The sequence below is a fragment of the Lepidochelys kempii genome, chromosome 1 (assembly GCF_965140285.1).
Source record: "Lepidochelys kempii isolate rLepKem1 chromosome 1, rLepKem1.hap1, whole genome shotgun sequence".
NCBI lineage: Eukaryota > Metazoa > Chordata > Testudines > Cheloniidae > Lepidochelys > Lepidochelys kempii.
The window spans coordinates 1,576,767-1,648,604 of NC_136380.1; the positions used below are offsets into that span (position 1 = coordinate 1,576,767).

Sequence of the window (71,838 nt, forward strand, 5' to 3'; positions counted from 1 at the left end):
TGCTGTATGTCATTGAGTCCATTTCACCCATTCTAGCTCTCATCTCTATCTTTTTCCTTTTATGACTAAACCTTTAGATTTTAGATTTGAAAGGATTGGCAACAGCGTGATTTGTGGGTAAGATCTGATTTGTACATTGACCTGGGTCTGGGGCTTGGTCCTTTGGGATCGAGAGAACCTTTTTCCTTTTACAGGGGTTTTGGTTTTCATAACCATCTGTCCCCATAACGAGTGGCCCTGGTGGTGATACTGGAAAACTGGGGTGTCTAAGGGAATTGCTTGTGTGACTTGTGGTTAGCCAGTGGGGTGAGACCAAAGTCCGCTCTGTCTGGCTGGTTTGATTTGCCTTGGTGTGCACAGAAACCCCAGCCTTGGGCTGTGACTGCCCTGCTTGAAGCAATTTGTCCTGAATTGGTGCTCTCAGATGGGTCCCACCAGAACCTGCATCATTACAGAAGGAAGGGAATTTGTGTCTTGGGGAAGTTTTAACCGAAGCTCTAAAATATAAACTTAGGGGGTCTTTCATGTTGGTCCCCACATCTGTACCCCAGAGTTCAGAATGCGGGGGAACCCTGACATGGTAGCAGCGTGATGGGATCATTTTGAACCAGAAGCACAGATCTCAGGATTTTAAAAGGACACATTTTTTTCCTTTTGGCTGCTTGAAAACCAGGGAGGTTTTTGTTGTTGTTTTTTAAGGATACTTTTTTTTTTTAGCTGAGAGCAGCTGGAGTTTTTTTCTCTTTGCCTGAGGGCAGAGTAGTTCAGCTACAACAAGGGAATTCACAATCTATTTTTTTTCTTAGCTCTTGGGCTGGGCTAGGCTAGGGGCAGGAAGGTTAGCAAAGATGACTGAAAGTGAGGTCCAGAAAGAACTGGAATTAGCCAGATTGAAAGCTGAAGAAAAACAGAAGGAACATGAAAGACAAATGGACTTAAAGCACTTGAAGTCAGAGGTGGAGGAGAGAAAAGAGGCAAAGCACTTGGAGATGGAAGAAAGAAAAGAGGTGAACTGCCTGGAGATGGAGTTAGAGCTGAAGCACTTGGAGCTGTGAAGGGCTAAGCTGGGTCCAGCAGGTAACCCTAACAGTCCTTCTTCAGGTACCGCTCCCCATTCCAAGAAATTCCCCACCTACAAGGTAGGCAATGATACAGAGGCCTTCTTAGAAAATTTCGAAAGGGCCTGCCTTGGGTACAGCATCTCTAGAAACCAGAATGTGGTGGAGCTGAGGCGGCAGCTCAGTGCGCCCTTAGCAGAGGTGGCAGCTGAAATGCCTAAAGAACACATGAAAAACTCTTTTTTGAAAAGGCCTGAATCAGAATGGGGCTAACACTCAAGCATGCCCATTGGCAGTTCAGAGCCCTGTCGAGGACTCAAACCCAAGATGGCCACAGTTCATTGTCTGACCAGAGAGAGACAGGCAACACCAGCAAGGTCCGAACTCAAAGCTCTTTACTGAAGCGTGCACACAACAATAGAGAGCAGCCCGTCTCCAAAGAGAACCAGCCAGCCTCTAAGTAAAACTCAGAGGTTTTTATAGACAGTCCTGTCGCATCACAGATGTATTCATAAAGCAGCCCACCCCTCCCCTATATTAGTTAAAATCCTCTTTCTCTATATGCACGCACATCTACCCCCCCCTTATCGTCGATAACTTTTAGCAAATCGTAGTGCTTCACTAACTTTCGTATTGGTATGGGTGTCAACCAGGAGACGAGGAGTTAAAACAGACATAACACAAGAGCAGGGAATGGAAAACAGCGCCTCTGTATCTCAAGGACTGTTCCCAGCACATCTGGTACAAAAATGCAGGAATGCAGGCCTCCCCTTTATTCTCACTCTCTGTAACTTAAACAAATATTCCTTCATTCTACTTTCAGAGACTTTCCCATCAGCCTCTCTTAGCCTGACTTTGGTTCAGTTGGCATAACTGCTTCCTATTTAGCTTTTCTCACCTAACAGCCGTAAGGTGGAAACCAGATGTGGCATTTTCCCAACATGCCTACCACATTGTGAAACATTGGGATGCCTGGATATCAGGAGCAAGTGTTAAGTCACTGGAAGATCTGTCTCTCCTAATGCAAATGGAGCAGTTCTTAGAGGATGTTCCTGAGGAAATAGAAAGATACATCCTAGATGGGAAGCCCAAAACTATAATTGAAGCAGGGGGATCGGAACCAAATGGGTGGAGGTGGCGGAAAAGAAAAGAGCTAGTAGCAGTTGGAGCGTATACCAGAAGGGGCAACCCAAAACAAAAGCCTATCACCAGGGGCAACCCAAGGCTCCACCTACATCCCAAGGAAAACCCCAGAAACCTTATCATCCCACCACACCATTCTCCAGCAACCCACATCGCCCCAGTGACCAGTCAACTGGGCGATGTTTTAAATGTAATGAGCTGGGGCATGTGAAGGCCAACTGCCCCAAGAACCCCAACAGACTGCAGTTCATTGCACCGGGGTCACACCAAAGATCCTCAGACACAGATGCCTCCCAGATACCCTTAGAGAGAAGGGAAACTGTGAGTGTGGGCAGGAAGAAAGTTACAGTGAGGAGGGACACTGGAGCGCAGGTGTCAGCTATCCATCAATCCTTAGTGGACCACAAATTCATCAACCCAGATGCTGAAGTGACGATTCAACCCTTCATATCAAACTCTTTCGATTTGCCTACAGCCAAGTTGCCTGTCCAGTACCAGGGCTGATCAGGAACGTGGACTTTTGCAGTCTATGATGATTAGCCCATTCCCATGCTGATGGGGGAAGACTTGGCCAACCATGTGAAGCTAGCCAAGAGGGTGGGAATGGTCACCCACAGCCAGGCTAAGCAAGCTTTCACATCTAGCTCTGGTCCTGACCCTTCTACAAGGGCCCAGTCTGTGTTACTAGAGACCGAGACTGAGGTGGTGGAACTGGATCCCCTGCCAATGTCTGCAACAGCTGTAGTGCATCCAGTCGCAGAGACCCTGCCAGAGTCAGGTCCAGAACCGGAACTGGCGGAGCAATCAGCACCAGACCCATTGCCAGCCCTGAGTCCAGTGCTTGCAACCCCGTCTACAGCTCCAATACCAGAGGGCACCACCGAGCCTGCCCTGGCAGCAGCAGATAACCCTACACAAGAGGGTCAGCCAGAGCCTGAACCCCAACATAGGGCACCAGTGGAGAGCGGTTCACAGTCCACGGAAACAGCCCCATTCCCTGCTTCGCTTCCAGAGGGACCAAGCCCAAGTCCACAATCCAATGAGGAACTGAGGTCTCCAGCATCAAGGGAACAGTTCCAGACTGAACAGGAAGCAGATGAAAGACTCCAGAGAGCTTGGATGGCAGCACGGAGCAACTCACCGCCTCTCAGCTCTTCTAATCGATCCAGGTTTGTTGTAGAAAGAGGACTTTTATACAAGGAAACTCTTTCTGGGGGACACCAGGAAGACTGGCATCCTCAGAGACAGTTGGTAGTTCCAACTAAGTACTGGGTCAAGCTCTTGAGCTTAGCCCATGATCATCCTAGTGGTCATGCTGGGGTGAACAGGACCAAAGACCATTTGGGGAAGTCGTTCCACTGGGAGGGAATGGGCAAAGATGTTTCTACCTATGTCCGGTCTTGTGAGGTGTGCCAAAGAGTGGGAAAACCCCAAGACCAGGTCAAAGCCCCTCTTCAGCCACTCCCCATCATTGAAGTTCCATTTCAGCGAGTAGCTGTGGATATTCTGGGTCCTCTTCTGAAAAAGAGACCCAGAGGAAAGCAGTACATACTGACTTTCATAGATTTTGCCAACTGATAGCCAGAAGCAGTAGCTCTAAGCAACACCAGGGATAAAAGCGCATGCCAGGCATTAACAGACATTTTTGCCATGGTAGGTTGGCCCTCCAACATTCTTATGGATTTGGGAGCTAATTTTCTGGCAGGGACCATGGAAAGTCTTTGGGAAGTTCATGGGGTGAACCACTTGGTTGCCACCCTTTACCACCATCAAACAAATGACCTGGTGGAGAAGCTTAATGAAACTTTGGTTGCCATGATATGTAAATTCGTAAATGAGCACTCCAACGATTGGGACCTAGTGTTGCAGCAGTTGATCTTTGCCTACATAGCTGTACCACATCCCAGTTTGGGCTTTTCACCATTTGAACTTGAGTATGGGTGCGAAGTTAAGGGGCTATTACAGTTGGTGAAGCAGCAAGGAGAGAGGTTTATGCCTTCTCCAGGAACTAACATTTTGGACTTTGTAACAACCTACAAAACACCTTCCACAACTCTTTAGCCCTTGCAAAAGAAAACCTTAAAGATGCTCAGGAAGAGCAAAAGGTCTGGGACGATAAACATGCCAGAGAGCGTTCCTTCAAAGTAGGGGATCAGGTCATGGTCTTAAAGGCACTCCAGGCCCATAAGATGGAAGTGTTGTGGGAAGGGACATTTACAGTCCAAGAGTGCCTGGGAGCTGTTAACAGGACCGTTACTCAATGAGGGGGAAAGACTATGGGCCTACTCTGTCCTTGGTCTTTCTCTTGCTTCTAATGTGTTTGTAGAATGTTTTCTTGTTTCTTTTTATGTTCCTAACTAATTTCATCTGACAGTGTCTGGTTACTGTAGGGAAGAGGCAGGCCTTGGGATATTAACTGGGGCTGCCTCCTACCCGCAGGCAGGCTCCTTGTGAGGCTGGAGCAACTCCCATCCCAGCCCTGGAGCAGAGGAAGCCCAGTTGGTGTGGGGGTGGGAGGTGGAGATTGTATTGGGATGTACCCCAGGGGTAAAGCGTAGAATCTGTTGGAACTGTTGTGCCCCCTAAATATTCAGCTCTGTTGGCCTCTTCCCCTGCCTTGCTGGTGATACACAGCAAGCCCCTCCAGGCCCAGTTATCACCCAAAAGGACAGCACACACACACAACTGTGTTACCTTAGTTCTTTACTTAATCCGCTCATGCACCAACAATGGAGACCCCAGCCAATTTCACAGATCCACAACATTGCACCCCTGCTGGACTATAAACCATCTTGCCCTTCACAGGGATCGATTCACAGAGTTAAGATTCCCAGACACTTCACTTAAAAACACACTAGTTAAGATAAAACATAAAACAGACTTATTAATGACAGAAGGGTAGATTTTAAGTGATTATAAGTAACAGCAAACAGATCAAAGAAGGTTACATAGGCAATCAAACAAAATCACAATTTAAAACTTATACAAACTAAATAGGATTCGAATCAGCGATATCTCACCCTGACCGATGATACAAGCAGGCTTACAGATTCTTGAGGCAAAGATTGCATCTGCTTTGCAGCTTGGATTCCCCTCCCCCATTCCAAATCCTTTGTCTTCCAGAGGTTCTGTCACATGTTGAGTTACGGGGAAGTGAAGACAAATCATGACATCACTCCCCATTTTTTATAGCTTCTTCCAGCTTCTTGGAAAGTCTTTGCATGTCACAGGAGGGATCCACCCCCATTGGTCAAACATTCTCCATTGTCCCCGTGCTCCCTTATGCAGAGTCCCTGTGTTAATAGATTCTTCCCAAGATGGGTGTTGACAACAGCAATTAACACTGTCTGGCTACTTCGTTGTTCTACCTGAAAGGCTGGTTGTGGGTGTTTGCAGCCTCACACCATAATTTAGTAACTTATACATAGCAAGATTTCATAACTTCACATACAATGACAGTGTATACAACCCAACAAGGTATTAATGTTTAGCAGATCAAGACTTTAAGAATGATACTTCACAAGGCATAATTTATACAAAACACACCATAATTACATCACCATGGTAAATTAGGGGTGCTTTGAGGTGCAGAGATGATCCAGGTGAGGGAAGAAGATGAGCTAGTGACAATGGTGAGACCTTGATGGGAAGAGGTGGGGAAGGGTTGTGGGGCTTCAGAGGTCAAGTTACTTGCAATTAGAAAAGTTAAAAACCTATGAGTTGTACATAGACAGATTCCCCAGTTTGTCAGGCTAACACAGCACAGTAAGGTCAGGAAAGGATTTAATCTCTTTGACTATCCAGCAAGTCATTCAGGGAAGATTGCCCAGCACCATGTCACCAGCCAGCTCTGCATGGAGCTCGGTGTGAGACCCAGAGCAACAGGAGAAAAATTAGGTTCCTTTATGAGTAAAGATCCTGAGAAGCCTGCCCCCGATCTGTTTGGTCCTCACCCCGTAGATGATGGGGTCTAGCATGGGAAGCACCAGGAGGTAGACGTTGGCCCTGAGAACCTGGAAACTTAGGGCCACATACTGGACAAACCGGGACATGAGGGAGGAGAAGAGACCTGGGATGTAAAAGGCTAAGATGGCACAGAGGTGGACGCTGCAGGTGCCAAAAGTCTTGAGCCGGGCATCTTTTGTGGGGAGGCTGAAGATGGCCCTGAGGATCTGGGTATAGGACATGGCGATAAAAAACACATCCAGACCAAGCACACAAAATACCACAGAGAGGCCATAGTAACTGCTGACACGGGTGTCAGTGCAGGCCAGGTTCACCATGACCATGTGCTCACAGTGCGTGTGGGGGATGATGTTCATTCTGCAATATGGCCACCGCCTCGCCAGGAGGAGATAGGGCAGTACAAGCATGCCATTGTGCAGCACCACAACCAGTCCAATCGTGGCCACCATGGGGTTTGTCAGGGTGCCAGAATGGCTCGAGAAGATGGCAGATGGCCATGTGGAGATCAAAAGCCATGGCGACTAAGATCCGAGAGTCCATCATGAAGAAGCAGTGAATGAAGTACATCTGGGTGAGGCAGGAACTGAAATCGACTAAATTGTGTTAGTCTGTATTCTCAAAAAGAAAAGGAGGACTTGTGGCACTTTAGAGACTAAGCAATTTATTTGAGCATAAGCTTTCATGAGCTGCAGCTCACTTCATTGGATGCATTCAGTGGAAAATACAGTGGGGAGATTTATATACATAGAGAACATGAAACAATGGGTGTTACCGTACACACTGTAACCAGAGTGATCACTTAAGGTGAGCTATTACCAGCAGGAGAGCGGGGTGGGGGGGAACCTTTTGTAGTGATAATCAAGGTGGGCCATTTCCAGCAGTTGACAAGAATGTCTGAGGAACAGTGGGGGATGGGGGGGGATAAACATGGGGAAATAGTTTTACTTTGTGTAATGACCCATCCACTCCCAGTCTCTATTTGCAAATTAATTCCAATTCAGCAGTCTCTCGTTGGTGTCTGTTTCTGAAGTTTTTTTGTTGAAGTATTGCCACTTTTAGGTCTGTAATCAAGTGACCAGAGAGATTGAATAGAGACTGGGAGTGGATGGGTCATTAAAAAAAAAATGAAAAAAGGCAAATACAGGACAGTATTTTGTTAAACGTAAAGAATTTTTAAAAATTAAGGGTAAGTGAAAAAAAAGATTTGACAAGGTTAGGAAACAACAGAGAAGCTGGTTTGAGATTAGTCAATAAAAAAGTCTTGGAATATAATTAATGGCAGACAGAAACATGGTTTATGGAATCCAGGTCTTGTCAAATAAATGTGATTTCTTCCTTTAATGAGAATATACATTTCGTTGATCATGGGAACTGCACAGATGCCATAGATTTTTATTTCTCTGGAGCATTTGATTTAATAGGGAAAAACACTGAGGAAAAAATGAACACTATAAAATATCAGGACAGAACACGTTAAGTGGACCAAAAATAGACTAAGTGACAGATCTCAGAAAGCAGTTGTCAATGGGACATTGTCAGTGAATGGGGCTGTTTTTAGTGGAGTTCTTCAGGGATGAATTCTAGGCCCAATGCTATTCAATGATCTGGAAGCAAATAGAAAATCATTGCAGATAAAATTTGAGGACCACCCAAAGATTGGCAGAGTGGTTACAATGAGGAGGTCAAGGCAGGCATACTGATTGATCTGGAGCTATAGGTGAGCTGGGCCCATGCAAAAAAAAAAATAAGACAGTCAAATGGAACATGGAAAACAGCCCTGTCTTAAATATAAAGGGAAGGGTAAACACCTTTAAAATCTCTCCTGACCAGAGGAAAAATCCTTTCACCTGTAAAGGGTTAAGAAGCTAGGATAACCTCATTGGCACCTGACCAAAATGACCAATGAGGAGACAAGATACTTTCAAAGCTGGAGGGGAGAAAAAACAAATGTTCTGTGCGTGTGTGTCTGTGTGATGCTTTTGCTGGGAACAGAACAGGAGTGGAGTCTTAGAACTCAGTAAGTAATCTAGCTAGAGATGCGGTAGATTCTGATTTCTTTAAATGGCTGAGAAAAATAAGCTGTGCTGAAAGGAATGGATATTACTGTTTTTGTGTCTTTTTGTAACTTAAGGTTTTGCCTAGAGGGATTCTCTATGTTTTGAATCTAATTATTTACCATCCTGATTTTACCGAGGTGATTCTTTTTACTTTTTCTTCTATTAAAATTCTTCTTTTAAGAAACTGAATGCTTTTTCATTGTTCTTAAGATCCAAGGATTTGGGTCTGTGGTCACCTATGGAAATTGGTGAGGATTTTTATCAAACCTTCCCCAGGAAGGGGGGTGCAAGGTTTTGGTGAGGATTTTGTGGGGAAAGACGTTTCCAAATGGGCTCTTTCCTAGTAAAATAAAATCGGTTAGACGTTTGGTGGTGGCATCAAAAGTACAAGGGCAAAGGGTAAAATAGTTTGTACCTTGGGGAAGTTTTAACCTAAGCTGGTAAAAGTAAGCTTAGGAGGTTTTCATGCAGGTCCCAACATCTGTACCCTAGAGTTTAGAGTGGGGAAGGAACCCTAAAAGGGCGAAGGGGAATATTTTGGGGAAATAGGGACTCCATGTGGCCCTTTTCCTGAATTCTGGTCTAAATCACTTGGTGGTGGCAGCAATACATACTAAGTGTTGGAGACCTTTGTTGAGAAAAAGAGACCCAGGTTTAGGTGGTAGCTTTTGGGCTGCTGTTGTTGCAGTGGAGTCTGGTTTTTCTCCAGACAACACAAGACAGACACGCACACAAGGAGAGAGAGGGAGGGAGAGAAGAAACAGGAGAAAGCTGGAAATGCAGCTTTTCTTTCTGCTGCCTTCTTGCAGCATTATTAGTCACTCTGAGACCTGGGAGTCTTTTACCAAAAAGAAATGCTGATTTTGATAGCAGTATTTATCTAAACTGTCTGCACCCACTCCCCCACAGGTCCCTCTCCTGCCACCAAGAGGCTGCAGAATGAGCAGATGTATCCTGATACTTCTCTTGTTTAGTTTAACCAAATGAAGGCTGAGGGGAGCTATGATGCTCTCCATAAATACATCAGAGATAAATACCAGGAAGGGAGAGGAGTTATTTAAATAAGGGCCAATGTTGACACAAGGACAAATGGCTAAAAATTTGCCATCGACAAGTTTAGGCTTGAAATTAGATGAAGGTTTCTAACCGTCAGAGGAGTGAAATTCTGGAACAGCCTCTCAAGGAGAGCAGTGTGGGAAAGAAACCTAGCTGGCTTCAAAACTGAACTTAATCAGTGTCTGGAGGGGATAGTATGAGGAAACTGCCTACAGTGGCTTGCAGCTGTGTTAGGATATAGATATTCAGGCCTGTCTGTAAAGGCCTGTACTTTAAGAATTTAGGTGTATTCTTATCACTTGGCTAGTTAGAGATATACAAGAAAGAATCAAAATCACTGTCTGCCAATGTAAGGTCCTTCTCTTACTGTGACAGTCTGGGGCCCTGTTCTTAGGCTAAGGCCTTTGGCTAAGCGACAGAGGCAGCCATAAGCTGGGAAGCGACCGGTCACATCCTCACATTCCAAAGTAGTCACATGGAAAAAAGGTGCTATTGGGCTGTTAGGAATACAATCCTGTCCTGATAGTGCCTATCAGCTCCAGAGAAAGGGAAGTGCCTAGAAAATGTAAAAGAAAACTTAGTTTGATAGCATTCTGTCTGGCAAGAACTCACTTATCAATACTGGGATGTGAAATCCTCACTTCTGTATTGTCTTGCCATTATAGTTCCCACTTTGCTATTGTTTGTCTGTATAATCTCTGTCTGGTTCTGTGATTGTTCCTGTCTGCTGTATAATTAATTTTGCTGGGTGTAAACTAATGAAGGTGGTGGGATATAATTGGTTAGCTAATCATGTTACAATATGTTAGGATTGGTTAGTTAAATTTTAGTAGAATGATTGGTTAAGGTATAGCTAAGAATATTACTATATAAATTAGGGGCAAACAGGAAGTAAGTTGGGATTCGGAAATAAGGAAAAGGAACTTGTATTTAAGCTTATTGGAAGTTCACCCCAATAAACATCAAATTGTTTGCACCTTCGGACTTCGGGTATTGTTGCTCTCTCTTCATGTGAGAAGGACGAGGGAAGTGGGAGAGTGAAGGAATAAGTTCTCTAACAAGCTGATCTGTGACTGATGGCAGCAAATATTTCCAATGCCAGAGATGGGACACTAGATGGGGAGGGCTCTGAGTTACTACAGAGTTTTGAATGAATATTGTAGGTCTCAGTTTTCCCTGTGTGTTGCGTGTTTAATGAGGTGGTGGGAGCTGGAGTTTGTTGTTACAGAGGACTAGGTGTGACCTTGCCTAGCACTCGGGACACCAGACAACTGCCTGGACGTGGGGTACCCTAGTGAGCAGTGACCTGATGATCTGGAAGACTACCCCAGCTTGGCAGTCAGCCAGTTCTTACCAGTGAAGGAAAAAGGGGGCACAGGAGATGTGTTTACTTGGGAATGAAGACAAAGGACAGCGGAGGAGCTGTAGGGGGAGATGGTATAGTTTGGTTGTCTGGAAGGAGGGGGCTTCTGGACTGGGGAGAGAGATCATCCAGAGCCCACCTGGATGTGGGAGAGACCTAGATCTACTGTGTTGAGGGAGGCTAGGCCTGAGGGCCATGAGAGCCTCCTATGCTGTGTTAAGATGGTCAGCAAACCCTTCTGTTTTACAGTGGCTAAAAGTCACTCTGTGTGATGCTCTGTACCTCGGGGGAACACCCTGCACCACCATGTTCATCCTTATAAAATGACTGTGCGGTATCCAATGCAAAGTTGGTCATGTTGAGTGTCTTCGGACGGCTCATGATGCACTTAACATTGTTGTTATAGTTATAGACATGTAATTTCATGTCTATAGTTATGAGGCTGTAAATGTGTCCTCATGGCTTAAAAACAAGCCCAGGCAAAACTTTCCAGGAGCAGAGGGGCAGTTCACACCTCATCAGGGCATGTATGGGGCAAACCCAGTCCAGCCTCACAGGAACAAAGGACACAGGCCTAGGCAGCAATGGCGGATCTGTTGGACGCTCAAGTGAGTCGTCGTCCCCCCGTTCCCTTGATCAATTTTGGACTGTGATGATGTAATGCTCACCTGGCTCTGAAGGGAGGGGCAAAGCCAAGAGGGAAGAAAGAACATGATAAAAGGGAAAGACGTTTGCCATGCTCTTCCTTTCTCTTCCACCTCCATCTACAAACACCACCACAACCAAGAGACAGAAGCGTTGCTCATAGGGGAAAGCCCTGCTGAAGGGCAACCAGCCAGCCTGTGGTGAGAAGCATCTAAGTTTGTAAGGGAACTAAAAGTGTAAGATCATCTTAGAAGGTGTTTTGCTTTTATTTCATTTGACCAAATCTGAATTGTTGTGTTTTGACTTATAATCACTTAAAATCTATCTTTTGTAGTTAATAAATTTGTTTGTTTATTCTATCTGAAGCAGTGCATTTGGTTTGAAGCATGTCAGAGACTCCCCTTGGGATAACAAGCCTGGTACATATCAATTTCTTTGTTAAACTGGCAAACTCAAGTAAGCTTGCAGAGTCCAGTGGGCATAACTGGACACTGCAAGATGGAGGTTCCTAGGGTTGTGTCTGGGACCAGAGATATTGGCTAGTGTCATTTGGTTGCACAATCCAAACAGCAGCTGGCCAAAAGTGCTCACTCATGTAGCTGGGAGCAGCTTACATGCTTGAGGCTGTGCGTGAACAGCCCAGGAGTGGGGGTTCTCACAGCAGAGTAGGGTAAGGCTGGCTCCCAGAGTGGAGGATTCGAGTGCCCTAGCAGATCACAGGTCCAGATATCACCTGGGGAATGTCACACTCTAGTCTAGATATCGGGGTTGCATTATTCCTTCTGGGGGTGGAAGAGAGTGAGAGGACTCCCTGAGGGAGCCCACAGGAAGAGACAGTGTGGAGAAGGCTTAGAGAGGTGTGGTTCCAGGAGGCGGAGGGGCATATGGCTTAACCCTTGAGAGAGTGGACCCTCAAGAAGGGCTGTCACAATGAAGGGGGCTTCTTCTAGGGACGATACGGAGCCGAAGGAGAGCACAAGACCTGTAAATCCATGACAGCATATCGCAACTGTAATGTATATTACCCATGGCACCTCCTAGTAGCTGAACATAAGGCAGTTCAGCGTTCCATTACTGAGACGGGTTTGGTCACAGAGATCCCCTTGGGACTGCCACCTGATGTTCTGAAATTACATCTGAACCCATTTTCCCTGCAAGCTTGGGACTCCAGAACCCTGCCTCATTGAGCCAGACATGCTAGCCTGCTGCCACACAGACCCAGGGTCTGGTCCATGCCCTCAAAGCTGCAGACTAAACTGAAAACAGCTCAGCAGGTACCTGACTCCAGCACCCAGATGCCCAGCTCCCAATGGGATCCAAACCCCAAATAAATTCATTTTACTCTATATAAAGCCTATGCAGGGTAAACTCATAAATTGTTCACCCTCTATAACACTGATAGATATGCACAGCTGTTTGCTCCCCCACTCACTCTGGGTTTATTAATAAACAAAAGTGATTTTATTAAATATAAAAAAGTAGTGTTTAAGTGGTTTCAAGTAACAACGGACAGAACAAAGTAAGTCACCAAGCAAAATTAAGCAGAAACACACAAGTCTAAGCCTAATACATTGAGAACAATATGTGTCTTTCACAGACTAGACTCCTTCCTAGTCTGGGCCCAATCTTTTCCCCTGGTACTGTCCTTCTTGGTTCCACTTCCATCTCAGGATTTCCGTCTCAGGTTTCACTTCCGTCTCAGGATTCACAGGTATCATCTTTTGCTGAGAGGCTGATTGTCAAACCCTGAGTAATGTGGGTGTGGTGGGATAGAGAGTAAGTCTGTGGTCCTTGAAACGTCCCAGGGCCCTTGCCGTAAGTGATGAGTTTGCTAAAGAATCATTGGCCAAAATGTCACTCTTTACTGTGCACCCCTGCTCATCTGTTGGACTACCGCCCCGAGGTGGTGAATTTCAGTGGCACAGTGAATCCTTCAGGGCAAAAGATATTATTAGCTGTGCATTACAAGGCCAAATTCTGAGACCACGACCCGTGCTGTGCTCAGGCCCCAGTGAGGCAAAACTGTCCTTGGAGCAAGAACTGAGAACAGACGTCAGGAGCCAACTGTGTGTTAATGCACAGACACTGTAACCCACTCCTCTTGTATTTCTGGACTCTGTCTGTTAATGGGGCAGAGGGACAGGGGCTCTTACCTGACTTTTATCGCCTGGAAAGCTTGGAGGTGCTAGAGCTCCTCACTCGAACAATAATGAGAATTTTTAACATGGGTAACACGTACTTTCTCCTCGCTACATTCCAGAAGTCAGCTGAACTGTTCTGCCTGAAACTTTAAAAAAACAATACTGCTCGACGCAGACACCCAGCTTGGGAAATCTCAGTCCAAACACCGAAAATTTGAAAAAAACAATTTTTTCAGTCTTCCCTCAGAGGTCATGTTTTCAAAACCCTAATCATCCTTTTCTCCAGCTGTTCCTGATCATTTTGAATGTTTATCCGATTCTCCAAAGGACTTCTTCAACCCCTCCCAACTTGGGATCATCTGCTAATTTAATAAGTGTACTCTCTATGCCATGGAATAAATTGCTGATGAAGACATTGAAAGGAACTGAACCCAGAACTGATCTCCCCACTTGTTATGTCCTTCCAGCCTGATGGTGAACCATTGATAATTACTTTCTGTGAGCAGTTTTCCAACCAGTTATGCACCCACCTTATTTTAGCTCCATCTAGGGTGTATTTCCCTAGTTTCTTAATGGGAAGGTCATGCAATACTGTGTCAAAAGGCTTTCTAAAATTGAGATATACTACACCTACTACTTCCCCCCATCCACAAGGCTTGTTACCCTGTCAAAGAAAGCTATCAGATTGGTTGGACATGATTTGTTCTTGACAAATCCATGCTATCACGTATCATCTTATTATCTTCCAGATGTTTTCAAATTGATTCCTTAATTATTTGCTCCCTTATCTTACCTGGTACAGAAGTTAAGCTGACTGGTCTGTAATTGCCAGAGGTGCCCTTAGTTCCCATTTTATAGATAGGCACTATATGTGCTCTTCTCCAGTCTTCCAGAATCTCCCCTGTCTTCCATGACTTTTCAAAGATAATAGCTAATGGCTCAGATATCTCCTCAGTCAGTTCCTTGAGTATTCTAGGATGCATTTTGTCAGGCTCTGGTGACTTGAAGACATCTGACTTGTCCAAGTAACTTTGTACTTGTTCTTTCCCTTTTTTAGCATTTGAACCTACCCCATTTTCACTGGCATTCTCTATGTTAGGTGTCCAAACACCATCAACTGTCTTAGTGGAAAACAAATCAAAGAAGTCATTAAGCACCTCTGTCATTTCCACATTTTTTGTTATTGCTTTTCCCTCTTCATTTAGTAATGGAACTACACTGTCCTTGGTCTTGTGATTGCTTCCAATGTATTTGTAGAATGTTTTCTTGTTATGGTTTCTTGTTTCCTTTATGTATCCAGCTACTTTGGTCGCGTTTTGTGCGTTGGCCTTTCTAATTTAGCTCCTACATGCATGTGTTATTTATTTGTTTATATTTCTCCTTTGTAATTTGACCTTGTTTCCACTTTTTTAGGATCCTTTTTTGTTTTTTAAATCACTGAAGATCTCCTGGTTAATCCACTGTGATCTCTTGCCGTACATCCTATCTTTCCTATGCAGTGGGATAGTTTGCTCTTGTGCCCTTAATAATGTCTCTCTGAAAAACTGCCAGATGTCTTCTATTGTTTTTCCCCTTAGACTTCCTTCTCATGAGATCTTACGTAACAACTCCCTGAGTTTGCTAAAGTCTGCCTTCTTCAAATCCATTGTCTTTATTTTGCTGTTTTCCCTCCTACCATTCTTTAGAATCATGAACTCTATCATTTCATGATCACTTTCCCCCAAGCTGCCTTCCACTTTCCATTCGCAACCAGTTCCTCCTTCTATGTCAACATCAGGTCTAGAACAGCCTCTCTCCTCGTAGCTTTCTCCCGCTTATGGAACAAAAATTTGTCTCCAATACATTCCCAGAACTTGTTGGATCATCTGTGCCCTGGTGTAGACAGCATGAGATTAATTCTTCCATCAACCTAGCTACCACCTCTCGGGTATTACCTATGCTGAGGGGAGAACCCCTTCCCTCTGTGTAAGTAGTAATTATATTAAAGAGCTAGGGAAGCACGGCTGTAGAATTTAAAATGTAAACAACCCTTCAAGCAGATCTTCCAGAAAAACATCCAGTCTTGATCTGCCAAGATGCGAAATTGGAGAATCCAAGACTTTTCTTCTCAGTGTGTCCCAGTCTTTAAACACCAATAGTGTGAACTATTTGGCCCTAATTTCAAGCTGGAATTCGCCTGGCTTCAGCTTCCAGCCCTTTGGTCTTGCTCAGCCTTTCTCTGGTAGATTATAGGGCCCATTATTACCAAGAGTTTTCTCCCCATAAAAGTCTCCACTTGGGCATTTTCTTGATAAATTAGAGAGATATACACTTTCAAGTCTAACGATCCGGCTTTTTCTCCATCCTCCAATCATTTTTGTGGCTCTTTTCTGCACCCTCTGCATGTTTTCAACATCTTTTTTTTCAAATTTGGACTACAGAACTGGATGCAGTTTGTTAAACCACTGCCATGCACAGAGGTAAAATCCTTCCCCTGCTCCAACTCACCAACTCAACATTTTCCCCTACTCAATCAAATACCGCTGAGAAATCAAGGTACGTTGCATCTGTGTTGTTCCCTTAATCCACCAAATGTGTACCCCGATCAACCAATGTGTACTCTCATAAAAGGATGAAATCAGGTTTATTTGACAAGATCTGTTTTGCATAAACCCTGTTGGTGACTGCCATTACTTACATTTCTAGACTTTTTTTGAACTAATCCCATACCAGCTTTTCCATTCTTTCGTAACCTTGTCAATTATTTAATGAAAAAAAAACCCTTTCCCTTTCTTTCTTAATACCTTACATTTAACACAGGAAGTGACATATAACTTTTCTAGAATTTCTCTTGTTGTTAATATACTTAATAACCTCCTTTTTGTGATCCAGAACCCTGCCAAACATGGAGTTTTCCCTGATGTCTTAATTTCACTTATCAATTTTCTTAACTTCCAATTTCTATTCTTGGCTCTATATTTTCCCTTTTGCCTCTTTGTTACATATTACTTCCCATCTCTTCAATTGCTGCCTTCACTTTACCACTGAACTGAGTTTTTACCCAAACTTGTTCACTTTGTTGACTGTGGAATCATGAGTTTTCCACTTTTTAATAAACTTTTATCAATGAATCTCTCAGCACATGTCTTCCCAAAAGTTTGTTTTTTTCCGTCTGAGATTTTGAGCAACTGGATGAATGGGGAACCCCCAAAGGTATGGACTCCCTATACTGGCTCTCATTGCCTGAGATAACGATGGATAACCAGGATCCACACTTGTGTTTCCTGCTGGTGCCTCTTCGGGGTCTCCCACCACAAAGTGTAGGAACTATTAATGCAGGGAGCACCACAAAATATGGAATTGGATTTAGTAGGGTTATTGTTCATAGTTATTTTCTCTGAATAATGAAAATGTAATTTTTCAGTGTGTGAGCGATCAATGTGCTTCTCCAATGAGACCAGCTTCCAGTAGTGCAGGCAGTGTTTCATATTAACATTGTCTCTCCATTCAGGCATTTACACTACGGCCATCACCTGAGATCCTGGGAACACACAGAAAATCAGGGATCATACGGTAAATGCAGGAGACACCCTTATGCCTCAGAGTTGGACACTTTCTCCCCTACTCCATGTCAGATTTGAACACAGCCAACTTCACCAGCCCCTCCACCTTCATCCTGCTGGGCATTCCTGGCCTAGAGGCAGCCCAAATATGGATCTCCATTCCCTTCTGTGCTATGTACTCCATAGCTGTCTTGCGGAACTTCACCATCCTGTTGATCGTGAAGAGGGAGCCGAGCCTCCATGGGCCCATGTACTATTTCCTGTGCATGCTGGCTGTCACCGACCTGGTCCTGTCCACATCCACCCTGCCCAAAATGCTGAGCATCTTCTGGTTCAATTCCAGGGAGATCAGTTTCAGCACCTGCCTCACCCAGATGTACTTCATTCACTCCTTCGCAGGGATGGAGTCTGGAATCCTCGTGGCCATGGCTTTGGATCACTATGTGGCCATCTGCCATCCTCTGAGATATTCCATGACCCTGACAAACTCTGTGGTGGCCAAGATAATCCTGGCCGTGGTGCTGCGCGGTGCTGTACTTGCATTACCCTACCCCTTCCTGGCGAGGCGGTGGCCATATTGCAGAACCAACATCATCCCCCACTCCTATTGTGGGCACATAGCTGTGGTGAACCTGGCCTGCGCTGACATCAGCATCAGTAGTTACTATGGGCTGTTTGATCTTTTGTCTGTGAATGGAATGGATGCGTCTTTTATCGCTGTGTCCTATACTCTGATCCTCCGGGCCATCTTCCGCCTCCCCACAAAGGATGCCCGGCTCAAAACTTTTGGAACCTGCATCTCTCATCTTTGTGCCATCTCAGCTTTGTACATCAGATTTCTTCTCCTCTCTCTTCTACTGGTTTGGCCACAATGTGCCACTGCATTTCCTTTTTCTCATGCCACTGTGTACCAGGTGGCGCCCCCTGTGCTACACCCCATTATTTATGGGTTGAGGACCAAACAGATCCAGGGCAGGCTGCTCCAGCTCTTTACTCATAAAGAGTCCTAAATATTTACTTCTTATGCCCTGGCCCTCACACCGAGGTCCATGCAGAGCTGTCTGGTGCGTGGCCCTGGGCGCCTTTCCCGTATCACTTACTGGACAGACAGAGACATTAAATCCTTTCCTGTCCTTACTGGGCTCTGTCAATGTGATAAACTGCGGAATCAGTCTGTGTGTAAGCGGGGGAATAGTCCCACTCTTGTGCGGAACTTTCCTGGTTTCTGCGCTACCCCGGTTAAGTGGGTTAGCGAAAGGATCTGAGTCCTCACTCCCACTTCCTTTATCCAGTGGCCTCCCTGCCCTTGGGGACTCCCCTTCCACTCTCCTGTCTGGCAGAGTCCTCGTAACCCCAACGAGGCTGGGCCCAGGATTCCTGGGGGGCCCGACCCCCGACCCTGCTGTGGTCACATAGGACAGGCCCTAGGGTGTCCCCACTCCAGGGTACTCTCTCTGCACTGGGCAGTTCTCTGACCCACTGACCATTACATACAAGTTAAAGCAAATGCAAGTTATTTAATCAACAATTAATTTTAAAAAGAATAAGGAATAAGGGAAAGGTGAAAGGAAACACATCGCCCCGCTCTGTGGCTGGGAACATCACAAACAGTGTCTCTGAAACGTCAGGGCAGTTCACAGTCTGCTCCTTGTAAGTCCCAGGCCCTGTCTCCGGCCCTGTCTGTGCTGCGGGGATGCTGTGGGTTGGACACTTGCTCTGGTTGTGGCCACACGCTCTCAGGCTCTAAGTGGTAGGTCCCTTCTTCCCAGTGTCGCCCCCGCCCTGTCGGGGTTACGATCCAAGCCTGGCCTGCAGAGCTTCTTGGCTGAGGCATCTCCCTGTGCTGGGCCCGCTGCCCAGGGTCCCCCTCGCTCTCCCCAGCTGCTCACCGCACCCAGCTCCGGACAGCTCCAGCCCCAGCCCCACCACTCGGTCTCTACATGGCTGCTGCTCTGCCTCCAGCCCCTTGGGATGCTTCTCTGGCCCCTCTGGCTCTGGTTGCTGCAGCTCTGCTCCCAGGACAGGGTCTGCTCTCTCTGGATCTGGCACAGCTCAGCTCAGGCCCCTGCTTTCTCCTTAGATCGGCCTCACTCTGTCTGTCCCAGCAATTCCAGCTCACACAGAGGACGGGATCTCCCCAGCCTCCTGGTTCCCTGATTAGCCTGCTCACCCTGTCATTCAGGCTGACCTGGAGCATTGGCCTCTCCCCATTGTACCTGGGGACTGTCAGTCTCAGGGTCCTGATTTCCCATAGACCCTTCCCCTTTTAGTACTGGGAGCTAGCCAACCAAAACACCCGCACTGACTCTTAGTAAGGGTCTACAGTCCCCTTACATGTGCACAATATCCTGGGTTGCCACCTTTCTAATTGCTGATTGCCAGATCCCTGTAATTGCAATCTTGACCCATCTCTTCTGTCAAGCCTCGCCCCGCTCTGTGTCTTTCTCCCAAATGCCTTGCCCCAGTCACTTGCTCTTGTCTTCCCCTCCCCTTGTCAGCTGTGACCCACTCATCTCTAAAATCAATATGTTCTCACATCTTATGGCAAGTTAATTAAGTTACAGTGGTTAGTGTTAAAATGTTAATGTCTGTTCTTACTTTGTTACAAACTCTGTGGAGAGAGAGGCCCCGTCAGGACTCCTGGGATCTATCTCAGCTCTGGAAGGGGAATGGAGTATAGTGTGTCACAGCGGGAGGCAGATACATCTGGGGTCTAAATGAGAAGACCAGAATGGCCATACTAGGTAAGACCAATGGTCCATGTAGCCCAGTAGCCTGTCTTCCGACAGTGCCCAGTGCCAGGTGCTTCATAGGGAATGAACAGAACATGGGAATCCCTATGTGATTCGTGTGAAGGAGCTCGGCAGAAAGGGGCAGGAGCCCCGAGCCCAGGCTTTGTCAGGTTCATCTGGCAGGAGTTCAAGCCTCCAGCCCCAGTAGGAGCCATGGGGGAGGGGAAGAGCCCAGGTTGCCCTGGCTGGCGTGGCAGAAGCCCTCAGCTCAAGCCACCCTGACCCCTGGCCGCAGCCACAGAGTGGAGGCAGGAGCTGCGGAGGGATGGGAGGCAGAGAAGCCCTACTCGTTTTTGTCCCCCCATCTTCCATGTTGCTGCCGCCCAGTGGTCGTCTCATTTCCCGTGTCCTTGGTTGAACCTCAGAGGGCGTTTTTTCTCTCTCCGCTCCCTGACCCTTTAGGGGCTGCTCTCTTCCCTCCACCTTCCTTACCTGTGTGCCCTTGTTGCAAGAAGGCCAATGGCATTTTGGGATGTATATGTAGGGGCATAGCGAGCAGATCGAGGGACGTGATCGTCCCCCTCTATTCAACATTGGTGAGGCCTCATCTGGAGTAGTGTGTCTAGTTTTGGGCCCCACACTACAAGAAGGATGTGGATAAATTGGAAAGAGTCCAGCGAAGGGCAACAAAAATGATTAGGGGTCTGGAACACATGACTTATGAGGAGAGGCTGAGGGAGCTGGGATTTTTTAGTCTGCAGAAGAGAAGAATGAGGGGGGATTTGATAGCTGCTTTCAGCTACCTGAGAGGTGGTTCCAGAGAGGATGGTTCTAGGCTATTCTCAGTGGTAGAAGAGGACAGGACAAGGAGTATTGGTCTCAAGTTGCAGTGGGGTGGTTTAGGTTGGATATTAGGAAAAACTTTTTCACTAAGAGGGTGGTGAAACACTGGAATGCGTTACCTAGGGAGGTGGTAGAATCTCCTTCCTTAGAAGTTTTTAAGATCAGGCTTGACAAAGCCCTGGCTGGGATGATTAAATTGGGGTTTGGTCCTGCTTTGAGCAGGGGGTTGGACTAGATGACCTCCTGAGGTACCTTCCAACCCTGATATTCTATTATTCTACCTTTTGTGGAGACAGAGATGGGTGGTATGGTGCCACCGGTACAGTCCCCGCACTGGTGGCCTCCTCCCACATTGCCCATCTCTGTGGGCCACAGGGTCGGAACAGGGGCCCTGGCAGAAGAACATCATGGGTCCACTGCCCTGTCCCCACTGTGCTGGGGGAAGAGCATCACCATTTTCTAGTGGACACCGATGATTTCCAGGGTAAGGTGAAGCTCTTTCTCCAACGTTGGGGAGACATCCATCTCGTCATCTGGGCCACGAGGGCTGTTTTGGAGGAGTGGAGGGGAACTGGGAGGCAAAATCTGTTAATCAATCTGTGGGCCCGCAACTTCTGTGACAAGCCTTTCAGGTTGGTCAGTGAATGTTGCAAGGCGGGTTAGGGATCCTACGTGGATCCTCCTCAGCCCACGGGGATCCTCCTCAGCCCTCAGAATGTAGCCAACCACCTTTTCAACCCTGAACTCCGGAGGCTCTAGGGTGGGTCTCCAGAGTTTCCAGGTGCTCTCCTTGCTTTGTGACTCAGGGTACTCTGTGGTTTGCCTGCAGGAAACCCACAAGGATGTAGCCACCGAGACTAGCTGGAGGCTGGAGTGGGGGCACTGGGTATATTTTAGACCCCTCAGAGCTCATGTGGCTGGGGTTGTTCTCCCCTGACCTACAGCCTGAGATGCTGGGAGTTGCCAAGGTCGTCCCTGGTCGCCTCCTGCACCTCCAGGCCTGTGTGGAGGGGCTGACATTGAATCTGTTCAATGTCTACCCCAGGAATGCAGGCTCGGAGTGGTTGTGTGTCTACAATAGGTGTTTGCCTTCCTCGGCACCTTGGATCCTCACAAGTGCCTGGGCCTGGGTGAGGATTTTAATACCATCTTTGAGGACCAGAATCTCTCAGGGAACGAGAGCAGCCAGGCCTCTGCAGGCATCCTCAGAGAGATTGTCAATAATCACTCCCTGGTGGATGTCTGGTATGACCAACACCCGGATGACAATTCCACCTTTACCTATGTCCAGGTGGAGGTCGATCGGTTTTGCCACACCTGATTGGACTTCATGTATGTATTTTGTTTCCACCTTGCCCAGGCCCACTCCTCCAGCATTAAACCGACCCAGTTCTCGGCCCACCATGCAGTGGCCATGATGGCCTCTTTCATCTCGGAGCTCACCTGGGGTTCTTCAGCCTTCAGATCCCACTGTGCATACTCCAGGAGGTGGGGGCCACCTTATTACTTACTGCGTGCGCATATTAGTGTGTGTGGACGGGCATCTCTTTGTTTGCTCCCCCAGGATACACCATAGCCCAGTGGTTTAGGGCCCTCACCTGGAATGAGGGAGACCCAGATTCAAACCCCTGTTCTGCTGATGGTTTAGTTGTAGAAAGTTGAACAGCTGCAGACAGAGAGACTGACTGAGGCCCACCGAGAATAGCCATTTGCCTAGTGGTCAGGGCACTCACATGGGAAATGGGAGACCTGTGTTTAATTCCCTGCTCCAAATCATGAAGAGCAGAGATTTTGGATCTGGGGCTCCCATGTCTCTCTCGAGTCTCTCACAAGAAAGTGTTAACCTGTCTTAGGCACCTGGCTCCAGGAGAGGGTTCATAGCTGGTAATCCCACATGGAAACAGCCAGCTCTCTCCAGCCCATTAGCCAAGTTCCTAGAGGCTCAAATCAGTGGGAGACAGGTGGTTAGGGACTGTGAACAGGCTTTGGAGACCAGAGTGTCTGAGATGGAGGAGATAGGGGAGACGGAGAGGTACATAGATGAGACTTCCTGGGACAGAGAAAAACAGTTCCCCCACCCAGTCTGACAGCCTCTCTGCTGTTGAGTGTAGTGAGCCCGAGTGGTCTCCCTCCGAGCAGGAGAGCGAGGGACCATTACGTGTCCCTTGGAGGGAGGAGCCTAGATTGCCCTGCCCCCCTCATGGGAAGTACCGGGGTGTGGCCGGAAGCATCAGAGGCCGGCCCTGCAGCACGCTTGCAGGAGAGGCTGTGGAGGAGAAGGATACTCTGCCGGTTCGGCCGCATCCCCGAGGCGAACCCTCGCCGGGCGGGGCCCAATCTACAGGCACCGATGAGGACTGGCCCAGAGTACCTGCTGCCATCTCACCCAAGGAGACAGAAGAGGCCTGGAGGCTAGAGGTACTGAACCCGGGGGTGGCAGGAAGTGGCCCAGGGGCAGCCCAGAAGCAGCCGGCTGCATAGCCAGGGGTGGCCCAGTCAGCGTGTTGCGGCTGGATCCCCGCCGATGCAGGAGCAGCCGATCGTGCCCCGACCAGGCCCCTGGGCTGGAAAGCAGTGGAGTAGAGTGGGCCCGTGTCCCCCTGCCAACCCACCCCCCTTGGCTGATCCCCTACCCTGTGCAGGGAGGCTCTAGCCCTGAAGAGGAGCTTCCCTTATCGGTCACCCTTCGAGACTGTCTGCTTGCTGGCAACCTGAACCTACTCAAGTCCAGGCCCCAGCTCACCTGTGGACTGTCTGCTTGCTGGCTCCCTGAGCTCTTCCCAGGCCCCAGCCAGCCTGGATAGACTCTGTTTAAGGGCTGACTACTTGAGCTACCCAAACCCAGGCTAAAGCCTGACAAGGACTATTAATCGCCCAGCCCAATTATGCGGCACTGGGCTGTCTTGCAGATTCGGATCCGGGCCAGACCGGACTAGCCCGAGTGGTCTTCCTCCGAGCGGGAGAGCAAGGGACCATTACAAGGAGGATGAAAGTCTCAGAAGGAGAACATTCAACTGGAGCAGTTGGGACCCTCTTTCCAGATAATCTCGTGGTGTCCTCTCTCACTGAGGATATTTCTTCGCAGGAGGGAACTCCATGTGTATATTGGGAAGAGACAGGTAATAGTTAGAGGGGATTCAATTGTTAGAAACATAGCTAGCTGGGTTTGTGATGACCAGGAGAACTGCACGGTGACTTGCCTGCCAGCTGCAAAGCTTGCAGATCTCTTGAGACATCAAGACAGACTTATGTGTAGTGGAGAGTAGAAGCCAGTGGTTGTTGTACATGTAGGTACCAATGACATAGGGAAGGATAGGAGAGAGGTCCTGAAGGCCACATTTAGGCCACTAGGTAAGAGTTTGAAGTCCTTGACCTCTATGGTAACATTCTCTGAGACGCGGCCACTTCAATGCACATGACAAGTTAGAGAAGCAGAACTGTAGGGTCTCAATGTATGGATGAGAGGATGGTGTAGGAAGAAGGGGTTTAGATTTACTGGGGAACTGGGGAACCTTTTGGGAAAGGAGGAGCCTGTACAAGAAAGACGGGCTCCACCTAAACCAATATGGAACCAGATTGCTGGCATTTAAAATTAACAAGGTCATATAGCAGTTTTAAACTAAGGGCTGAGGGAAAGCCAAGAGGTATGGAGGAGCATGTGGTCTGGAAAAGACATCCCTTAGGGGAAGATCGGTTAATGGAGATTCTCTTTGTCCTAGTAAGGAAGAGAGCCTGGAAGATGATAAAATATTGGCAGAATCTAATAAGAAACAGTCTAATGGAAAAGGAAGCCATTAAATAACATTATGCAATGGCAGACAGTTTAAAAGTGACAATATTTTAAAGTCCTTATACACAAATGCTAGATGTGAAAATAATAAGATGGGTGAAATAGAGTGTCTCGTATTAAATTAGGATACTGATAGAACAGGCATCACAGAAAGTTGGTGGAATGAGGATAGTCAATGGAATACAGTAATACCAGGGTACAAAATATATCAGAAGAATAGAACAGATTGTGCTGGTAGGGGAGTGGCACTATATGTGAAAGGGCAGAATCAAATGAAGTAAAAATCTTAAATGAACCAATCTGTGCCATGAAATCCTTATGAACAGTAATTCCATGCTCGGATAAGAAGACTATAGCAGTAGGGATAGATACTACTGACCACCTGACTAGGGTGGTGATAATTACTGTGAAATGTTCAGGGAGATTTGAGAGGCTATACATTTAAAAAAAAAACCAACTCAATAATAATGGGGGATCTCCATATTAGTAGTATACCACTCGATAGCATTCATCGTCATACCTTTTTGACATTTTTCCACACCCCATTTAGGGCTTATGTCCCACCCTTCATCCCCATTTCCGTTGGCACCATCGGCCATTTTGAAAAAAAAATATTATTTTTGAATAGGAGGAGTCTTGTGTGTGTTTGTGCTTTGATACATTTAGAGAAAAAGGTTAAAAGATTAAAAAAGAAAGTTTGGGTAAGGTTTAGAGGAAAGAAAAGTTATTTGGTGAGGTTGAGTAAGAAGAGATGATTGTAAAGGCCTCATTTGGCATGTTATTAAAGAATAGAAAGAGAACTGAAAGAAAAGGAGATTTTTGTTTGTAAAGGGTTAGTTTGAAAGAAGAGAGGCAAGTTATTAAAGGAATGAGGGATGATTGAAAAGGCCTAGTTTGGCATGTAACCTCAATAAGGATTCTTTAAAATACAGCCAACTCTCCTGGGCTCCTTTCCCCCTCATGTTATTCCCCCTGGGGATCCTGCCCATCAGTTCCCCGAGGAAGACAAAGTCTGCTTTTCTGAAGTCCAGCATCCGTATTCTGTTGCTCTCCTTACTTCCCTGTGTCAGGAACCTGAACTCGACCATTTCATGGTCACTGCCTCCCAGGTTCCCATCCACTTTTGCTTCCCCTTCTAATTCTTCCCGGTTTGTGAGCAGCAGGTCAAGAAGAGCTCTGCCCTGAGTTGGTTCCTCCAGCACTTGCACCAGGAAATTGTCCCCTACCCTTTCCAAAAACTTCCTGGATGTCTGTGCACCGCTGTATTGCTCTCCCAGCAGATATCAGGGTGATTGAAGTCTCCCATGAGAACCAGGGCCTGAGATCTAGTGACTTCCATGAGTTTCCAGAAGAAAGCCTCGTCAACCTCATCCCCCTGCTTCAGTGGTCTATACCAGACTCCCATTACGACATCACCCTTGTTGCTCACACTTCTAAACTCAGTCCAGAGACTCTCATTTTTTTCTGCAGTTTCATACAGCAGCTCTGAGCAGTCATACTCCTCCCTTACATACAATGCAAGTCCTCCACCTTTTCTGCCCTGGCTGTCCTTCCTGAACAGTTTATATCCATCCATGACAGTGCTCCAGTCATGTGAGTTATCCCACCAAGTCTCTATTATTCCAATCACATCCTAATTCCTTGACTGAACCAGGACTTTCAGTTCTCCCTGCTTGTTTCCCAGGCTTCTTGCATTTGTGTATAGGCACTTGAGATAACTCGCTGATCGTCCCTCTTTCTAAGTATGAGGCATGTGCCCTGCCCTCTTGCGTACTCCTGCTCATGCTTCCTCCCGGTATCCCACTTCCCCACTTACCTCAGGGCTTTGGTCTCCTTCTCCTGGTGAACCTAGTTAAAAGCCCTCCTCACTGGATTATCCAGCCTGCTTGTGGAAGATGCTCTTCCCTCTCTTTGTTAGGTGGAGCCCATCTCTGCCTAGCACTCCTCCTTCTTGGAACACCATCCCATGGTCAAAGAATCCAAAGCCTTCTCTCCGACACCACCTGCATAGCCATTTGTTGACTTCCATGATTCGATGGTCCCTGTCCCGGCCTTTTTCTTCCACGGGGAGGATGGACGAGAACACCACTTGCGCCTCAAACTCCTTTATCCTTCTTCCCAGAGCCACGTAGTCTGCAGTGATCCGCTCAAGGTCATTCTTGGCAGTATCATTGGTGCCCATGTGGAGAAGCAGGAAGGGGTAGCGATCCGAGGGTTTGATGAGTCTCAGCAGTCTCTCCATCAGATTGTGAATCCTAGCTCCTGGCAAGCAGTAGACTTCTCGGTTTTCCCAGTCGGGGCAGCAGATAGAAGACTCAGTCCCCCTCAGGAGAGAGTCCCCAACCACAACCACCCGCCTCCTTCTCTTGGGAGCGGTGGTCGTGGAACCCCCAACCCTAGGACAGCGCATCTCATGCCTTCCAATTGGCGGAGTCTCCTTCTGTTTCCTTCCCTCAGATGCATCATCTGGTCCACTCTCCGCATTAGTACCTGTCGAGAGAACATGAAAACGGTTACTTACCTGTATCTGCATTGCTGGTACATGGAGGCTCCCCTTTCTTCTTCTCGAGGTCACATGCTGCCAAATTTCTTCACCATCCTCCTGTCCCCGCAGTGCAGCCTGCTCTGAATCTTCAGAACGTTGTGTCTGTAGAAGCATATCCTCACGTCTGTCCAAGAAATCTTCAGTTTCTCTTTTGCAACGCAGGGTCAATACCTGTTACTCCAGACCATGAACCTTCTCTTCCAATATGGAGAACAGCTTGCACTTTGTACAGACAAAGTCGCTTCTGTCCTGTGGAAGAAAGACAAACATGGCAAGGATTGCTTAGAGTGGAGCAATTACAGCCAAGGCTGGGGTTCTTTTGCACACTCAGGGATACCAAACCAGCAAAACAGAGAAGACTTTGTTTTTACTCCACTGGCTAACCACAAGTCATACAAGCCATTCCCTTAGACCTTCCAGTTTCCCAGTATCACCACTAGAGCCATTCATTATAGGGAGAAATGAAAACCAATACCCCAGTCCCAGGTCAATATGCAAATTAAATCTTACCCACAAATCATGCTGTTGCCAATCCTTTAGTATCTAAAATCTAAAGGTTTATTCATAAAAGGGAAAAGATAGAGATGAGAGCTAGAATTGGTTCAAGGGAAGTATTTACATACATTAATGGCAAAGTTCTTGGTTCAGACTTGTAGCAGTGATGGAATAAACTGCAGGTTCAAATCAAGTCTCTGGAGTACATGGAAAGCCTGGATGGGTCATTCAGCCCTTTGTTCAGAGCTTCAGTTTGTAGCAAAGTCCCTCCAGAGGTATGAAGCAGGAGTCAAGACAAGATAGAGATAAGGCCGCTGCCTTTCATCGCCACTTCCAGGTGTAAGAACACCTCTTTGTTCTTACTGTGGAAAATCACAGCAAAATGGAGTTCAGAGTCACATGGGCAAGTCACATGTCCATGCATGCCTCAGTTCTTTACAGGCGGAAGCCATTGCTCACATGCTATCTTGAACATCCCCAGGAAGACTTCTTATGTGCATTGGAGTCTTCCAAGGCCCATTGTCAGTTAAGTGTTTCTTGACTGGGCATTTAATTTGCAAATTCCTTTCTCAAGAAGCTGACCAAATGGTTCACAAAGGCTACTTCAGAATCAAAACACATTGATATAGAAGTACATAGCCAATATTCATAACTTCAACTACAAAAATGATACACACACACACACAAAGATAGCAGAATCATAATTAGCAAACCATAGCCTTTCCATAGACACCTTACAAGATAACCTTTGTACAATATTTGCTGCAAATATATAACAGTGGTTGCACCAATGATCTGTACAGTACAGGTTATATTAATAATGTCACACACCTTTTCAGACATTTGATCACAGGGCTGATCTAGAAAGTGCTAAAAAGTACACCAAACTTTACAAGAACAACTGTGGGTAAGACTACAATTACAATGATTTGCAACACTTGGGAGTTATTTGTTCAAAATCTACAGAGGGACTTCGGCACTCCGCCTCCGCATTAGTCAGTGACCAAGGTGAAGAAGGGGTGGATTTTTTGCATGGCCATACCCTGGGGTTGGAAAGCAGCTCCACCGGGGGCTAGCCAACATGGGAATTCCCCTTACATCTTTATCTCACCAGACCCTGTCATAGCAAGACCCCAAAGATGATTTTAGACTGAGATCCTTCCTGAAAGAGACACTGAGGGGAAAGGTAAACCAGAAGTTGAACACATGTTAAGGTTTAGGAAAGAGTTGAAAGACACAATGGGTATTGAACAAACTGTCCAAGCACAAGGTGTGGTGCAATAAAAATACCTGGATTCTCTGTTTCCCAAAGCAACGCCCTGTCTTCACCATATTTACCATAGGGTGATATGATTATGATGTGATTTTTACAAAGTATATCAAATATGTTCTGTATCAATGGAAAAGTTATGATTTGCTGAATATGATTACCCTATTTGTATGCATATATCATTTTTGTACTTGAAGTTCTGAAAGCATGCAAAGGCATGTGGCCAGCTCATGAGCCAGTGGACTCCATCTTGTGGCTCTTCTTTTCCACTAACTGTGCTGGGAGCTTTGGCTTGGAAAAATGAAGCTCCCTCTGCATGGCAGAAGCTATAAAATGTGGAAGCGACATCATCACTTGGCCTCACTCCCCTCACAAATCACATGTTAGAAACTGGGATTGAAGTGGGGCTGTGTTTCCAGGCTGAAGGGAGTTCTAGCCTGTGTCTGGAAGATTGGAGGATTGTTTATACCATCAGGATGACACACTGGTTGATTCAAAGCCTGTCTAGTGTAGAGAACTTATTTTGTGATTTTGTTTTTTTCTCAGATTTCAACTTTGTTCTTTACACTATTACTTATAATCATTTAAGCAACCAATCTTTCTGTAATTAATACATCTGTTTTCTATTTTTTTACTTAATACAGGCTGTTGTTTGAAACGTAAAAGGGAAACCTGCTCAGGCTGATGTATTGTCCTCTCCACATTGAGGGAGGGGCAGACTGGGAGATAAAGTTACACTCGTTAGGCTTTTGGCCAGGGCAAGATGGTACAGCTCTTGGGTCCTATGCTGGGGAGTTGTGGGGGAACTGGCTGGAGCCGCTCTATTGTTGTTCCATCCATGGCTGGTGAAAGCATTCATGTAACTGCAGCTGGGTGTGTCCCTGTCTGTGTATGGCCATGTAAGTGCAAGACCTGAGCGGATTGCAGCTTGTCACAGCCTCAGAGTGTGAGGGGGGACCCATACTGGTGTGCCAGAGGGCTTGGCAGTCCCCATTTCCAGGTTGATCTGCAGAGAATTGCTTCCCACCCTGCCCCCAATGAACAGTCCCTGCAAGAAAATGAGTCCATTTTCCAGTTGTCATGTAGTCACTTAGTGAGAGAGAGACCGTGCTTATGGAAGGGAAGTAAGGATATTTGTGTTCTGTCAGTTATTCTCCATGTGACCTTGGACAAATCATTTCTCCCCGTGCCTCAGTTTACTGAATAGTGAAATGGGGATGGTTCAGAGTGAATTTATTTTGCTAGGTTTTTTGAAGAGCACACAATCAAAGGTGTTACACAGCAGGATGATACTTTCTGATGAGAAGTAATGATCTCTGATCCTTAGCGACAGACCCATGTGTTTGCTGTAAATGCTTGTGTCTCCTCTTAGTCAACTTTCTCCAGATCTCTCTGTCTCTTGTCTACCGATCTTTCCTGACACTGTATAGATATCAGACCCTCTGGAGAGTTAGGTATTATCCCTAGTTTTCTTCTCCTCAATGATTATTTTTAAATATATACACACAAACGTACAGAGCAGCCAATTCCTCTCTGACTCAGCATGGAGCCAATGAGTTCCCATCTCCCTTTGGGAAGGTTCCTTAATTACTGTTTACTCCTAAAGCTGGATAATTAGCACATAAGCAGAGACATGCTTGTCTACAGCCTGTTTATGTTCAGATGCTCCCTTCTCCTCTTGAGGCTGAGCGAACCCCACTGGGATTACACAGAACTACATTATCAGCTACGCACACCCCTGTGTCTGCTCTTGGCAAGGGATATTACTTGAGATGCTGGGGTGAGAGAGGTGTAGGACACGGCTATCTGAGGGGGATTCCTTGGAGGATGTTTCCGTCTCAGAATTCACAGGTACCCATCTCTTGCTGAGGAGCTCACCTGACCGACAAACCCTGTACAAGGTGGGTGTGGTGGGATAAAGAGTAAGTTTGTGGTTCTTTCCGCTATGCACAACCATGAGAAATCCAAGAGCCCTTGCCTCAGTGATGAGTTTGCTAAAGAATCACTGGCCAAAATGTCATTCTTTTCTGTGCTCCCCTGCTCATCATGCCTAGTGGCCTCCAGCCCCAAGGTGGTGCATTTCAGTGGCACAGTGAATCCTTCAGGAAGAAAGATGTTATTGGATGTGCAATACAAGGCCAAATTCTGAGACCATGACCAGTGCTGTGCTCAGGACCCAGTGAGGCAAAACTCCACTTGGAGAAAGAACCGAGAACAGACGTCAGGAGCCAACTGTGTGTTAATGCACAGACACAGTCACCCCCTCCTCTTGTATTTCAGGACTCTGTCTGTTAATGGGGCAGAGGGACAGGGGCTCGTCCCTGACTTTTATCTGCTAGAAAGCTTGGAGGTGTCAGGGCTCCTCACTCGAACAATAATGAGAATTTTTAACATGGGTAACACATACTTTCTCCTAGCTTCATTCCAGAAGTCAGATGACTTGTTATGCCTGAAGCTTTCAAAAAACAATTGTGCTGGAAGCAGACACCCAGCATGGGAAATCTCGGTCCACACACCTAAAAACTGGAAAACTCATAAGCAACTGAAAATGAGCTCTTCTAATGGAAGGTGTCAGACAGCCTTGACTATAGGTTATGCCACCAGCACCACCTGCAATGGCCAATCCATTTGTGAATCCCGTTCTTCTATGCTCCTCTCTCCAACGATGTTGGCAGCAAGGACTTCTTCAGGCCAAATATGAATTATGTTAGCAATTATCTTTTCTCAATGTAATAAGTTCAGACTTTCAATTTAATTAAATGTTCCCTTGTTCATGTTATGAGACACACTAATTATAAATGCCTGATCTACTTTCTTTATCAATAGATCCATAGGGTTTAAGGTCAGAAGGGACCATTTGATCATCCAGTCTGACCTCCTGTAAAATACCGGCCTATTAAATTTCACTCAATTACCACTATATTGAGCCAAAAGACTTATGTATGTCTAAGTATGTATATCCACTTGGTTGACACTAGGATTTTACATCATGGATTAATAGAGCCATGGAGTTATAAGGGAACAAAAAGGACCCCTAGTATATTCTCCTGACATGATGCAGGATTTCTTTTGTCTTAGTCATCTAAGACTGATGGCTATTCACACCTCTCTGGAAAACCTCCACAGAAGGAGCTTCCATGACTTCCCCTGGAGTCTGCTCCATTGGCCTCCTGTTCTTAAAGTTAGGAAGATTTCCCTGAAACTTAATTTAAATTTGCTATGCTGGAATTTGAACCCATTGCCTCTTCTCCTGCGCCTCTGTGGTAAGGCAGAATAAATTTACTCCACCTTTTCATAGAATCATAGAATCATAGAATATCAGGGTTGGAAGGGACCCCAGAAGGTCATCTAGTCCAACCCCCTGCTCGAAGCAGGACCAATTCCCAATTAAATCATCCCAGCCAGGGCTTTGTCAAGCCTGACCTTAAAAACCTCTAAGGAAGGAGATTCTACCACCTCCCTAGGTAACGCATTCCAGTGTTTCACAACCCTCTTAGTGAAAAAGTATTTCCTAATATCCAATCTAAACCTCCCCCACTGCAACTTGAGACCATTACTCCTCGTTCTGTCATCTGCTACCATTGAGAACAGTCTAGAGCCATCCTCTTTGGAACCCCCTTTCAGGTAGTTGAAAGCAGCTATCAAATCCCCCCTCATTCTTCTCTTCTGCAGGCTAAACAAGCCCAGCTCCCTCAGCCTCTCCTCATAAGTCATGTGTTCCAGACCCCTAATCATTTTTGTTGCCCTTCGCTGGACTCTCTCCAATTTATCCACATCCTTCTTGAAGTGTGGGGCCCAAAACTGGACACAGTACTCCAGATGAGGCCTCACCAATGTCGAATAGAGGGGAACGATCACGTCCCTCGATCTGCTCGCTATGCCCCTACTTATACATCCCAAAATGCCATTGGCCTTCTTGGCAACAAGGGCACACTGCTGACTCATATCCAGCTTCTCGTCCACTGTCACCCCTAGGTCCTTTTCCGCAGAACTGCTGCCTAGCCATTCGGTCCCTAGAGCCATTGATGGCAGCCTCTCAAGAATTGGAAGACCACTCTTATGTCCCCCATTAATCACCTCTTTTCCATATAAACATACTGATCCCTTCAGCTTGCTCATACAGTTTGCATTCCATTCTTTGCATAACATATGTTACTTGCCTATGGATCCTTTCCAGTTTCTCTATTTCCTTTCTATGCATTGGTGATCAAAACTGGACACATGACTGCAATTGAGACCTAACCAGCACGGAGTAGAGGAATAATATCACGTGCCATGACTTACATGTTACACTTCTGCTAATACAACCTAACATTGCATTTGCCTTTTTTGAAACAGCAAAAAAATCCACACCTTAGAAAGATGTAGTTATATCATAGAATCATGGAACTGGAAGGGATCTCAAGAGGTCATCAAGACCAGTCCCCTGCACTCATGGCAGGACCAGCACTATCTAGAACATCCATGACAGGTTTTTGTCTAACCTACTCCTAAAATCTACAATGATGGGCATTCTGCAACCTCCCTAGTTTCCCTAACCACCCTGACAGTTAGGAAGCTTTTCCGAGTGTCCATCCTAAACCACACTTGCTGCAATTTAATTCCATTGCTTCTTGTCTTCTCTTCAGAAGTTAGGGAGAACACTTTTTCTCCCTCCATGTAACACCTTTCAGGTATTTGAAAATTGTTATCATGTCCCTCCTCAGTCTTCTCTTTTTCAGACTAAGCAAACCTAGCTCTTTCAGTCTTCCCTCAGAAGGCATGTTTTCAACACCCCAAATCATCCTTTTCTCCAGTTTTTCCAGATCATTTTGAATGTTTATCGGATTCTCCAAAGGACTTGCAACCCCTCCCAACGTGGCGTCATCTGGAAACTTAAGAAGTTTACTCTCCATGCCATGAACTAAATAGTTGATGATGACATTCAAAAGAACCAGACCCGGAACTGATCCCTGTGGAACCCCACTTCTTATGCCCTTCCAGCATCACTGTGAAGCACTGATAACTGCTCCCTGGGAGTTGTTTTCCAACCAGTTATGCACCCACCTTATAGTAGCTCCACCTAGGTTGTATTTCCCTCGTTTCTTAATGAAAAGGTCAGGTGAGAGTGTATCAAACGCCATACTAACGTCTAGATATATCACATCTACTACTTCCTCCGATCCACAAAGCTTCTTACCCTGTCAAAGAAAGCTGTCAGTTTGGTTTGACATGTTCTGTTCTTGACAAATCCATGCTGACGACAACAATATCACCCTAAAATCTTCTAGATGTTTGCAAATAGACTCCTTAATTATTTGGTCCATTATATTACCTGGTACAGAAGTTAAGCTGACCAGTCTGTAATTGCCTGGGTTGCCTTTTTCCCCTTTTTATAGATAGCCACAATATGTGCTCTTTTCCAGTCTTCCAGAATCTCCCCTGTCTTCCATGACTTTTCAGAGAGAACAGCTAATCCCTCAGCTATCTCCACAGTCAGTTCGTTCAGAGTATTCTTCGATGAATTTCGTGAGGCCCTGGTGACTTGAAGACATCTAACTTGTTCAAGTAACTTTTAACTTATTCTTTCCCTATTTTAGCATCTGAACCAACCCCATTTTCACAGGCATTCTCTAGGTTAGGTGTCCAAACACCACCAACCTTCTTGCTGAACATAGAAACAAAAAAGTCATTAAGCACCTCTGCTATTTCCACATTTTTTGTTATTGTTTTCCCTTCTTCATTTAGTAACAGACCTACCCTGTCCTTGCTCTTCCGCTTCCTTCTAATGTATATGTAGCATGTTTTCTTGTCTCTGACTAGTTTGATCTCATTTTGTGCCTTGGCCTACCTAATTTTGCACCTACATCCATGTGTTATTTGTTTATAGTCCTGCTTTTAAATTTAACCTTGTTTCACCTTTTTGTAGAATCCTTTTTTCTTTTTGATCATTCAAGATCTCCTGGTTAAGCCATACTTCCTGTCTTTCCTACGAAGGAAATCAAGGTGAGTTGCATCTGTGTTGTTCCCTTGATCCACCAAATGTGTACCCTTGGTGAAGCAACGTGTTCTTTCATAAAAGTATGAAATCAGTTTTATTTGACAAGATCTGTTTTGCATAAACACTGTTGGTGACTGCTATTACTTACATTTCACGACTTTTTTTAACTAATACCATACCAGCTTTTCCATTGTTTCTTCACCTTGTCAGTTCTTTTATAAATAAACCTTTCCCTTTATTTTTTAATATTTCCCATTTAACAGAGGAATGGACATAAAACTTTTCTTGGACTTATCTTGTTGTTAATATTCTGAATAACCTCCTTTTTATGATCCATAGCATAGAGTTTTCCTGCTGTTTTAATGTCCCTAATCAGTTTTCATAACTTACTATTTCTATTCTTGGCCATCTATTGAACCTTTTTCTATTTGGTACATATTACGTCCCCTCCCCCCAATGGCTACCTTCACTTTACCATTGAACTGTGTTTTTACCCAGAGTTGTTCACTTTGTTGACTGTGGAATCATGAATTTTCCACCATCTAATAAGCTGTTCTCAAAGAATCACCAATTTTCATTCATATTTTTGTGTCTACATTTTTCCTCCCAATCAGATTTGCTGACAATTTTCCTCAGCTTTTGGGAATTAATCGTCCTGGAGCCCTAAGTGTCTATAGTTGGGAACTGGTTGGGAACTGTCCGTTTGAATGTAAATCAAATTCATTTTTTAAATTTTCCTCTCCTATATCATATGCTCTCTTCTTTGTCTCTTCTGTCAAGTAAAGAGTCCCAGACTTTTCTTTTTCTTTCCATATAGCAACCTCCCCTATTCTCAAAGCCTGTCTTGGAAATCCCTTTTATATATTCATATATCCTTGATAGAGACTGGGTGACCAAAATTGAACACACATCCCAAACATGTTATTCTCCATTCCATATCTTAGGGATCTAGCATTGCTTTTATTTTGTCCACTAGTGCAAATGAGCAGGTGTTTCTCTTCGAGCTGCTGCCTATGGCACACAGGTCTTTTCTCTGAGGTATGCTGTCGTTGGGATATTTCTCCCAACCTTTGTCTCGGGAGAAGTTTGGTTTTTTTCACTCTCATATTTTGAGCAACTGGATGAATGGGGAACTCCCTTCAGTATGGACTCCCTATCCTGGCTCTCATTGCATTGAGGAACAATGACAGATAATTAGTATCCAGACTTGTGTTTCCTGCTGGTGTCTCTTAATGTTCTCCACCACAAAGTGTAGGAATTATTAACTCAGGGAACACCACAAAATATGGAATTGGATTTAGTAGGATTATTGTTCATAGTTATTTCTCTGAGTAATTAAATATAATTTTTCAGTGCGTTCAGAGAGATTAATCTGGTTCTCCATGAGAACAGCCTCCACTAGTACATGTGGTGTCTCGTATTAACGTTGTCTCTCCATCCAGGCATTTCTGCTGTGACCATCACCCGAGACCCTGGGAACACACGGAAAGTGAGAGGAACATATTGTACACGCAGGAGACAGCCTTATGCCTCAGAGCTGGACACCTTCTCCTCTGCTCCATGTCAGAATCCAACACAACCGACTTCACCAACCCCTCCACCTTCATCCTGCTGGGCATTCCTGGCCTGGAGGCAGCCCATGTCTGGATCTCCATCCCCTTCTCTGCTATGTACACCACAGCCATCTTGGGAAACTTCACCATCCTGTTCATCGTGAAGAGGGAGCCAAGCCTCCATGGGCCCATGTTCTATTTCCTGTGCATGCTGGCCGTCACCGACCTGGTCATGTCCACGTCCACCATGCCCAAAATGCTGAGCATCTTCTGGTTCAATTCCAGGGAGATCAGTTTCAGTGTCTGCCTCACCCAGATGTACTTCGTTCACTCCTTCTCAACGATGGAGTCTGGAATCCTTGTGGCCATGGCTTTGGATCGCTATGTGGCCATCTGCCATCCCCTGAGACATTCCACCATCCTGACACGCCCTCTGGTGGCCAAGATCGGCCTGGCCGTGGTGCTGCGCAGCGTCATACTAACGTTACCCTACCCGTTTCTGGCGAGGGGATGGCCATATTGCAGAACCAACATCATCCCCAACACCTATTGTGCACATCTAGCTGTGGTGAAGCTGGCCTGCGCTGACATCAGCATCAGTAGTTACTACGGCCTGTTTGAGCTTTTCTCTGTGATTGGAGTAGATGTGTTTTCTATCACCGTGTCCTATACTCAGATCCTCCGCGCCATCTTCTGCCTTCCAACAAAGGATGCCCGGCTCAAAACTTTTGGGACCTGCATCTCTCATCTTTGTGCCATCTTTGCTTTGTACCTCCCAATTTTCTTCTTCTCTCTTACGCAGCGGTTTGGCCACAATGTGCCACTGTATTTACACATTCTCTTTACCAGTGTGTACCAGGTGGTGCCCCCTGTGCTACACCCCATGATTTACGGGATGAGGACCAAACAGATCCGGGGCAGGCTGCTCCAGCTCTTTACTCATAAAGAGACCTAAATATTTTCTCCTTGTGCTCTGGCTCTCAGATTGAGCTTTGTGCAGAGCTAGTTGGTGCATGGTGCTGGGGCCTCTTCCTTGGATCACTTACTGGGCAGAGAGAGAGGCACTATACCCTTTTCTGTTCTTTACTGTGCTGTATCAATGTGATGATTTGGGGAATCAGTCTATGTATACTACACTGGGCTACCACCTGTCTAATTGCTCATAGGTGGACCCCTGAAATTACAATCTTACCCCATCTCTTCTGTCAAGCCTCAACGCTGTTGTGTGTCCAGCCCCAGTGCGAGCTGCCGGTGAAGGAAAGAGTCAAGGCTGCTGAGGCTGGAGCAGCAGAAGAAACCCTCAGCTCAGGGTCTGCAAGCCCTAGTCACAGCCACAGAGCAGAAGCAGGAGCTGAGGGAGGAGGGGGCAGAGGAGCCCTACTCATTTTGTCTCGTCCATCTTCCATACTGCTTCTGCCCAGGGGTTGTCTTATTTCCCCTCTCCTTGAAGGAACCTCAGAGGGCAGGTTTCTTTCACTCTGCTCCCTGACCCTACAGGGCTTGTTTTCTTCCCTCCACCTCCCTTTCCCTTTCTGGACATAGAGGCGGGTTGCGCGGCACCACCGGTACAGTCCCCACACCCGTGCTATGCTCCCTCTTTGCCCATCTCCGTGAGCCACAGGGTCATAAGAAGAAAACGAGTACTTGTGGCACCTTAGAGACTAACCAATTTATTTGAGCATGAGCCTTCGTGAGCTACAGCTCACTTCAGCTCATGCTCACATAAATTGGTTAGTCTCTAAGGTGCCACAAGTACTCCTTTTCTTTTTGCGAATACAGACTAAGAGGGTCATAAGAGAGGTCAAGCCAGAGGATCAACATAGGTCACCGACAACGTCCCCCACTGTCCTGCGGGATCAGCTGTACCGGGAGTCTTTGGCTCACCAATAAAGTGCCAGGAACGACGATGGTTTATTGCTAAAAGCAGCCAAGTACATTGTTGTACATGCTGTACATTGGCCATTCAGCAGTCTCCGTTTGACCAAGTCAGGAGGGGAGGGGGGTTTGGGTGCCACAGAGAGGGCAGCTTGACCCCGCGTCCTTCCTGATAAGAATTGTCTTGAAGTTGCTGATACATGCATCTTAGAAGAGCAGGATGTGCCCCAGGAATGTCTATTGGGGCCTCAGGGCTGCAAACTCTGGAAAAACCCACACCTGGTTAATCAATAATCAGAAGGAACCTCTTGCTTGACCATTGAAACTGCTTACTTAACAAGTTTGCTTTAAAGGACATGTCATTCTTTTACTAATGTATAAATAATGGGGAAAAGTTTGAGGTGGTGGGACTCTTCAGGACTGGACTCTCCCTCTGGATGCATCTTTTGTTTCCCACCGGCAGACAGGGTGCTGCTCTGTCACTTGAGAGTGACACTCAGCTTTGGTAATTATCAAAGGTTAGGGGTGTTCTACTAACCTGTTGCGGACGTGTGTATAAGTGCTTGGGACTAAGTAAAGTTTAGTTTTAAATGAAAGCACACTTGTGTTGTCCTGCTTGTGCCAGCCATCTATTGGTCGGACGGCCGTGTCTCCCCTGATTTATTTCCTGACACCACCTCACACAGAGTAAAAGTTACCAAGAGCTTTGGTTAGAAAGAATCCCGGGTAACAGAGCTTCACCATTTTCTGGTGGACACCTGTGCTTTTAAGGGCAAGGTGAAGCTCCCTCTCCAGCATTGGGAAGACTACCATCTCATCTTCAGGGCCATGATGGCTGTTTTGGAGTAGTGGAAGCAAACCGGGAGGGAAGACATCCTAGTCTACCAAGGGAGCAACTTCTCATGCTCATCCTCCACAAGCTTTACTTCTTCGGATGCCCTGATACCAAGTGACAGGACCTAGTACCATCTTCGGAGTGTGAGGAACACCGGTGGGCCACAAAGTACTCCAACCTGGTCCCACGGCCAACCAGAGATAGTGTTTGGTGGCTCCTTCATGCAGCCATGAGCACTGGCATGTACATGGCACACTTCACCCCCATTCCAGATGCCTGCCCATTTTGTGGCATGAGGCAGACACTGGAATACGCCTCTCTAGAATGCTCAAGGATGCAGCCCCCATTCCAACTCCTTCACAACTTCAACAGGAGGTTCTGACTGCACTTTCCACCACGCCTTTTCATGTATGCTAACTATAATGTGGTCTGCAGGTCCCTTGTGTTACAGGCAAAATTTACTCTGTAAAATTATTAAGCAAACAAATAATTAAGCCCATAAGAAAATAAGAAACTTATAAGAAAAGATATATAGAAGAGCATATAGTCTAGACTATAGGCAACCACAGCTGCTGGCTTCTAGCTGGTAAAGGCCAGGGACTTAGAAGTGACAGAGAGAGGGAGGCACGCCTGTGTGTGTGGGAGTTACAAATCAAAAGAGAGAGCTGGACCTGAATGCACCAGGAGAAGAGAGAGAGAGAGAGAGAGATGGGACAAAACCCACTAGAAAAGGGATTCCCTGTCTATACCGTTCTGGGGAGCAGTTTCCAAGGGAGACACAAACTCTCTCCCTGACCCCAAACAGGCACTTTGTTTTCAGGAAACCTTTCCTTAAGGGAAGCCCGGCTGGATCAGTTCTGGAACAAGAGCACTTGGGGAAACACAGATGGCAGAGGAGTCACATTTGGGTGAAAAAATATCTTGTGGCACTTCCCTGGCCAGGCCCACTCCCCTTCCTCATCTGTGTAGCAGCTCCAGGTTTGCTGTTCCATCCCCGCTCAGCTCGTGCAGCTGGACACTCATCAGCCACCATGTTTGGGGCCCACAAACAGGACCCAGGTGCTTTTGAGTCACAGCACTGTTCAGGCCCTGCCTCTGGTTCTGGGTTTCTAGGCCCACTCTCACAGTGCAGCTTCCAGTCTACTGCCTCCCTCTGGCAGCAGAAACTGGCATGCCAGTCACCAAGGCCCTGAGGCCTGTTTGGCTCGGCTCTCCCGGACTCTCCAATTGCTGCAGCCTACTGTTCCCAAAGCTACCCCTTGGGCGTATTCTGTTTCCAGGTTCTCTTTTTTGGGGCACATGGTCTCTAGAGCAAACAGCCCCAGGCCTTGCAAAATCGGTTATGGGACCACTTGCCAGAAAGAAAAAAGCAACTTGCAGTCTATTAACCCAGATTCACTCTTTAGAGACAGGTTAGAAAAGTATGTAAATGGTAATTAGGACTATTCCATATTAGATTGGCTAGAGCTTTGAAATGTAGCCTTCTATTATTAAAGAACTGGAAGAAGTTAGTGACTCTAGTAGTCTCCGTTTACCGACAGCTTGTTCGAGTTTAACAGTGTAACCAAACAATTCCTGTCTAGAGCTGTATTAGGTGAATTCAGAGATGAAAAGGAAATATTATTTGACGGAACTTGAGTGCAATAATGTAATTTTTCTCTATGTTCTTTTAATGTTTCTTTTGAATTCTCTATAAACTGCTAAAATGATAATAACCTTATGTTAATCCAGACAGTTAATTACCAGTGATGTTTAGGAAATACAAGGTTATTTCAAAAGCCTACTGTTCACCCAAGTAATGGAGCGCTCCTGGTAATCCACCTCCGTGAGAGCCATAATGGTTGAATTCAGGGCTCTACTGAAGGGGACACTGAGGGGAAAGGAAAACAAGTAACTCAACATGTTAAGATTCAGGAAGGAGTTGAAAGACATAATGCATTTTCAACAAACCAACCTGTCAAAGTAGAAGGCGTGGTGTAATAAACCAGGGAACTGATGGGCAAGATCCCCTGGGAGAATAACATGAGGGGGAAAGGAGTCCAGGAGAGCTGGGTGTATTTTAAAGAATCCTTATTGAGGTTACAGGGACAAACCATCCCGAAGTGTAGAAAGAATAGTAAATATGGCAGGCGACCAGCTTGGCTTAACAGTGAAATCCTTGCTGATCTTAAATACAAAAAAGAAGCTTACAAGAAGTGGAAGATTGGACAAATGACCAGGGATGAGTATAAAAATATTGCTCAGGCATACAGGAGTGAAATCAGGAAGGCCAAATCACACCTGGAGTTGCAGTTAGCAAGAGATGTTAAGAGTAAGAAGAAGGGTTTCTTCAGGTATGTTAGCAAAAGAAGAAAGCCAAAGAAAGTGTGGGCCCCTTACTGAATGAGGGAGGCAACCTAGTGACAGAGGATGTGGAAAAAGGTAATGTACTCAATGCTTTTTTTGCCTCTGTCTTCACGAACAAGGTCAACTCCCAGACTGCTGCACTGGGCAGCACAGCATGGGGAGGAGCTGACCAGCCCTCTGTGGAGAAAGAAGTGGTTCGGGATGATTTAGAAAAGCTGGACGAGCACAAGTCCATGGGGCCTGATGCGCTGCATCCGAGAGTGCTCAAAGAGTTGGCGGATGTGATTGCAGAGCCATTGGCCATTATCTTTGAAAACTCATGGCGATCGGGGGAAGTCCCGGATGACTGCGGATGATACTAAACTGGGAGGAGTGGTAGATACGCTGGAGGGCAGGGATCGGATACAGAAGGACCTAGACAAATTGGAGGATTGGGCCAAAAGAAATCTGATGAGGTTCAATAAGGATAAGTGCAGGGTCCTGCACTTAGGAAGGAAGAATCAAATGCACCGCTACAGACTAGGGGCCGAATGGCTAGGCAGCAGTTCTGCGGAAAAGGACCTAGGGGTGACAGTGGATGAGAAGCTGGATATGAGCCAGCAGTGTGCCCTTGTTGCCAAGAAGGCCAATAGCATTTTGGGATGTATAAGTAGGGGCATAGCGAGCAGATCGAGGGACATGATTGTTCCCCTCTATTCGAAATTGGTGAGGCCTCATCTGGAGTACTGTGTCCACTTTTGGGCCCCACACTACCAGAAGGATGTGGATAAATTGGAGAGAGTCCAGCGAAGGGCAACAAAAATGATTAGGGGTCTGGAACACATTTCTTATGAGGAGAGGCTGAGGGAACTGGGATTGTTTAGTCTGCAGAAGAGAAGAATGAGGGGGGATTTGATAGCTGCTTTCAACTACCTGAAAGGGGGTTCCAAAGAGGATGGCTCCAGACTGTTCTCAATGGTAGCAGATGACAGAACGAGGAGTAATGGTCTCAAGTTGCAGTGGGGGAGGTTTAGATTGGATAGTAGGAAAAACTTTTTCACTAGGAGGGTGGTGAAACACTATAATGCGTTACCTAGGGAGGTGGTAGAATCTCCTTCCTTAGAGGTTTTTAAGGTGAGGCTTGACAAAGCCCTGGCTGGGATGATTTAACTGGGAATTGGTCCTGCTTCGAGCAGGGGGTTGGACGAGATGACCTTCTCGGGTCCCTTCCAACCCTGATATTCTATGATTCTATGACTGGAAAAAGACTAATGTAGTGCCCATCTTTAAAAAAAGGAAGAAGGAGGATCCTGGGAACTACAGGCCAGTCAGCCTCACCTCAGTTCCCAGAAAAATCCTGGAGCAGGTTCTCAAGGAATCAATTCTGAAGCACTTAGAGGAGAGGAAAGTGATCAGGAACAGTCAGCATGGACTCACCAAGGGCAAGTCATGCCTGACTAATCTAATTGCCTGCTATGACAAGATAACTGGCTCTGTGGCTGAAGGGAAAGCAGTGGACGTGTTGTTTCTTGACTTTAGCAAAGCTTTGACACGGTCTCCCACAGTATTCTTGCCAGCAAGATAAAGAAGTATCCCTTCCAACCCTGATATTCTATGATTGTATGATTCTATGAAATATATTTTGAAACACTTACCTGTAATATAAGATTTGCTGTTATTGGTAAGTATCATGATGCAAAGTTTGCTGCTAATGGTAAAGCTTATAACAAAAATTTGGTATTGATGGAAAATTCTAAGAAAAGGTGCAACGTGCCTGATATTTGGAAAAGGTTTTGGACATACTAGTCTGTGTATATATATTGTGACAAAGCTCTGTCCTTGCCTCCATGGGTCCCGCGTTTCCTGGAGAATTTCTCTAGCCTCAGAGGCTCACTGTGACCCTCCACGTAACCCTTCTGTCTCTAGAGACAGGGGTCACAGTCTACTGAGCCATTTTCATCATAAGCCAGCGAGAGAGGTGAGGAGAAGTTATCATTCCTTGCACAGTCTCTGTTGTCTCCCAGTCTCAGTGATTAATCAGGGGCAAAAGGCGGACATTTGTTACATTTGTTAGTCTCCAAGATGCAACAAGGGTTCCTCATTGTTTTTACTACAATGTTTGTAACACTTGGGAGTTGTATGGTCAAAAAGTCAAGAGAGGCTTGTGCACACTGCTTCTGCATCCGTCAGTAACTTACTCTCCTTCAGTGAACTAAGGGGGGATGTGTGATTCTCTGTTCCCCAAAGCAACGCCCTGTCTTCACCATATTTACCACAGGGTGAGATGATTATGATGTGATTTTTACAAAGTATATCAAATATGTTCTGTATCAATGGAAAAGTTATGATTTGCTGACACTCGTCAGGCTTTTGGCCAGGGCAAGATGGTACAGCTCTTGGGTCCTAGGCTGGGGAGCTGGGGGGAACTGGCTGGAGCCTCTCTATTGCTGTCCCATGCATGGCTGATGAAAGCATTCATGTAACTGCAGCTGGGTGTGTCCCTGTCTGTGTATGGCCGTGTAAGTGCAAGACCTGAGTGGGTTGCAACTTGTCACAACCTCACAGTGTGAGAGGGGGGCTCAGACTGGTGTGCCAGAGGGCTTGGCAGTCCCCATTTCCAGGTTGAACTGCAGAGAATTGCTTCCCACCCTGCCCCCAAAGAACAGTCCCTGCAAGACCATGAGTTCATTTGCCAGTTGTCATGTGGTCCCTTAGTGAGAGGGAGACTGTGCTTATGGAAGGGAAGTCAGGATATTTGGGTTCTGTCAGTTATTCTCCACGTGACCTTGGAGAAGTCATTTCTCCCCGTGCCTCATTTTACTGAATAGTGAAATGAGGATGGTTCAGAGTGACTTTCTTTTGCTAGGTGTTTTGAAGATCACTCAATCAAAGGTGTTACACAGCTGGATGATACTTACTGATGAGACGGACAGATCTCTGGTCCTTACGACAGCCCCATGTGTTTGCTGTAAATGCTTGTGTCTCCTCTTAGTCAACTTTCTCCAGATCTCTCTCTCTCTCTATTATCTACCGATCTTTCCTGAGAATGTACGGGATATCAGACCCTCTGGAGAGTTAGGTATTATCCCTAGTTTTCTTCTCCTCAATGATAATTTTTAAATATATACACACAAACGTACAGAGCAGCCAATTCCTCTCTGACTCAGCATGGAGCCAATGAGTTCCCATCTCCCTTTGGGAAGGTTCCTTAATTACTGTTTACTCCTAAAGCTGGATAATTAACACATAAGCAGAGACATGCTTGTCTACAGCCTGTTTATGTTCAGATGCTCCCTTTTCCTCTCGAGACTGAGCGAACCCCACTGGGATTACACAGAGCTATATTATAAACTACGCACACCCCTGTGTCTGCTCTTGGCATGGGATATTACTTGAGATGCTGGGGTGAGAGAGGTGTAGGACATGGCTACCTGAAGGGGATTCCTTGGACGACGCTTCCGTCTCAGAATTCACAGGTACCCATCTCTTGCTGAGGAGCTCACCTGATCGACACTTCCCATGCAAGGTGGGTGTGGTGGGATAGAGAGTAAGTTTGTGGTTCTTTCCGCTCTGCAAAACCAAGAGAAATCCAAGGGCCCTTGTCATCAGTGATGAGTTTGCTAAAGAATCACTGGCCAAAATGTCATTCTTTTCTGTGCACCCCTGCTCATCATGCCTAATGGCCTCCAGCCCCAATGTGGGGCATTTCAGTGGCACAGTGAATCCTTCAGGATGAAAGATGTTATTAGCTGTGCAATACAAGGCCAAATTCTGAGACCACGACCAGTGCTGTGTTCAGGTCCCAGTGAGGCAAAACTTCCCTTGGAGAAAGAACCGAGAACAGACGTCAGGAGCCAACTGTATGTTAATGCACAGACACGGTAACCCCCTCCTCTTGTATTTCAGGACTCTGTCTGTTAATGGGGCAGAGGGACAGGGGCTCTTACCTGACTTTTATCTGCTGGAAAGCTTGAAGGTGTTAGGGCTCCTCACTCGAACAATAATGAGAATTTTTAACAGGGGTAACACATACTTTCTCCTAGCTTCATTCCAGAAGTCGGCTGAACTGTTATGTCTGAAGGTATCAAAAAACAATTGTGCTGGAAGCAGACACCCAGCATGGGAAATCTCAGTCCAAACACCTAAAAACTGGAAAACTCATAAGCAACTGAAAATGAGCTCTTCTAATGGAAGGTGTCAGACAGCCTTGACTATAGGTTATGCCACCAGCACCACCTGCAACGGCCAATCCATTTGTGAATCCCATTCTTCTATGCTCCTCTCTCCAACGATGTTGGCAGCAAGGAGTTCTTCAGGCCAAAATGAATTATGTTAGCAATTATCTTTTCTCAATGTAATAAGTTCAGACTTTCAATTTAATTAAATGTTCCCTTGTTCATGTTATGAGACACACTAATTATAAATGCCTGATCTACTTTCTTTATCAATAGATCCATATGGTTTAAGGTCAGAAGGAACCATTTGATCATCCAGTATGACCTCCTGTAAAACCCCAGCTTATTAAATTTCACTCAATTACCTCTGTATTGAGCCAAAAGACTTATGTGTGACTAAGACCTGGTCGACACTAGGATTTTACATCATAGATTGATAGAGCCATGGAGTTATAAGGGAACAAAAAGGACACCTAGTATATCCTCCTGACATGATGCAGGATTTGTTTTCTCTTAGTCTTCTAAGACTGATGGCTACTCACACCTCTTTGGAAAACCTCCAGAGAAGGAGCTTCCATGACTTCCCTTGGAGTCTGTTCCATTGGCCTCCTGTTCTTAAAGTTAGGAAGATTTCCCTTAAACTTAATTTAAATTTGCTATGCTGGAATTTGAACCCATTGCCTCTTCTCCTGCGCCTCTGTGGTAAGGCAGAATAAATTTACTCCACTTTTTGATGGCAGCCTCTCAAGAATTGGAAGACCACTCTCATGTCCCCCATTAATCACCTCTTTTCCATATAAACATATGGATTCCTTCAGCTTGCTCATACAGTTTGCATTCCATTCTTTGCATAACATATGTTACTTGCCTATGGATCCTTTCCAGTTTCTCTATTTCCTTTCTATGCATTGGTGATCAAAACTGGACACATGACTGCAATTGAGACCTAACCAGCACGGAGTAGAGGAATAATATCACGTGCCATGACTTGCATGTTACACTTCTGCTAATATAACCTAACACTGCATTTGCCTTTTTTGAAACAGCAAAAAAATCCACACCTTAGAAAGATGTAGCTATATCATAGAATCATGGAACTGGAAGGGACCTCAAGAGGTCATCAAGTGCAATCCCCTACACTCATGGCAGGAACAGCACCATCTAGAACATCCCTGACAGGTTTTTGTCTAACCTACTCCTAAAAATCTACAATGATGGATATTCCGCAACCTCCCTAGTTTCCCTAACCACCCTGACAGTTAGGAAGCTTTTCCGAATGTCCATCCTAAACCACACTGCTGCAATTTAATTCCGTTGCTTCTTGTCTTCTCTTCAGAAGTTAGGGGGAACACTTTTTCTCCCTCCATGTAACACCTTTCAGGTATTTGAAAATTGTTATCATGTCCCTCCTCAGTCTTCTCTTTTTCAGACCAAACAAACCTAGCTCTTTCAGTCTTCCCTCAGAGGGCATGTTTTCAACACCCCGAGTCATCCTTTCCGCCAGTTTTTCCAGATCATTTTGAATGTTTATCGGATTCTCCAAAGGACTGGCAACCCCTCCCAACGTGGCATCATCGGGAAACTTAAGAAGTTTACTCTCCATGCCGTGAACTAAATAGCTGATGATGACATTCAAAAGAACCAGACCCGGAACTGATCCCTGTGGAACCCCACTTCTTATGCCCTTCCAGCATCACTGTGAAGCACTGATAACTGCTCCCTGGGAGTGGTTTTCCAACCAGTTATGCACCCACCTTATAGTAGCTCCACCTAGGTTGTATTTCCCTCGTTTCTTAATGAAAAGGTCATGTGAGACTGTATCTAATGCCATACTAATGTCTAGATATATCACATCTACTACTTTCTCCGATCCACAAAGCTTCTTGCCCTGTCAAAGAAAGCTGTCAGGTTGGTTTGACATGTTCTGTTCTTGACAAATGCATGCTGACTGTCACTTATCACCCTATGATCTTCTAGATGTTTGCAAATAGATTCCTTAATTATATGCTCCATTATATTACCTGGTACAGAAGTTAAGCTGTAATAGCCTGGGTTGCCCTTTTCCCCCTTTTTATAGATAGCCACAATATGTGCTCTTATCCAGTCTACCAGAATCTCCCCTGTCTTCCATGACTTTTCAGAGAGTAGCTAATCCCTCAGCTATCTCCACAGTCAGTTCCTTCAGAGTATTCTTGGATGCATTTTGTGAGGCCCTGGTGACTTGACGACATCTAACATGTTCATGTAACTTTTAACTTGTTCTTTCCCTATTTTGGCATCTGAACCAACGCCATTTTCACAGGCCCTGTCTAGGTTAGGTGTCCAAACACCACCAACCTTCTTGCTGAACATAGAAACAAAGAAGTCATTAAGCACCTCTGCTATTTCCACATTTTTTGTTATTGTTTTCCCCACTTCATTTAGTAACAGACCTACCCTGTCCTTAGTCTTCTGCTTCCTTCTAACGTATATGTAGCATGTTTTCTTGTTACCCTTTATGTCTCTCGCTAGTTTGATCTCATTTTGTGCCTTGGCCTGTCTAATTTCGCACCTACATACATGAGTTATTTGTTTATAGTCCTGCTTTTAAATTTAACCTTGTTTCACTTTTTTGTAGGATCGTTTTTTTTCTTTTTGATCATTCAAGATCTCCTGGTTAAGCCATTGTGGTCTCTTGCCATACTTCCTGTCTTTCCTGCGAAATGAGATTGTTTGTTCTTGTGCCCTTAATAATGTCTCTCTGAGAAACTGCCAGCTCTCTTCTATTGTTTTTCCCCGTAGACTTGCTTCCTGTGAGATCTTACCGACAAACTCCCTGAGTTTGCTAAAGTCTGCCTTCTTCAAATCCATTGTCTTTATTTTGCTGTTTTCCCTCCTACCCTTCCTTAGTATCATGAACTCTGTCATTTCATGGTCACTTTCCTGCAAGCTACCTTCCACTTACAAATTCTCAACCAGTTCCTCCTTCTATGTCAATATCATGTCCAGAAAAGCCTCTCTCCTGGTAGCTTTCTCCAGCTTCTGGAACCAAAAAAATATCTCCAATACATTCCAAGAACTTGCTGGATAATCTGTGCCCTGGTGTAGACAGCATGAGATGAATTCTCCCATCCACTTAGCTACCACCTCTCGGGGATTACCTCTGCTGATGGGAGAACCCCTTCCCTCTGTGTAAGTCGTGGCTATATGGAAGTGCTATTGCCTCATCTATGTAGCATTTGAAGTGTAAACAACCTTTCAAGCAGATTTTCCAGAAAACACCCAGTCTGGATCTGCCAACATGGGGAACTGGAGAATCCCACACTTCCCCTCTCAGTGTGTGCTCATGTTTAGGCACCGTCAGTGCTAAGTATTTGACCCTAATTTCAAGCTGGAATTTGCCTGGCTTCAGCTTCCAGCCCTTCGGTCTTGCTGAGTCTTTCTCTGGTAGATTACAGAGCCCATTATTACCCAGAGTTTCCTCCCCATGAAAGTCTCTGCTTGGGCATCTTAGTGATAACTGAGGGAGATATACACCTTCAAGTCTAATGATCCTGCTTTTTTTCCATCCTCCAATCATTTTTTTGGCTCTTTTCTGCCTCCTCTCCAAGTTTTCAATATCTTGTTTCAAATGTGGACCGCAGAACTGAATGTAGTTTGTTTCACCCCATCATCCCTTTATGCTATGGTGTCGCACTGGGAGCTCATGATGAGTTGATTGTCCACAATGTCCCCTGAATCCTTTTTAGGATCCTTTCATTCCATAATACAGTGTTGTAGTGTGGGGGTCTGACCTGCATTCCCTGTTCCGAGAGGATCAATTTGCATTTGACTGAATTGAAACATTTTGTTTACATAGGAACCACTTTCCAAATTCTCCAGATCAATCAGTATGCCTGCCCAGGCTGCCTCATTGCGTCAATTTTCCCAATCTTTGGGTCACCCACAAATTGTATCTGCTGTGATTTTCTATTTCCTTCTAGATCATAGAATCATAGCATCATAGAATATCAGGGTTGGAAAGGAATTCAGGTGGTCATTCAGTCCAACCCCCTGATCAAAGCAGGACCAATCCCCAATGAAATCATCCCAGCCAGGTCTTTGTCAAGCCTGACTTTAAAAGACTCAAAGGAAGGAGATTCCACCACCTCCCTAGCTAATGCAGTCCAGAGTTTCACCACCCTCCTAGAGAAAAAAGTTTTTCCAAATATCCAACCTAAACCTCCCCCACTGCTACTTAAGGCAATTACTCCTTTTTCTGTCATCTGCTACCACTGAGAACAGTCTAGATCCATCCTTTTGGAACCCCCTTTCAGGTAGTTGAAAGCTGCTATCAAATCCCCCCTCATTCTTCTCTTCTGCAGACTAAACAATCCCTGTTCCCTCAGCCTCTCCTCATAAGTCATGAGTTCCAGTCCCCTAATCATTTTTGTTGCCCTCCTCAGGACTCTTTCTAATATTTTACATCCTTCTTGTAGTGTGGAGCCCAAACTGAACACAGTACTCCAGATGAGGCCTCACCAATGTCAAATAGAGGGGAACAATCACGTCCCTCAATCTGTTGGCAATGCCCCTACTTATATAGCCCAAAATGCCGTTAGCCTTCTTGGGAACAAGGGCACACTGTTGACTCATATCCAGCTTCTCGGACACTGTAAGCCCTAGGTCCTTTTCTGTAGAACTGCTGCCGAGCCATTCTGTCCCTAGTCTGTAGCGGTGCATGGGATTCTTCCGTCCTAAGTGCGGGACTCTGCACTTGTCCTTGCTGAACCTCATCAGATTATTTTTGGCCCAATCCTCTAATTAGTCTCGGTCCCTCTGTATCCTATCCCTACCCTCCAGCGTATTTACCTCTCCTCCCAATTTAGTGTTGTCATAAATATAAAGGGAAGGGTAAATACCTTTCAAATCCCTCCTGGCCAGAGGAAAAATCCCTTTCACCTGTAAAGGGTGAAGAAGCGAGGGTAACCTCACTGGCACCTGACCAAAATGAACAATAAGGAGACAAGAGACTTTCAAAAGCTGTGGGGAGGGAGAAACAAAGCTCTCTCTCTCTCTGTCTGTGTGATGCTTTTGCCAGGGACAGAACAGGAATGGAGTCTTAGAACTTAGTAAGTAATCTAGCTAGATGTGTCCTAGATTCTGATTTCTTTAAATGGCTGAGAAAAATCAGCTGCGCTGAATGGAATGGATATTCCTGTTTTTGTGTCTTTTTGTAACTTAAGGTTTGGCCTGGAGGGATTCTCTATGTTTTGAATCTAATTACCCTGTAAGATATTTACCATCCTGATTTTACAGGGGTGATTCTTTTTACCTTTTCTTTTATTAAAATTCTTCTTTTAAGAACCTGATTGCTTTTTCATTGTTTTTAAGGTCCAAGGGTTTGGGTCTGTGGTCACCTATGCAAATTGGTGAAGATTTTTGTCAAACCTTCACCAGGTAAGGGGGATGTAACACTTGGGAGGATTTTGGGGGGAAAGACGTTTCCAAATGGACTCTTTCCTAATAATAATATCGGTGAGACGTTTGGTGGTGGCAGCGAAAGTTCAAGGGCAAAAGGTAAAATAGTTTGTACCTTGGGGAAGTTTTAACCTAAGCTGGTAAAAGTAAGCTTAGGAGGTTTTCATGCAGTCTCCACATCTGTACCATAGAGTTCAGAGTGGGGAAGGAACCTTGACAAGTGTCATCTGCAAATTTGCTGAGGTTGCAATCCACACCATCCTCCAGATCATTAATGAAAATATTGAATAACCTCGGCCCTACAACTGATCCCTACAGAACCCCATTACAAAGAGTCCCATATACTGATGAAGGCCTATTGACAACAGCTACCTGAGATCCATGAGTTACCAGTTTTCAGTCCGTGTTTCATGTTCTCTCCTGATACTGTAAAGTGTTAATTTTTTAACTCAACATTTTTCCCTTCTAAATCAAATTCCTCTGAGAAATCAAGGTGAGTGGCAGCAGAATACGGAGCCTGGACTTCAAAAAAGCAGACTTTGACTCCCTCAGGGAACTGATGGGCAGGATCCCCTGGGAGATTATCATGAGGGGGAAAGGAGCCAATGGGAGTTGTCTGTATTTTAAAGAATCCTTATTGAGGTTACAGGGACAAAACATCCCAGTGTGTAAAAAGAATAGTAAATAAGACAGGAGACCAGCTTGGCTTAACAGTGAAATCCTTGCTGATCTCAAACACATTAAAGCAGCTTACAAGAAGTGGAAGCTTGGACAAATGACCAAGGAAGAGTATACAAATATTGCTCGGATATGGAGGAGTGAAATGAGGAAGGCCAAATCACAAGAGGAACAAGAAGGGTTTCTTCAGGTATGTTAGCAACAAGAAAAAAGTCAAGGAAAGTGTGGGCCCCTTACTGAATGAGGGAGGCAACCTAGTGACAGAGGATGTGGAAAAAGGTAATGTACTCAATGCTTTTTTTGCCTCTGTCTTCACGAACAAGGTCAGCACCCAGACCGCTGCACTGGGCAGCATAGCATGGGGAGGAAGGGACCAGCCCTCTGTGGAGAAAGAAATGGTTCGGGACTATTTAGAAAAGCTGGACGAGCACAAGTCCATGGGGCCGGATGTGCTGCATACGAGAGTTCTAAAGGAGTTGGAGGATGTGATTGCAGAGCCATTGGCCATTATCTTTGAAAACTCATGGCGATCAGGGGAAGTCCCAGATGACTGGAAAAAGGCTAATGTAGTGCCCATCTTTAAAAAAAGGGAAGAAGGAGGATCCTGGGAACTACAGGCCAGTCAGCCTCACCTCAGTCCCTGGAAAAATCATGGAGCAGATCCTCAAGGAATCAATTCTGAAGCACTTAGAGGAGAGGAAAGTGATCAGGAACAGTCAGCATGGATTCACGAAGGGCAAGTCATGCCTGACTAATCTAATTGTCTTCTATGATGAGATAACTGGCTGTGTGGATGAGAGGAAAGCAGTGGATGTGCTATTCCTTGACTTTAGCAAAACTTTTGACACGGTCTCCCACAGTATTCTTCCCAGCAAGGGAAAGAAGTCTGGGCTGGATGAATGGACTATAAGGTGGATAGAAAGTTGGCTAGATTGTCAGGCTTAACGGGTAGTGATCATTGGTTCCATGTCTAGTTGGCAGCCGTTATCAAGTGGAGTGGCCCAAGGGTTGGTCCTGGGCCTGGTTTTGTTCAACGTCTTCATTAATGATCTGGAGGATGGTGTGAATTGTGCCCTCAGCAAGTTTGCAGATGACACTAAACTGAGAGGAGAGGTAGATTCACTGGAGGGTAGGGATAGGAAACAGAGGGACCTAGACAAATTAGAGGATTAGGCCAAAAGAAATCTGATGAGATTCAACAAGGACAAGTGTAGAGTCCTTCACTTAGGACGGAAGAATCCCATGCACCACTACAGACTAGGGACCGAATGGCTAGGCAGGAGTTCTGCAGAAAAGGACCTAGGGGTTACAGTGGACGAGAAGCTGGATATGAGTCAACAGTGTGCCCTTGTTGCCAAGAAGGCCAATGGGATTTTGGGCTGTATAATTAGGGGCATTGCCAGCAGATTGAGGGACGTGATTGTTCCCCTTTATTCAACATTGGTGAGGCCTAATCTGGAGTATTGTACCAGTTTTGGGCCACACACTAGAAGAAGGATGTGGATAAATTGGAAAATGTCCAGCCAAGGGCAACAAAAATGATGAGGGGACTGGAACACATAATTTATGAGGAGAGGCTGAGGGAACTGGGATTGTTTAGTCTGCGGAAGAGAAGAATGAGGGGGGATTTGATAGCTGCTTTCCACTATCTGAAAGAGGGTTCCAAAGAGGATGGATCTAGACTGTTCTCAGTGGTAGCAGATGACAGAACGAGGAGTAATTGTCTCAAGTTGTAGTCCGGGTATGTTTAGATTGGATGTTATGAAAAACTTTTGCACTGGGCGGATGGTGTAGCACAGGAATGCGTTACCTAGGAAGGTGCTGGAATCTCCTTCCTTAGAGGATTTCAAGGTCAGGCTTGACAAAGCCCTGCCTGGGATGATTTAGTTGGGGATTGGTCATGCTTTGAGCAGTGGTTTGGACTAGATGACCTCCTGAGGTCCCTTCCAACCCTGAGATTCTGTCATTCTATGACTGGATGATCTGCGTTGTTCCCGTGATCCACCAAATGCGTACCCTTGATCAATCAGTGTGTAGTTTCAAAAAAATATGAAATCAGGTTTATTTGACAAGATCTGATTTGCATAAACCTTTTTGGAGACTGCTATTACTTACATTTCACGACTTTTTTTAACTAATACCGTACCAGCTTTTCCATTGTTTCTTCACCTTGTCAGTTCTTTTATAAATAAACCTTTCCCTTTATTTTTTAATACTTTACATTTAACACAGGAATTGACCTAAAACTTTTCTAGGACTGCCCTTGTTGTTAATATACTTAATATCCTCCTTTTTATGATCCATAGCCCTGCCAAACATGGACTTTTCCTGCTGTTTTAATGTCCCTTATCAATTTCCATAACTTATCATTTCTATTCTTGGCCATCTATTTAACCTTTTTCTCTTTGGTACATATTACTTCCCCTCCCCCCAATGGCTGCCTTCACTTTACCATTGAACTGGGTTTTTACCCAGAGTTGTTCACTTTGTTGACTGTGGAATCATGAATTTTCCACTATCGAATAAGCTGTTCTCAAAGAATCACCAATTTTCATTCATATTTTTGTGTCTACATTTTTCCTCCCAATCAGTTCTGCTGACATTTTGCCTCAGTTTTTGGGAATTAGTGCTCTCGGAGCACTAAGTGTCTATAGTTGGGGACTGGTTGGGAACTGTGCGTTTGAATGTAAATCAAATTCATTTTTTTAATTTTCCTCTCCGATATCATATGCTCTCTTCTTTGTCTCTTCTGTCAAGTAAAGAGGCCCAGACTTTTCTCTCTGTTTCCATATGGCAACCTCCCCTATTCCCAAAGCTTGTCTTAGAAATCCCTTTTATATATTCATATATCCTTAATAGAGACTGGGTGACCTACACTGAACACACATCCCAAACACGTTATTCTCCATTCCATATCTTAGGGATCTCAGCATTGCTTTTATTTTGTCCACTAGTGCAAATGAGCAGGTGTTTCTCTTCGAGCTGATGCCTATGGCACCCAGGTCTTTTCCCTGAGGTATGCTGTCGTTGGGATATTTCTCCCAACCTTTGTCTCGGGAAAAGTTTGTTTTTTTTCACTCTCAGATTTTGAGCAACTGGATGAATGGGGAACTCCCTTCAGTATGGACTCCCTATCCTGGCTCTCATTGCATTGAGGAACAATGATGGATAAACAGTATCCAGACTTGTGTTTCCTGCTGGTGTCTCTTAAGATTCCCCACCACAAAGTGTAGGAATTATTAACGCAGGGAACACCACAAAATATAGAATTGGATTTAGTAGGATCATTGTTAATAGTTATTTCTCTGAGTAATTAAATATAATTTTTCAGTGCGTTCAGAGAGATTAATCTGGTTCTCCATGAGAACAGCCTCCACTAGTACATGCGGTGTCTCGTATTAACGTTGTCTCTCCATTTAGGCATTTCTGCTGTGACCATCACCCGAGACCCTGGGAACACACGGAAAGTGAGAGGAACATACAGTGCATGCAGGAGACAGCCTTATGCCTCAGAGCTGGACACCTTCTCCCCTGCTCCATGTCAGAATTCAACACAACCGACTTCACCAACCCCTCCACCTTCATCCTGCTGGGCATTCCTGGCCTCGAGGCAGCCCATGTCTGGATCTCCATCCCCTTCTGTGCCATGTACGCGATAGCCATCTTGGGGAACTTCATCATCCTGTTCATCGTGAAGAGGGAGCCAAGCCTGCATGGGCCCATGTTCTATTTCCTGTGCATGCTGGCCGTCACTGATCTGGTCATGTCCACATCCACCCTGCCCAAAATGCTGAGCATCTTCTGGTTCAATTCCAGGGAGATCAATTTCAGTGCCTGCCTCACCCAGATGTACTTCGATCACTCCTTCTCAGGGATGGAGTCTGGAATCCTTGTGGCCATGGCTTTGGATCGCTACGTGGCCATCTGCCATCCTCTGAGACATTCCACCATCCTGACACGCCCCCTGGTGGCCAAGATCGGCCTGGCCGTGGTGCTGCGCAGTGGAATAATCGCATTACCCTACCCGTTCCTGGCAAGGCGGTGGCCATATTGCAGAACCAACATCATCCCCCACTCGTATTGTGGGCACATAGCTGTGGTGAAGCTGGCCTGCGCTGACATCCGCATCAGTAGTTACTACGGCCTGTTTGATCTTTTCTCTGTGAATGGAATGGATGCGTTTTTTATCGCTGTGTCCTATACTCAGATCCTCTGGGCCATCTTGCGCCTTCCAACAAAGGATGCCCGGCTCAAAACCTTTGGGACCTGCATCTCTCACCTTTGTGCCATCTTTGCTTTGTACATCCCAATTTTCTTCTTCTCTCTTTCGCATCGGTTTGGCCACAATGTGCCACTGTATTTACGCGTTCTCATTACTAGTGTGTACCAGGTGGTGCCCCCTGTGCTACACCCCATGATTTACGGGGTGAGGACCAAAGAGATCCGGGGCAGGCTGCTCCAGCTCTTTACTCATAAAGAGATCTAAATATTTTCTCCTTGTGCTCTGGCTCTCAGATTGATCTTTGTACAGAGCTGGCTGGTACATGGTGTATGGACCTGGGTCCCTTCCCTTAATCACTTACTGGACAGACAGAGAGACATTAAACCCTTTCCTGTCCTTACTGTTCTCTGTCAATGTGATTAACTGGGGAGTTAGTCTATGAACACTTCACTGGGTTGCCAGCTTTCTTATTGCCGGTAGCTGGATCCCTGAAATTACAATCTTGCCCCAACTCTTCTGTCAAGCCTTGACACTGCTGTGTGTCTTTCTCCCAAATGCCCTGACCCTGTCACTTGCTCCTGTCTTCCCTTCCCCTTGTCAGCTGTGACCCACTCATCTCTAAAACCAATATGTTCTCACATCTTACGGCAAGTTAATTAAGGGACAGTGGTTTGTGTTAAAATGATAATGTTTATTCTAAATTTGTTACTAATTCTGTGGAGAGAGGTTTCAGAGTAGCAGCCGTGTTAGTCTGTATTCACAAAAAGAACAGGAGGACTTGTGGCACCTCAGAGACTAACACATTTATTTGAGCATAAGCTTCCATGCATCGGATGAAGTGAGCTGTGGCTCACGAGAGCTTATGCTCAAATGAAAGTGTCAGTCTCTAAGGTGCCACAAGTCCTCCTTTTTTTTCTGTGGAGAGAGAGACCTCGTCAGGACTCCTGGGATCTATCTCAGCTCTGGAAGGGGAATGGGGTATAGTGTGTCACAGCAGGAGGCAGATACATCTTGGGTCTAAATGAGAAGACCAGAATGCCCTTACTGGGTAAAGCCAATGGTCCATGTAGCCCAGTAGCCTGTCTTCCAACAGTGCCCAGTGCCAGGTGCTTCAGCGAGAATGAACAGAACATGGCAATCCTCATGTGATTCGTGTGAAGCAGCTCGACAGGAGGGGGCAGAAGCCCCGAGCCCGGGGTGTCTCAGCTTCATCTGGCAGGAGTTCAAGCCTCCAGCCCCAGTAGGAGCTGCCGGGGGAGGGGAAGAGCCTTTAGGGGCTGCTCTCTTCCTTACATCTCCCTTTCCCTTTGTGCAGATGGAGATGGGTTGCACTGCGCCACTGTTACAGTCGCCGCACCAGTGGTCTGCTCCCTCTTTGCCCATCTCCTTGGGCCACAGGCCATAACAGAGGACCAGCCAGAGGATCCTCATGTGTCCACTACCCCTTCCCGCACTGTGCTGTGGGATGAGCGTCACCGTTTTCTGGTGGACACCAGTGATTTCAAGGGTAAGGTGAAGCTCCCTCTCCAGCGTTGGGAAGACTTCCATCTCGTCCTCTTGGCCATGAGGGCTGTTTTGGAGAAGTGGAGGGGAACTGTGAGGCAGGACATCCTACTCTACCGGTGGGGTTGCAATTTCGGTGACAAGCCTTTCAGGTTAGTCAGTGATTGTTGCAAGGCCGGCTGGGGATCCTCCTACCCACAAGGGTCCTCCTCAGCCCTCAGAATGAAGCCAACCACCTTTTCATCATTGAACAACAGAGGCTCTGGGGTGGGTCTCCACTGTTGCCAGGTGATCTCCTTCCTTTGTGACACAGGGTACTCTTTGGCTTGCCTGCAGGAAACCTGCATGGATCCAGGTGCCGAGACCAGTTGGCAGCTGGAGTGAGGGGACCGGGTATATTTTAGACCCCTCAGAGCTCATGTGGCTGGGGTTGTTCTCCCCTGACCTACAGCCTGAGATGCTGGGAGTTGCCAAGGTCGTCCCTGGTTGCCTGCTGCACCTCCAGGCCTGTGTGGAGGGGCTGACATTGAATCTGTTCAGTGTTTACCCCCTGAATGCAGGCTTGGAGTGGGTGTGTTTCTGTTAACAGGTTTCTGCCTCCCTAGGCACCTTGGATGCTCAGTAGTGCCTGGGCCTGGGTGGGGATTTTAATACCACCTTTGAGAACGGGTAGTGATGAATGGCTCAATGTCTAGATGGCAGCCGTTATCAAGTGGAGTGCCCCAAGGGTCGGTTCTGTGGCCGGTTTTCTTCAATATCTTCATAAATGATCTGGAGGATGGTGTGGATTGCACTCTCAGCAAATTTGCAGATGGTACCAAACTAGGAGGAGCGGTAGATACGGTGGCAGGTAGGGATAGGATACAGAGGGACCTAAACAAATTGGAGGATTGGGCCAAAAGAAATCTGATGAGTTTCAATAAGGATAAGTGCAGGGTCCTGCACTTAGGACAGAAGAATCCCATGCACCGCTACAGACTAGGGACTGAATGGCTAGGCAGAAGTTCTGCGGAAAATGACCTAGGGGTGACAGTGGACAAGAAGCTGGATATGAGTCAACAGTGTGCCCTTGTTGCCAAGAAGGCCAATGGCATTTTGGGATGTATCATAAATATAAAGGGAAGGGTAAACCCCTTTAAAATCCCTCCTGGCCTGAGGAAAACTCCTCTCACCTGTAAAGGGTTAAGAAGCTAAAGGTAACCTCGCTGGCACCTGACGAAAATGACCAATGAGGAGACAAGATACTTTCAAAAGCTGGGAGGAAGGAGAGAAACAAAGGGTCTCTGTCTCTCTATATGCTGCTTTTGTCGGGGATAGAACAGGAATGGAGTCTTAGAACGTTTAGTAAGTAATCTAGCTAGGTATGCATTAGATTATGATTTCTTTAAATGGCTGAGAAAAGAATTGTGCTGAATAGAATGACTATTTCTGTCTGTGTATCTTTTTTGTAACTTAAGGTTTTGCCTAGAGGGATTCTCTATCTTTTTAATCTAATTACCCTGTAAAGTATCTACCATCCTGATTTTACAGAGGGAATTTCTTCATTTCTATTTACTCCTATTTCTATTAAAAGTCTTCTTGTAAGAAAACTGAATGCTTTTTTCATTGTTCTCAGATCCAAGGGTTTGGGTCTGTGGTCACCTAGGCAAATTGGTGAGGATTTGTATCAAACCTTGTCCAGGAAGTGGGGTGCAAGGTTTTGGGAAGTATTCTGGGGAGAAAGACGTTTCCAAACAGCTCTTCCCCAGTAGCCAGTATTTGTTTGGTGGTGGTAGCGTCCAATCCAAGGACAAAGGGTGGAATATTTTGGACCTTGGGGAAGTTTTTGACCTAAGCTGGTAAAGATAAGCTTAGGAGGTTTTCATGCAGGTCCCCACATCTGTACCCTAGCGTTCTGAGTGGGGGAGGAACCTTGACAGGATGAATAAGTAGGGGCATAGCCAGCATATCGAGGGACGTTATAGTTCCCCGCTATTCGAGTTTGGTGAGGCCTCATCTGGAGTACTGTGTTCAGTTTTGAGCTCCACACTTCAAGAAGGATGTGGAAAAATTGGAAAACGTCCAGTGAAGGGCAACAAAAATGATTAGGGGACTGGAACACATGACTTATGAGGAGAGGTTGAGGGAACAGGGATTGTTTAGTCTGCAGAAGAGAAGGATTAGGGGGGATTTGATAGGTGCTTTCAACTACCTGAGAGGTGGTTCCAAAGAGGATGGTTCTAGACTATTCTCAGTGGTAGAAGATGACAGGACAAGGAGTAATGGTCTCAAGTTGCAGTGGGGGAGGTTTAGGTTGGGTATTCGGAAAAAAGTTTTTCACTAGGAGGGTGGTGAAACACTGGAATGCGTTACCTAGGGAGGTGGTAGAATCTCCTTCCTTAGAAGTTTTTAAGGTCAGGCTTGACAAAGCCCTGGCTGGAATGATTTTTTGGGGGATTGGTCCTGCTTTGAGCAGGGGGTTGGACTAGATGACCTCCTGAGGTCCCTTCCAACCCTGATATTCTATGATTCTATGGAGCTGAATTACTCAAAGCTTGAGAGCAGCCAGGCCTCTGCAGGCATCCTCAGAGAGATGGTCAATCATCACTCCCTGCAGGACGTCTGGCATGACCAACACCCGGATGACAATTTTGCTTTTACCTTTGTCCAGGTGGAGGTCAATCGGTTACGCTACTCCTGGTTGGACTGCATGTATGTATTTTGTTTCCATCTTGCCTGGGCCCACTCCTCCAGCATTCGACTGGCCCAGTTCTCTGCCCACCATTTAGTGGTCACGATGGCTTCTTTCATCTCGGATCTCACCTGGGGCTCTTCACCCTTCAGACCCGCTCTGTGCATACTCCAGGAGGTGGGGGGCCCCCTTATTGCCTACTGCTCGGGTTTTCCTTGAACAGGTCCTACAAGAGGTTGCTCCCCATCTACCCCTCACCCCAGGACCTCTGGAATTCTTGATTTGGCTCCTGTCCCATGAGTCCCTCTGCCCCCCCTCCCCTTCATAACCAAGGTGGGCTGCACGCCCTGCAGCTGGTTTATTTCTGAATTTCAACAAGGGAACAACTTTACATGCTCCGTTTCCTGAGATGTCCTGATACCAAGTGGCGGGACCTAGTACCACCTTTTGTAGGTGAGGAACCCCGGTGGGCCAGAAAGTACTCCAACCTGGTCCCACGGCACATGGGGGATATCGGTTGGTGGCTCCTTCATGGAGCCATGAGCATAGGCATGTATGTGGCACAGTTCACCCCCATTCCAGATGCCTCCCCATTTTGTGGCATGAGACAAACCCTGGCACATGCCTATCTAGAATGTGCAAGATTGCAGCCCCTATTCCAGCTCCTCCACAACTTCCACAGAAGTTTCAGGCTGCACTTTTCTCCACACCTTGTCATATATGCTCACTGCCTTTGCTCACATATAGGATGCTACCTGCAGGTCCCTTGTGTTACAGGAGAATATACTCTAATATGAATCTGTACATTTATTCATAAAAGAAATAATCCAACCTATAAGAAACTAATAAACTTATAAGAAAAGATATGAGGTCAAGCAAATACTATACTATAGGCTGCCACAGTGGCAGGCTGCTGGTTGATAATGGCTAGGGACTTAGAAGAGACGGAGGGGGAAGGCACGTCTGTGTTGGGGTGAGTTACAAATTGAAAGAGAGAGCTGGACCTAAATGAAGCAGGAGAAGAGAAAGAGAGAGAGAGAGAGAGAGAGAGAGAGATGGGATGAGACCCACTTGAGCAGATACTCCCTTGACTAATTCTGGAAGAACTCGGTGGAACTCTGATGCCAGTCATCTCTACTATGAAACAGGCTTAAAAACTCAAACCATGTCTCTGTGCATAATTATCTTTTAACCAGTAATCTCTCTTTTTTAATAAATCTTAGTTTAGTTAATAAGATTTGGCTCTAAGTGAGCATTTGGAAATATCCATTCATCTGGGAGGTGATGTGTAGAATCCTTTTGGATTGGTAGAACTTTATTATACGATGAACAAGATTATCAATAATCATCACCATACTTGTCTTGGCTATCTGGGTGGAAGCCCAAGGTTGGGTTGCTTTAGGGGAACTATGTTTTGGCTTCTGTATAAGCAGTAAAGCATTGCAAAACACTGTTTTGTTGTTGCCTTGGTAAGTCCAAGTAGTAGAATAACCACCCATTTTGGGGATTTTCAGCCATTCATGATTTTACTGACCTCTCTCATATCCCCCCTGAGTCGTCTCTTTCCCAAGGTGAAAAGACCCATTCTCATTAATCTCTCCTCCTACGGCAGCTGTTCCCTACCCCTCATCGTTCTGATTGCCCTTTTCCCTAACTTTTTCCATCCCAATATCTCTTTCTGAGACGGGAAGATCAGCTCTGCAGGCAGTAGTTTAGGTGTGGGCGTACCATGGATTTAGATAGCGGCAATATGATATTTTCACTTTTATTATCTTTCCCTTTCTGACTGATTCCCTGAAGTACATGGAGGGGATGTTTTCAGAGAACTATCCACAATGAAGCCAAGCTCTCTTTCTTGAGGGGTAACCGATAATTTAGACCCCACCACTGGATATGTATAGTTGGGATTATGTTTTCCAATAGCCATTATGTTGTCCACAGGTTCCTGGAGCATACTTTCTCCCTCCTGCAATGAATGGTTTCTCCTGCAAATGGAGACTGTCTGTCTGCTGCAGCCTTAGCCCTGAAACTCATGAGTCCACTCTGCCACCCTTGTGCCTCTGTTCTTCCCCAGCTTCTCCTGACTCACCCAGTCTCTCTGGTTTTGAAGGGCTGAACAAAACTTCCTTCTCTGATCCCTCTTCTGTGGCATTGGAAAAGGCACAGAGAAAGGCAACAGAAATTATTAGTGGTATGGAATACTGTCCATATGAGGAAAGATTAAAAAGTCTGGGGCTTTCAGCTTGGAAAAGACATGATGCAAGTGGGATATCATGGAGCAGGTCCTCAAAGAATCAATCCTGAAGCACTTGCATGAGAGGAAAGTGATCAGGAACAGCCAGCATGGATTCACCAAGGGAAGGTCATGCCTGACTAATCTAATCGCCTTTTATGATGAGATTACTGGTTCTGTGGATGAAGGGAAAGCAGTGGATGTATTGTTTCTTGACTTTAGCAAAGCTTTTGACACGGTCTCCCACAGTATTCTTGTCAGCAAGTTAAGGAAGTATGGGCTGGATGAATGCACTACAAGGTGGGTAGAAAGCTGGCTAGATTGTCGGGCTCAACGGGTAGTGATCAATGGCTCCATGTCTAGTTGGCAGCCGGTATCAAGTGGAGTACCCCAAGGGTCGGTCCTGGGGCCGGTTTTGTTCAATATCTTCATAAATGATCTGGAGGATGGTGTGGATTGCACTCTCAGCAAATTTGCGGATGATACTAAACTGGGAGGAGTGGTAGATACGCTGGAGGGGAGGGATAGGATACAGAAGGACCTAGACAAATTGGAGGATTGGGCCAAAAGAAATCTGATGAGGTTCAATAAGGATAAGTGCAGGGTCCTGAACTTAGGACGGAAGAACCCAATGCACAGCTACAGACTAGGGACCGAATGGCTAGGCAGCAGTTCTGCGGAAAAGGACCTAGGGGTGACAGTGGACGAGAAGCTGGATATGAGTCAGCAGTGTGCCCTTGTTGCCAAGAAGGCCAATGGCATTTTGGGATGTATAAGTAGGGGAATAGCGAGGAGATCGAGGGACGTGATCGTTCCCCTCTATTCGACATTGGTGAGGCCTCATCTGGAGTCCTGTGTCCAGTTTTGGGCCCCACACTTCAAGAAGGATGTGGATAAATTGGAGAGAGTCCAGCAAAGGGCAACAAAAATGATTAGGGGTCTAGAACACATGAGTTATGAGGAGAGGCTGAGGGAGCTGGGATTGTTTAGCCTGCAGAAGAGAAGAATGAGGGGGGATTTGATAGCTGCTTTCAACTACCTGAAAGGGGGTTCCAAAGAGGATGGCTCTAGACTGTTCTCAATGGTAGCAGATGACAGAACGAGGAGTAATGGTCTCAAGTTGCAGTGGGGGAGGTTTAGATTGGATATTAGGAAAAACTTTTTCACTAAGAGGGTGGTGAAACACTGGAATGCGTTACCTAGGGAGGTGGTAGAATCTCCTTCCTTAGAGGTTTTTAAGGTCAGGCTTGACAAAGCCCTGGCTGGGATGATTTAACTGGGAATTGGTCCTGCTTTGAGCAGGGCGTTGGACTAGATGACCTTCTGGGGTCCCTTCCAACCCTGATATTCTATGATTCTATGATTCTATATGAGGTCTTTAAAATAATGCCTGATGTGGAAAAAAATGCGTCAGGAAGGGTTATTTACTCCTTCAGATACCAGAAGACCTGAGGGTCACGCAATGAAATGAATAGGCAGCAGTTTTGAAACAAAAAAAAAAAAAAAAAAAGAATTTCTTCACAGTCAACCTGTGCAATTTTGGGCCAGAGGATGTTGTGAAGGCCAAGACTGTAATAGGATTCCAGTAGAGCTAGATAATGTCAATCAATGGCTATTGGTCAGGATGGGGAGGGATGGTGTCCTTAGCCTTTCTTTGCCAGATTCTGGGTGTGGGTGACATCAATCACTTGATGATTTCCATGTTCTGTTCATTCCCTCTGAGGCACATGGCACTGGCCACTCTTGGCAAACAGGTTACTAGGCTACATGGACCATTCGTCTTATCCAATATGGGCATTCTAATATTCGTATGTAGTCCCAAGATTTATCTGCCCCCCACTGGCACCCACTCCCCTTCCAGAGCTGAGACGTGGTGTCACATGGAAACCACTGACAGGTGCTTTACAGACTATTGCTCACTCTTTCCAGGAGGTATCCCCCTTTTACAGATGGGAAAACTGAGGCAGCAGAAGGGGAAGTGTCTTGAGCCACGACCATCTCCCACGAGTCCCTCACTGCCAATCCATACCTGGCTCATACAGTGCACGCAGCAGCACAGAGGTGTGGTGTTCTCTCTCCCTTTATTTCTCTAGTGAGGGAATTTCCCCTGATTTCCATGGGGCTGCACCCACTTGCAGCAGCTGAGGATTTGGCCCAAGCCAATGAACTCGAGATAAAGCATCAGCAGGGACCAGTAAGCTGGGAGCAAAGCGTCCCATCTCTGCCACGGAGTCGCTGGGTGAGCTTGTCACTGTACCACCAGAATCACTGCTGCCCTCTGAACCACAACCTCTACGGGCAGTAGCTGAAGATTATTCTTTATTGTTTCTAGTGTGCCCTGATCCGGGCTGCAGAATCACACACTGCTTTGGTTTGACACCCTGCAGCAGATCCTTGGGCTCGATGCATTATGTATCGAGAAGTGCGCTGTTTCCCTGGAGCTAGAATCCAGGATGTGACCGAGTGTCTGTCAAGACTGATCAAGACATCGGACCGCTACCCCAGATGTAAGTGGGGAAGTGAGATTCGGGTCGGAAACACAAGGAAGAGGTTACAAGTCAGGAACCCTCCTGATTCATACCGAGAAAGCAGGGCAATCGGCTAGTTATCTTAGATGCATGTACACAAATGCAAGGAGCCTGGGAAACAAGCCAGAAGAATTGGAAGTCCTGGCACAGTCAAGGAACTATGCTATGATTGGAATAACAGAGACTTGGTGGGGTAGCTCACATGACTGGAGCCCTGTCATGGGTGGGAATAAACTGTCCGGGAAGGATGGGGGGTGGGGGGAGAAAAGGTGGGGGAGTTGCTAGTGTGTAAGAGAGCAGTCTGATTGCTCAGAGCTCCGGTATCTAATTATTATCTAATTATAAATCTATTTATAAATAATTATAAATCTGTTTTCTATTTTTTTACTTAATACAGGATGTTGTTTGAAAAGTAAAATGGAAATCTGCTCAGGCTGATGTATTGTCCTCTCCCCATTGAGGGAGGGGCAGACTGGGAAATAAAGTTACAAAAGTCAGGCTTTTGGCCAGGTACAGCTCTTGGGTCCTAGGCTGGGGAGCTGGGGGGAACTGGCTGGAGCCTCTCTATTTTTGTTTCATGGATGGCTGGTGAAAGCATTCATGTAACTGCAGCTGGGTGTGTCCCTGTTTGTCTATAGCTATGTAAGTGCAAGACCTGAGAGGATTGCAGCTTGTCACAACCTCACAGTGTGAGAGGGGGCTCAGACTCGTATGCTGGAGGGTTCGGCTGTCCCCAGTTCCAGGTTGCACCCCAGGGAATCCCTTTCCCACCCTGCAGTGAACAGGCTCTGCAAGACTGTGAGTCCGTTTCCTCATTGTCATGTGGTCATGAGACAGAGAGACCGTGGTAATGGAAGGGAAGTCAGGACACTTGGGTTCTATGAGTCAGTCTCTGTGTGACCTCGGGCAAGTCATGTCTCCCCGTGCCTCAGTTTACCGATCAGAGAAATGGGGATGGTTCAGAGTGACTTTCCCTTGCTAGGTGTTTTGAAGATCCCTCAATGAAAGGTGCAACACAGCAAAATGATAGTTACTGATGAGAAGTACTGATCTCTGATGACTTACTGACAGCCCCATGTGTTTTCTGTAAGTGCTTGTCTCTCTCTTACTCAAATTTCCCGAGATCTGTTGGTCCACTGTCTTCCATCTACCCATCTATCTTGACAATTTACAGGATATCAGATCCTCTGGAGAGTTAGGCATTATCCCTAGTTTTTTTACTCATCACCTCTACTTTTGTAATATGTACACACAAACATACAAAGCAGTCAATTCCTCTCTGACTCGGTACAGAGCCCACGAGTTCTCATCTCCCTTTGGGAATGTTCCTTAATTACTGTTTACTCCTGAAGCTGGACAATTAGCACCAAAGTGGAGACATACTTGTCTACAGCCTGTTTACATTCAGGTCCTCCCTTCTCCTCTGGAGTCTGAGCGAACCCCACTGGGATTACACAGAGCTATATTATAAACTGTGCATGCTGTGTGTTGGCTCTCGGCGTGGGATGTTGCTGGAGATGCTGGGGTGAGAGAGGTGTGGGTCACGGCTACCTGAGGGGGATTCCTTGGGAGGACACTTCCGTCTCAGAATTCACAGGTATCATCTTTTGCTGAGAGGCTGATTGTCAAACCCTGAGTAATGTGGGTGTGGTGGGATAGAGAGTAAGTCTGTGGTCCTTGAAACGTCCCAGGGCCCTTGCTCTAAGTTATGAGTTTGCTTAAGAATCAGTGGCCAAAATGTCATTCTTTACTGTGCACCCCTGCTCATCCCGCCTGATGGACTACAGCCCCGAGGTGGTGAATTTCAGTGGCACAGTGAATCCTTCAGGATGAAAGATGTTATTAGATGTGCAATACAAGGCCAAATTCTGAGACCACGACCCGTGCTGTGCTCAGGCCCCAGAGAGGCAAAAATCCCCTTGTAGAAAGAACCCAGAACAGACTTCAGGAGCCAACTGTGTGTTAATGCACAGACACTGTCACCTGCTCCTCTTGTATTTCAGGACTCTGTCTGTTAATGGGGAGAGGGACAGGGGCTGTTACCTGACTTTTATCTGCTGGAAAGCTTGGAGGTGCTAGAGCTCCTCAGTAGAACAGTAATGAGAATTTTTAACATGGGTGACACATCCTTTCTCCTTGCTTCATTCTAGAAGTCGGCTGAACTGTTCTGCCTGAAACTTTCAAAAAACAATACTGCTCGAAGCAGACACCCAGCTTGGGAAATCTCAGTCCAAACACTGAAAATTTGGCATACTTATAAGCAACTCGAAATGAGGTCTTCTAATGGAAGGTGTCAGACAGCATTACCTATGGGTGATGTCACCAGCACCACCTGCAACGGCCAATCCATTTGTGAATAACATTCTTCTATCCCCCTCTCTCCAATGATGTTGGTAGCCTGGAGTTCTGGAGGCAAAATATGAATTACATTAGCAATTATCTTTACTTAATGTTATATGGTCAGACTTTCAATTTAACTAAACAGTCCCTAGTTCATGTTATGAGACACATTAAATATAAATGCCTGTTCTACTTTCTTTATCAATAGATCCATAGGGTTTAAGGTCAGAAGGGACCATCTGATCATCCTGTCTGACCTCCTGTAAAACACCGGCTCATTACATTTCACTGAGTTACCTCTGGATTGTGCCAAGTCTTCTGTGTATTTGAAGACCACTATCATGTCCCCCATTAATCTCCACTTTTCCAAATAAACATACTGGTTCCTTCTGCTTGCTCATACGGCTTGTATTCCATCCTTTGCATAACATTTCTTACTGGACTATGTATACTTTCCAGTTTCTCTACATTCTTTCTATACATTGGTGAGCAGAATTGGACACATTACTCCAACTGAGACCTAACCTGCACCAAGCAGAGGAATACTATCATGTACCATGACTTGCACGTGATACTTCTGTTAAGGTAACCTAACATTACATTTGCCTTTTTTGAAACAGCAAAAAAATCCAAACCCCAGACAGATGTAGCTATATCATAGAATCATAGAACTGGAAGGGACCTCAAGAGGTCATCAAGTCCACTCATGGAAGGACCAGAAGCATTTATAACATCCCTGACGGATGTTTCTCTAACCTGCTCCTTGAAACAACCTTTTAGGTATTTGAAAACTGTTATCATGTAACCCCTCAGTCTTCTCTTTTTCAGAATACACAAACCCAATTTGTTCAGTCTTCCCTCAGAGGTCATGTTTTCAAGACTCCTAATCTTCCTTTTCTCCAGCTGTTCCAGATCATTTTGAATGTTTATCCGATTCTCCAAAGGACTTCTTCAACCCCTCCCAACTTGGGATCATCTGCTAATTTAATAAGGGTACTCTCTATGCCATGAAATAAATTGTTGATGAAGACATTGAAAGGAACTGAACCCAGAACTGACCTCCCCACTTGTTATATCCTTCCAGCCTGATGGTGAACCATTGATAATTACTCTCTGGGAGCAGTTTTCCAACCAGTTATGCACCCACCTTATTATTTTAGCTCCATCGAGGTTGTATTTCCCTAGATTCTTAATGGGAAAGTCATGCAATACTGTATCAAAAGGCTTACTAAAATTGAGATATACTACACCTACTACTTCCCCCCATCCACAAGGCTTGTTACCCTGTCAAAGAAAGCTATCAGATTGGTTGGACATGATTTGTTCTTGACAAATCCATGCTATCACTTATCATCTTATTATCTTCCAGATGTTTTCAAATTGATTCCTTAATTATTTGCTCCCTTATCTTACCTGGTACAGAAGTTAAGCTGACTGGTCTGTAATTGCCAGAGGTGCCCTTAGTTCCCATTTTATAGATAGGCACTATATGTGCTCTTCTCCAGTCTTCCAGAATCTCCCCTGTCTTCCATGACTTTTCAAAGATAATAGCTAATGGCTCAGATATCTCCTCAGTCAGTTCCTTGAGTATTCTAGGATGCATTTTGTCAGGCTCTGGTGACTTGAAGACATCTGACTTGTCCAAGTAACTTTGTACTTGTTCTTTCCCTTTTTTAGCATTTGAACCTACCCCATTTTCATTGGCATTCTCTATGTTAGGTGTCCAAACACATCAACTGTCTTAGTGGAAACCAAATCAAAGAAGTCATTAAGGACCTCTGTCATTTCCACATTTTTTGTTATTGCTTTTCCCTCTTCATTTAGTAATGGAACTACAGTGTCCTTGGTCTTCCGATTGCTTCCAATGTATTTGTAGAATGTTTTCTTGTTATGGTTTCTTGTTTCCTTTAAGTATCCAGCTACTTTGGTCGCGTTTTGTGCGTTGGCCTTTCTAATTTCGCTCCTACATGCATGTGTTATTTATTTGTTTATATTTCTCCTTTGTAATTTGACCTTGTTTCCACTTTTTTAGGATCCTTTTTTCTTTTTTTAAATCACTGAACATCTCCTGGTTAATCCACTGTGGTCTCTTGCTATACATCCTATCTTTCCTATGCAGTGGGATAGTTTGCTCTTGTGCCCTTAATAATGTCTCTTTGAAAAACTGCCAGATGTCTTCTATTGTTTTTCCCCTTAGACTTGCTTCTCATGAGATCTTACGTAACAGCTCCCTGAGTTTGCTAAAGTCTGCCTTCTTGAAATCCATTGTCTTTATTTTGCTGTTTTCCCTCCTACCATTCTTTAGAATCATGAACTCTATCCTTTCATGATCACTTTCCCGCAAGCTGCCTTCCACTGTCCATTCGCAACCAGTTCCTCCTTCTATGTCAACATCAGGTCTAGAACAGCCTCTCTCCTCGTAGCTTTCTCCCGCTTATGGAACAAAAATTTGTCTCCAATACATTCCCAGAACTTGTTGGATCATCTGTGCCCTGGTGTAGACAGCATGAGATTAATTCTTCCATCGACCTAGCTACCATCTCTCGGGGATTACCTATGCAGAGGGGAGAACCCCTTCCCTCTGTGTAAGTAATAATTATATTAAAGAGCTAGGGAAGCATGGTTGTAGAATTTAAAATGTAAACAACCCTTCAAGCAGATCTTCCAGAAAAACATCCAGTCTTCATCTGCCAAGTTGGGGAAATGGCGAATCCAAGACTTTTCCTCTCAGTGTGTCCCAGTCTTTAATAACCATTAGTGTGAACTATTTGGCCCTAATTTCAAGCTGGAATTTGCCTGGCTTCAGTTTCCAGCCCTTTGGTCTTGCTCAGCCTTTCTCTGGTAGATTACAGAACCCATTATTACCCAGAGTTTTCTCCCCATAAAAGTCTCCACTTGGGCATTTTATTGATAAGTTAAAGAGATATACACCTTCAAGTCTAACGATCCGGCTTTTTCTCCATCCTCCAATCATTTTTGTGGCTCTTTTCTGCACCCTCTGCACGTTTTCAACATTTTTTTTTCAAATTTGGACTACAGAACTGGATGCAGTTTGTTAAACCACTCCCATGCACAGAGGTAAAATCCTTCCCCTGCACCAACTCACCAACTCAACATTTTCCCCTAATAAATCAAATACCGCTGAGAATTCAAGGTACGTTGCATCTGTGTTGTTCCCTTAATCCACCAAATGTGTACCCCATTCAACCAATGTGTGCTCTCATAAAAGGATGAAATCAGGTTTATTTGACAAGATCTGTTTTGCATAAACCCTGTTGGTGACTGCCATTACTTACATTTCTAGACTTTTTTTGAACTAATCCCATACCAGCTTTTCCATTCTTTCGTAACCTTGTCAATTATTTTATGAAAAAAAAACACCCTTTCCCTTTCTTTCTTAATACTTTACATTTAACACAGGAAGTGACATAAAACTTTTCTAGGATTTCTCTTGTTCTTAATATACTTAATAACTTCCTTTTTGTGATCCAGAACCCTGCCAAACATGGAGTTTTCCCTGATGTCTTAATTTCACTTATCAATTTTCTTAACTTCCAATTTCTATTCTTGGCTCTATATTTTCCCTTTTGCCTCTTTGTTACATATTACTTCCCACCTCTTCAATTGCTGCCTTCACTTTACCACTGAACTGAGTTTTTACCCAAGCTTGTTCACTTTGTTGACTGTGGAATCATGAGTTTTCCATTTCTTAATAAACTTTTATCAAAGAATCTCTCAGCACATGTTTTCCCAAAAGTTTGTTTTTTTCCCCTCTGAGATTTTGAGCAACTGGATGAATGGGGAACCCCCTAAGGTATAGACTCCCTATACCGGCTCTCATTGCCTGAGATAATGATGGATAACCAGGATCCACACTTGTGTTTCCTGCTGGTGCCTGTTCGGGGTCTCCCACCACAAACTGTAGGAACTATTAATGCAGAAAGCACCACAAAATATGGAATTGGATTTAGTAGGCTTATTGTTCATAGTTATTTTCTCTTAATAATGAAAATGTAATTTTTCAGTGTGCGAGCGATCAATGTGCTTCTCCAATGAGAACAGCTTCCAGTAGTGCATGCAATGTTTCATATTAACATTGTCTCTCCATTCAGGCATTTACACTACGGCCATCACCTGAGATCCTGGGAACACACAGAAAATCAGGGATCATACGGTAAATGCAGGAGACACCCTTATGCCTCAGAGTTGGACACTTTCTCCCCTACTCCATGTCAGATTTGAACACAACCAACTTCACCAACCCCTCCAACTTCATCCTGCTGGGCATTCCTGGCCTAGAGGCAGCACAAATATGGATCTCCATTCCCTTCTGTGCTATGTACTCCATAGCTGTCTTGGGAAACTTCACCATCCTGTTGATCGTGAAGAGGGAGCCGAGCCTCCATGGGCCCATGTACTATTTCCTCTGCATGCTGGCTGTCACTGACCTGGTCGTGTCCACGTCCACCCTGCCCAAAATGCTGAGCATCTTCTGGTTCAGTTCCAGGGAGATCAGTTTCAGCACCTGCCTCACCCAGATGTACTTCATAGATTCATAGATATTTAGGTCAGAAGGGACCATTATGATCATCTAGTCTGACCTCCTGCACAATGCAGGCCACAGAATTTCACCCACCACTCCTAAAAAAGACCTCACACCTATATCTGTGCTATTGAAGTCCTCAAATTGTAGTTTGAAGACCTCAAGGAGCAGAGAATCCTCCAGCAAGTGACCCGTGCCCCATGCTACAGAGGAAGGCGAAAAACCTCCAGGGCCTTCCAATCTGCCCTGGAGGAAAATTCCTTCCCGACCCCAAATATGGCGATCAGCTAAA

At 45.6% G+C, this 71,838-nt stretch overlaps 3 protein-coding genes and 1 pseudogene across 3 annotated transcripts in view; all 4 read left to right on the plus strand.

The window, feature by feature from the left end:
• The first annotated feature begins 17,036 nt into the window (after window positions 1–17,036).
• LOC140912250 (olfactory receptor 52E4-like) lies at window positions 17,037–17,981 on the plus strand (annotated as a pseudogene).
• An 18,205-nt stretch (window positions 17,982–36,186) lies between these two features.
• Window positions 36,187–37,134, plus strand: LOC140912309 (olfactory receptor 52E8). Its single transcript, XM_073346563.1, has one exon. It carries the CDS (start codon window positions 36,187–36,189, stop codon window positions 37,132–37,134), a length of 948 nt encoding a protein of 315 aa, XP_073202664.1.
• A 17,859-nt stretch (window positions 37,135–54,993) lies between these two features.
• LOC140917098 (olfactory receptor 51E1) lies at window positions 54,994–55,992 on the plus strand. Its single transcript, XM_073359181.1, has one exon. The coding sequence runs from the start codon at window positions 54,994–54,996 to the stop codon at window positions 55,990–55,992; it is 999 nt and encodes a 332-aa protein (XP_073215282.1).
• A 15,240-nt stretch (window positions 55,993–71,232) lies between these two features.
• The window catches only part of LOC140912373 (olfactory receptor 52R1-like), a 3,277-nt gene continuing 2,671 nt past the window's right edge, over window positions 71,233–71,838 (plus strand). The window contains exon 1 of the mRNA XM_073346692.1: window positions 71,233–71,543. Within this exon, the coding sequence (XP_073202793.1) occupies window positions 71,233–71,543 (311 nt within the window). The remainder of the gene's footprint in view (window positions 71,544–71,838) is intronic.

Coding starts and splice junctions, on each gene's coding strand:
- LOC140912309 (XM_073346563.1), top strand. CDS start 36,187: ATGTCAGAATCCAACACAACCGACTTCACCAACCCCTCCACCTTCATC.
- LOC140917098 (XM_073359181.1), top strand. CDS start 54,994: ATGCAGGAGACAGCCTTATGCCTCAGAGCTGGACACCTTCTCCCCTGC.